General features: G+C 44.2%; 2 protein-coding genes across 10 annotated transcripts; one reads left to right on the forward strand and one right to left on the reverse strand.

The window, feature by feature from the left end:
• The first annotated feature begins 5,780 nt into the window (after positions 1 to 5,780).
• ZNF667 (zinc finger protein 667) lies at positions 5,781 to 37,592 on the forward strand. Of its 9 annotated transcripts, none has more exons than XM_080827756.1 (7): positions 10,446 to 10,663; positions 12,592 to 12,676; positions 14,745 to 14,850; positions 20,975 to 21,066; positions 22,580 to 22,706; positions 24,414 to 24,506; positions 34,726 to 37,592. In XM_080827756.1, exons 4-7 carry the CDS (start codon positions 21,034 to 21,036, stop codon positions 36,303 to 36,305), a joined length of 1,833 nt encoding a protein of 610 aa, XP_080683882.1. In that variant the 5' UTR covers positions 10,446 to 10,663; positions 12,592 to 12,676; positions 14,745 to 14,850; positions 20,975 to 21,033; the 3' UTR covers positions 36,306 to 37,592. The 9 variants fall into 9 exon arrangements, with proteins under 9 accessions (XP_080683887.1, XP_080683884.1, XP_080683881.1 ...); XM_080827754.1 differs by lacking the exon at positions 10,446 to 10,663 and adding an exon at positions 11,006 to 11,078; XM_080827755.1 differs by lacking the exon at positions 14,745 to 14,850 and having other exon boundaries at positions 10,205 to 10,479.
• An 11,694-nt stretch (positions 37,593 to 49,286) lies between these two features.
• On the reverse strand, positions 49,287 to 65,551 carry ZNF583 (zinc finger protein 583). Its single transcript, XM_080827762.1, has 5 exons — positions 65,374 to 65,551; positions 64,115 to 64,211; positions 57,651 to 57,777; positions 57,294 to 57,386; positions 49,287 to 51,919 (listed from the first exon to the last, which is right to left on the reverse strand). Exons 2-5 carry the CDS (start codon positions 64,121 to 64,123, stop codon positions 50,442 to 50,444), a joined length of 1,707 nt encoding a protein of 568 aa, XP_080683888.1. The 5' UTR covers positions 64,124 to 64,211; positions 65,374 to 65,551; the 3' UTR covers positions 49,287 to 50,441.
• Between the last annotated feature and the right edge of the window lie 5,664 nt (positions 65,552 to 71,215).

The raw sequence follows: 71,215 nt of genomic DNA on the forward strand, positions 1-71,215 counted from the left end.
AGATTTTATTTCTATGGATTATTCTTTTTAAATTTATAGTAAAATTGACATTTGTTTGCATCAAGAAAGTTGAAGGGTGGACGCTTGGCTGGCTCAGCCGGTTAACTGTTTGCCTTCGGCTCAGGTCTTGAACCTGGGGTCCTGGCATCCGGCCCCGCATCGGGATCCCTGCTCAGCAGGGAATCTCCTTGTCCCTCTCGCTCTGCTCCCCCCACTCCTGCTCGTGTGCTCTCTCTCTCCCTTTCTCAAATAAATAGAATCTCTAAAGAAAAAAAAAAAAAAAGGATGAAGGGTACGACGATCTGGGAGGGGTGAGAGAAAACACGGACACCAGGGAGCGCGCGGGATAAAACTTGCATGTCTGACGCCAACGTAACAGATCCCCAGGCTTCTCAACACTCTTTTCTCTTTTGTTGAAAGGGTGTCATTTGCAGGCATGGCGTGCTGGGTAAATATCTCATCTCTTAAGTTAAAATTCAAATCCCACTTCCCCTTTCGAGAAAGCTACTTTAATTGGAATGTATCTCAGTTTCTATGGCAACCGCCACACTGCACCCCTGTGCCTCTGTCCTGTCTTTCAGCATGCTGGACGTAACTCAGGATCACTCTCTCTCTCTCTGGCTGGCTGGGCCCATTTATCTGGCGCTGAACACAAGCTACATTAAATAGGAAGAGAGAACATCCTTCCATAGCATTTTTTGAAATATGTCACGTGACTAAGTCTTTCAGAGGGCCGGACAATTGTTTTTGGTGTTCATTTGTATATCTTTCTTTTTCTTTTCTTTTTTTTTTAAAGATTTTATTTATTTATTTCACAGAGAGAGATCACAAGTAGGCAGAGAGGCAGGCAGAGAGAGAGAGGAGGAAGCAGGCTTCTTGCTGAGCAGAGAGCCCGATGCGGGGCTCCATCCCAGGACCCTGAGATCATGACCTGAGCCGAAGGCAGAGGCTTTAACCCACTGAGCCACCCAGGCGCCCCTATATCTTTCTTTTTAAAAGCTGCGTTTGAGTCCGAGTCCGAAGCCTGGAAACACCGTGGGTGCAGAGCTCTCTCCGACAGCCAGGCAGGAACACATGAAGGAACGGAGAGTGAAATCGGGCTTTCTTTTGAGAACACTCCGTGCACCATTTCCCTTCTCCTCCCCTGGCCGGTACAGGGGTCGGGGCTCACGGCTTCTGAAATCCCCAGCCAGCAGTGAAGGCACCATTCCTCTCCCGCACATTCTCCAAGATGAGAATTTCTTAGAAGACTCCCAGGAACGTCCGCATGCTCCTTCCAGGGTTGCCACGATCATGACCGTTTTCGTAACGGTTGTGACGTGTAAATAGTATCTCTTGGGCAAGACACGACTGTCGCCCAGAATCTCAAAGGCTGGTAGCCCGATGGTCAGAGGGTGAGAGATCTTCGTATGATTTCGGATACTTCGGCGTGTGGTCCGCAGAACTGCCGGTGATAGCAGGAAGGTGGAGGAAGAGGCGGAGGGAAGACGAGGCGGAGGGAAGACTCAAGATGCCGCCGCTCTGGGACCTCGCCGTCCTCACCCCTCACCCTTCACGTCGCTCCTCCATCCTCCCGCGGCCTCCGGGAAGACTGTCGTTTTCCTCACTTTGTCGTGTGGGACCAGGAGGCTCAAAAGAATTGACTGGTTCCGTCAAAATAAGAAGCCGGGGCGCCTGGACGGCTCGGCCGGTTGGGCATTAGGCTCTCGGCTTCAGCTCGGGTCCTGAGCTCAGGGTCGTGGGGCCGAGCCCGGGGCGGCGGGGCGTCTGTCTGAGGACGCTCTCCGTCTCCCTCTGTTCCTCGCCCCGCTCGTGCGCACTCTCTCTCTCAAATAAATTTTTTGAAAGAAAAGAAAGCCAGTGATGCTTGTAATAGGGATGTAGTTAAGCATAATAATGGAGGTCACAGGGCTACTCACCAGGGGAATTTTGTAACGTCCCAGATATCTCGCCACTGGAATGGAAAGTGTCGCTCTGGTTGCTCCGGCCACCAGAGCCGGAGGGAGGCTGCCGTGACAGCTGTGGTTAGGAATGCGGCCCTTGTGACTGAGGCACATTCAGTGTCCTGAAGGGCCAGGGACACCGTGTCCCTAAAGTCCAGAATGGGGACACCCAGGGTGTCGTGAGTAAGACACAGCAGACTGGAAGTTGACAAGGAATGTGTGTCATGGGAAATGTCCCTGCGGGCATGGCTAGTCCCCCACAACCTCGTCCCCGTATCCCACGCCCCCCCTTCCCTGTTCACATGGCAGAGCTCTGCAAAGTGGTCTTGAGGTGAAGCGCACGAGGGAGTAACTTCTGATCAGAGTCAGGTCAAAGACGCCACCCATAAGCCCATCACCAGGCCTCTCAGAGGGAGGCCTGGGAGCCCCTCCCTCAGGTGGGCTGGAGGCCGGTGCGGAGGCCGGTGCAGAGCCCGCAGCAGAAGGCACCGCAGCAGAGCCCCACGGGCGTCTCAGCCCACGGAGCGGGCGAGGCATCCTTTTCCAGGGGGCCTGGTGCTCCCTTCAGCCTGGAGGAAGGATTTTTTTTTTTTTTTAAGATTTTATTTATTTGATAGAGAGAGAGCACAAGCAGGGGGAGCAGCAGGCAGAGAGAGAAGCAGGCTCCCCGCTGAGCAGGGAGCCTGACTCAGGACTCGATCCCAGGACCCCAGGATCATGACCTGAGCCGAAGGCAGACACTTCACCAACCAAGCCACCCAGGCGCCCCGGGTATGACAGTATATTGAAAGGAGAAACCGTATGACTGGTTGAGAGGATTGGCTAAATCAGAGAATCCTGCAAGACGCAGAACTATGAATCCGTTGAAAAGTCACGTGGAAGAAGTTTCTGTCCATATAAGGCAGGGCTGTGAGCCCCCTCACTGGCGAAATTCGGTCAGGGCAGCTCTTCAAGGAGAGCGGTCGTGTCCACTGTGAGACGTCTGGCAGTGCCCCTGGCCTCCGCCCGCCGGACGCTGTGAAACAGTACGACCCCTCCCCGAACTGTCAAGCCAAACTCTCTCTATAGGCCGCCTCGTGGCCCCCGAGGGTTAGAGCCACTGGCCGTGAGAAAGGCTGTGATCGGTCTCTCCGTTCCATCTGGCTGCTGAGTGCCACCTGCGCGCCGGGGTCCGTCTAGCTGCCAGGAACACGTTGCGCACGTGAAAATGACCAGGGTGAGTAAGAAATCAGTCACCAAGCTATGTGCAACGAGATCCAAAGTGCGTATGATTTTGCCACCAGGAAAAGCATCAGTGTTGGGGCCCCTGGGCGGCTTAGTCAGTGAGGCGTCTGCCTTCGGCTCAGGTCATGATCCCGGGGTCCTGCGATCAAGTCCCTCATCAAGCTGCCTGCTCAGCGGGAGGCCTGCTTCTCCCTCTCCCTCTGCCGCTCCCCCTGCTAGTGTTCTCTCTCCTTCTCTTTCTCTGTCTCAAATAAATAAAACCTTAAAAAAAAAAACCTCAGTACTGCAAATGCTGCCTGTGCTTGTTCATTCCGTCCAGAATCCTTTTCATCGCTCTGAATAGAAAGGGCGCTATTGTTGATCTCTCCTTTCGAGCACGAGGAAATGGGCCATTTCTCTCAAGTTCCAGAGAGAGGAACTCATGCTACCCGGATACCCAATTAATCTGCTCACATAGTCCAGGAACATTTGAGGATGGCACTGAGAGCTGGGTCTCCTGGGCTAGACGCACACCCTCTCCCCCTGCGCTGTGCCCCACGGACACTGCACAATTAGAATGAGGGGCATCACTCGGGTCCTGTCTCCTTTGCCATCCACCGACTTGCCCTGCTCAGAGCTGGGCAGTTTTAACCAGGACCTTCCAACAACTGTGGCTCCTTCTCTGGGGGAGACAGTGCTGCCGGGGTGGGAGCTGCTGGGAAGTCGCCCTGAGTGCTCCCGCGGGGCTCCCCTTGTGGGAGAAGCCCAGGTCTGTGCCTGGGGCATCGCTCTTTGATTTCCAGGGGACCAGCCAGAGGAACTGAACTGTCAGCGATTAGGGGATCCAAAGCTCTTCATTGGTTCCAACCACATCCCTTTCTGCTTAGTCATTATACTTAGAGGGAGAAATAGCTCAAAGATAATTTATTTATTATCAGATAGAATTGTGGTAAATGGATAAGTGTGACTTCCCATGATTTAGCCGTAATAATGTGGTCTGGCTTTACATTGGGAAGAGTGAGAACTTCTTATTTTAGAAAAAAAGAGGGCAGGGTAGTGTAAGCCATCAAGATGAATATTGAAAATAATTGGTGTCTACATAGATGGCCACTGTCAACAATTTGGTCTGTTTTTTCCCAGTTCTGTTTCTCTGAGCAAGTTTATAAGGAAGAGTGTTCAGGTAGCCACGGTTTCTCCTGATTCCCTCGGAGCCTAGCTAAGGACTAAAAGTCTACCCAGGGACACCTTTGGGGTAGCCTGTCTCTGCCTTCATTTCTCCAGAATTTTCCTACGCAGGGCCAGGAAGTAAGCAGACCACAGACAACAGAAAATAAACCTCTGGGGCGCCTGGGTGGCTCGGATGGTTGAGCTTCTGCCTTCGGCTCAGGTCATGATTCCAGGGTCCTGGGATCGAGCCTCATGTCAGGCTCCTGGCTCCTGGCACCTGGCTGGGTGGGGAATCTGCTTCTCCCTCTCCTCATGCCTCTTCCCCTGCTCGTGCGCTCGTTCTCTCTCTCTCTCATGGATGTATAAACCTTAAAGAAAAAAAAGAGAAAAAGAAAAGAAACCTCTTTTCAAACATACATAGAATCCTTTTCCTATGACCATATATTTGGTCAGGTTACAAAGAATGCATCCATCCCTCCAAAAATTGAAAGGACAAGTGGCATTTATGCTCACATGCAGGAAATGAAGAGATTTAAAGGAGAAAATGAAAACATAAATAAAAGATGTTTACAACAAGAAATTATAAAATATTTCCATTAAACAACTCTAGGATAAAAAGGAAAATATAAATGAAAATTGTGAAAATGGCACACCTTCAAAACAATTGAACATAAAAATTATGTATGAGCACATATATTTTATGTTTATAATTTCAAGTTTTTGTTTAGTTTTAGTTTTGTAGTTTTATGCTTTTCATAAAATATCTTATACATTCATACTTATAAATTTTATAAGTTGTATATAAGTTTTAGATATGAAACATTTTCTATAGACATGTATACATAGGTTTATAATTTTGTTTTTATGTTTACATATCTAGTTTGTTTTTAAATTATTTTTCCTTTTTCTTTTTTTTTAAAAGATTTTATTTATTCACTTGACAGACAGAGATCACAAGTAGGCAGAGAGGCAGGCAGAGAGAGAGAGAGGAGGAAGCAGGCTTCCCGCCGAGCAGAGAGCCCGATGCGGGGCTCAATCCCAGGACCCTGGGACCATGACCCGAGCCGAAGGCAGAGGCCTTAACCCACTGAGCCACCCAGGCGCCCCATCCTTTTTCTTTTTTTAATTTTGATTTTTTAAAAAGATTTTATTTATTTATTTGACAGACAGAGATCACAAGTAGGCAGAGAGGCAGGCAGGGAGAGGAGGAAGCAGGCTCCCCGCTGAGCAGAGAGTCCGATGTGGGGCTCGATCCCAGACCTTGGGATCACGACCCAAGCCAAAAGCAGAGGCTTTAACCCACTGAGCCACCCAGGCGCACCAAGGTAAAATTAATTTTTATGGGGGGATGTGGGAGGACGGAACGTGGAAACAAAAAGAGTGAATGCTATGGGACGCATTTGTGCAGTGGCCCAAAGGTATGCCCATGTGTTTGCTTAAGAACGTTTCGGGCGAGCAGTAATTTCTCCTGCTGATCTGCCCCGGACAGGTGTAAAGAAACCAAGTGTGTGACTGCAGATGTCGACGGCGACACGTGGTGGGACACCTGACTGATACTCTAAAACGAGTGAGTTTTGTTGTTGTTTTTTTTTTTTCGAAGATTTTATTTACTCATTTGACAGAGATCACAAGTAGGCAGAGAGGCAGGCAGAGAGAGGAGGAAGCAGGCTCCCTGTTGAGCAGAGAGCCCGATACCAGGACCCTGGGATCATGACCTGAGCCAAAGGCAGAGGCTTTACTGAGCCACCCAGGCGCCCCTAGTGAGTTTGTTTTTATCACACAACAAAACGTCTCAAAATAGGCAGCTGTTACCCTTGGCTGAAAGGCTCCGTGAGTCAGTGCCCGGGAAGAGCCGGCATGAGAGACTACACGGGCCTTCTCTTGGGCCGGAGGCAGCACGTCCTCTCAGACAAGCCGCAGATGCTACATGTGACTGGCATATCCCTATGTAGGACTTTCTTCTATCAGAGAAAGAGACATCCTTTCTTTCCTTTCCTGAATCCTCCAGAACGCTTTCTTCTATAGTTCTGATGTGAGAAACAAAGGCAGAAGAAAAATTACTGAATTTCCTTATTACCTACAGCCCCCTGACAAGTCTTTGAAAAAGGCGGAGTGCCATTCCTCTAGGAACTCAGCTGCCAGCATGTTGACACTTAGCTAAGCGGAAAAGGCAATCCTACTAGACTGACCCCCTCCCCCCCCCGCCCCCCATCCTGTAAGTCTCCTTTAACATACAAAAATTCCGTTGGGGGGCTGCCTGGGTGGCTCAGTCGTTCAGGGTCTGCCTTTGGTTCAGGTCGTGATCCTGGAATCCTGGGATTGAGCCCCTCATCGCATCGTGCTCCCTGCTCAGTGGGAAGCCTGCTTCTCCGACTCCCCACCTCCTCCCCACCTCCTCCCCACCTCCCCGTTTGTGTTCCAGCTCTCACGGTCTCTCTCTCTCTGTCAAATAAATAAAATCTTAAAAAAAAAATTCTTTTGGAAACTTCCTTTATCTCTACATAGACCCCCCCCCCAATACATGTTGGCATTCATCTCCCAAGCGTATGACCCACCAATATAGATCTGAAGGGTCTCATGACTCAGGTTTTATTAGACGGTAATAAATGGCCTTTTCTTAAGAATCGCTAGCCCTCTGAAAGTCCTGAAAATCTTGCTTCCAAAATTCTTTTTTTTTTTTTTTTTTTTTTTTTTAAGATTTTATTTATTTATTTGACAGACAGAGATCACAAGTAGGCAGAGAGGCAGGCAGAGAGAGAAGAGAAAGCAGGCTCTCCACGGAGCAGAGAGCCCGATGCGGGGATCGATCCCAGGACCCTGGGATCATGACCTGAGCCGAAGGCAGAGGCTTTAACCCACTGAGCCACCCAGGCGCCCCTCTTGCTTCCAAAATTCTGTAGAGACTTAGACTATCCCTATCTCCCTCCCAACTTGAAAGTATATAATGAGCCACTCCTCCTGACCCCAGGGCAGCTCTTTCCTTTTTTTTTTTTTTTTTTTAAGATTTTATTTATTTTTGAGAGAGAGAAGAGAGTGAGCATGATTTGGGGCAGGGGCAGAGGCAGAAGCAGGGAGCCCAGTGCAGGACCCAATCCCAGGACCCTGGGACCATGCCCCGAGCCAAAGGCAGATGTTTCACCCACTAAGCCAGCCAGGCGCCTCCCCACCCACCCCAGGGCAGCTCTTTCTGCCCACAGGTCCTGTGCCCATGCTGTAATAAAACCACCTTTTTGCACCAAAGACGTCTTAGGAATTCTTTCTTGGACATTGGCTTTGAGCCCTAACATCTTTCCTACATCAATCTCCACGACTGTGGAGACCACCTCTATTTAGTTATGATTCTACTATTTCATACCAGCTTGGCAAAATACTTGCCACATAATAGAAACTAAAGAATATATTGAATAAATAAAAGAATAAATGAAATACAAAAGTGGCTTAAGATCAAGCTCTAGAATATCCTTGTGACTTTGTGCCGGAAATTTCTGGCTTGAACCCAGGGCTCTCAAAATTTCATTTGTTAAGAAATTGCGCAGTCTCTGAAGCTCAGGTTTGTGCGCTTAAACCATCAGGATTTACTTATTCATGCCTTCATTCCCGAATTCACTTAGCAGCCTCAGGGCCTGTGGATGCCCCCCCCCCCTCGGTGAACTCCTGAGGGAAAGCACCTTCCCCAACAGCAGGTGTTAGCTTCAAGGTGTCAGCCGAATTCCAGAGGCCAGAGAGAAACCAACAGAACAAAAGACACAGAATGGATTGTGGGCCTGGCTCCGGTAGGAGCTTGTTGCCTTCCACACGATCACAGGATTCTTGGGGGACGGCTGCCTCATTCAGAGAAGCGGGCGGAACAGGGCCTTACCAGGATTTAGGACATCTCAGCCCTGGCCCTCTGGTTTCTCTATAGCCACGCAGTGTCCGGATTCATAAAGCTCTCCTCGGTGCACGGCTTCCCAAACTTTCCCACCAAAGTTTTCCTAAACCGCAGAAAGAATGATACTCACTCTTGGGAGGTGGTCTAAGGAAAATACAGAAGAACTGACAGATTGCAGGTTTTCTTGATTTTCTTGGCCATCCCCTTTGTTCCAGCACCAGCAGGTGTGCAGAAGAATCTTCCTGTTCAAGAAGCGGCTTCCTCCAAGAAAAAAACCCCTGAAGGGGTGAACAGGACAGGGGTTTTGGAGTCCCCAGGACCTGGATTCGGAAATCAGCTCTGACCTTTGCTAGCCCTGTGCCTTTGGGTGAGTACTTTCCTAACCTCCTTGTGCCTCCATTTATGCCCCTGGAAACCAGAGATTTCAGTAGAAACAACTCTGAGTCGGGTGAAAAGGATTAAATAAAACCTTAAGTGTGGGATTCCTGGGTGGCTCCGTCGGTTGAGGATCTGCCTTCAACTGAGGTTACCATCTTGGGGTCCTGGGATGGAGTCCCACACTGGGCTCCCTGCTAGGGGGGAGTCTGTTTCTCCCTCTCTCCGTCTCTCTCTCTCCCCCTTCCCTCCTCCACCTCCATTCATGAACTCTCTCTCTGATACATAAAATCTTAAAAACACAAAACAAAAACCTTAGGAGGAAATGACACTTTTGACCAGGGACTGTGACGTGCTAGGTGCTAGCAGCAGGGGTGGTAGTAAAAGTCCTAACAATAATCCCTGGTAACTGCTATTTTCATATCACCACTGCCTCGTCACACAATCGGGAATCCAAAAATTCGTCCCTCACACATCTCCTCTTAGTATCTAGCCCCGGGAACTCGTTCACTCCTCGGGTCAGGCCAGCGCAGCCCCAGACCCTGGGTTTGCCCCACACAGGCTGCAATATCGCGCTCCGCCATGAGAAGTAGGTCCTCGTCCTTTGCCCCTTCCTGGCGCTGAGCTCCCCAAACCCTTGGAATTCCTAAGGGAGGAGAGAGTGAAGGGTGTCGTTTGTCATGTTAAAGGCACCGCAGTGTGGGAGTGGGGGTGGGGGGAAGGGACAAGGGACGCCCAGGGTGGGGGCTGGTGGTCCGGGGAGCCAACCAAGGCCCTAGAGGGCTCGAGCTTTCACTCCCCCGCCCCACCTCTGTGGAAGGGAGACGGGCTGGGAGCTGAGTCCAGCCACCGACGGCCGTGCCTACGGAACGAAGCCTCCGTCCGGGCCCTCCAGGCCGGCGAACACGCGGAGGCCCCGCCACGGCCGAAGCCGGGAGCCCCGTCCCGCGTCCTCCGTCCGGCCGTTTTAGCACGGCTGGCGACCCAGTGAGTGGACGTTTGTCCGAGCCGCGTGCACCGCTCTTCGCGTGTTGGTCGAAGCCGGCGAGGCGGGTCACGGGAACCTCCGACGGGCGCCGGCGTCTGGTCGGGGGTGGGCGCGGGCCCGGGCACTGGGCTGCTGCCCGCGGCGTCGGAGTCGTCCCGGCCCCTGGGTCGGAATCCGGTTGAGCGGAGGAGCCCGCCGGGGTCCGAGGACCGTCTGAGGGTGGGGAGAAGAACGGAGCCTGCACACGCGGTCACCACGGAGGTTTCACGCGCGTCCTTACACGAGCGCGCGCCTGCACACACGCAGTCTCTGTGCACGCGCACCGCCCCACCGCCGCGAGGCCCGGGCCCCAGGCTCAGGTGGGGGCTCAGCTCCTGGGCCCCACGAATCCGTGTCACAGCCACTCTGCCGTCGTGCGAAAGCAGGCAGAGTCCGCACACCCGCGGGCCGCACGCACGCCCCGCGACACACACAACGACCCACCCCGGGCCTCGCGCTCGCAGACGCCCAGGCGGCGGGGTCGGGCCCGCAGCGCTCGCGCCCCGCCTCTCAGAACCCCTACCACGAAGGGGCGGGGCCTCGGGCGCCGCCGCCGCGCCCGGCCGTGACGTCATCGCGCGCCGCAGGCGCTCCCGGGAAACGTAGGCTGCGGGCCGGGGAGGCGCCACGCAAAGGACCCTGGGGTTCTTCGTTCTACGTAGGCGCCGGTGGGATTCCCTGCGGGCCTGGAGGAGCATCCCTCCTCCGTCCCTCCCGCGGGTCACTTCGACTGTGGCCCTGACAGATCGCTGCCAGCGCAAGCCCGGGTCCCTCAATCGCACGTTTTGGGCTTGGCCCTCCGGGGCCGCACCGCGCGGAGCCCCGAAGGCCCCGAGGACGTGCAGCCTGAGCTCGCAGTGCGCACGCGCGAGTGCGCGCGGCAGCACCCGCGGGTGAGCCCTGCAGTGCGGAGGGGAGGGCGCTGGGTCGAGAAGCCCCCGGACGGGCATGTGCGGGTGTGCACGCGATGAGGGTGGCCAGCTGCGGAGGCTGGGTTGGGTTCGGTGGATCACGGAAAGACCGCGCCTGAGGGCGTCCATGTGACTTAGCAGGAGGAGCGAGTCCGCCGACCGCACGGTAGGGTCGGTGCGTGCGGGCGGCCCTGTGTGCTGCGTGGGATGGTGCAGGGGCGGGGCCTGGCGCGGCGCGTGCGGCGGCGCCCCCAGGGCCGCTCTGATTGCACGACTGTGCTTACGTACGTGCCTTGCGTGGGCGGGCGGGGGGGTGGGGCTCAAGCCAAGCTTGTGGGAAGGTCCCGGGAGAGGTGAGTGAGCGCGTGCGCGCCGCGTGGCTTTGTTTAGGGGCGGGGCTGAGCGTTCTTGGGGACGCCCAGGGGGCGGGCCGGCGGCCGGTCTACGTGTTGCTCGTGTGAGGGGGCGGGGCCGGCGGGAGCGTCTGGGGTTACGGAGAAGAGTGCGCAGGCGCGGAGGGCGCGGGATGCTGCGCAGGTTTTGGAGCGGGCGCTACCCGGACGCGACCCCTGAGGCCTGAGGTGAGTGTGAATGCGCGTCTGTGAGGCGGTGAGGTTGTGCGGGTCGGGGGTGGCGCGGGCTCGTGAGGCGGTGCGGGGTCGTGAGGCGGCGCGGGGTGGTAGGTCGGGGGTGGTGCGGGGTCTTGGGCCCGGGACGGTGGGGGGCGTGACGCGGGGCTCGAGCTGCGCGCCCGGAGCTGCGTGCGCGGTGGAGGCCGGCACTGTTCGGGATGCGTGGTGGCGGCTGCGTGCGGGAGACGGACGGCAGGTGTGGGAACGGGCGCGTGTCCCGGGACCGTGGGGTTCCCTGTGCGGCGCGGGGCGTTTGGGAGCCGGGAGCGGACGCCGGCGGGCGCGGGCGGCGGGCGCGTGCAGGCGGCACGGAGGCTCCTGTTGGCGGAGCGCGTTCGTGCGGTGCCTCAGAGCCGGGGGCCGGTGCTCGCCGTGCGGGACGCCTGTGGGGTTGCGCTGGCGTCTCTGCCCCGGCGGGAGGGTTCTGCGCCCTGCGCGTGCTGCCCGCCGGGCTGGGGCGGGGGGAGGCCCGAGTGCCCCTCGGTGAGAGGCAGGGCGCGCGGAAGCGGGCGGCCCAGCGCGGGAGAAGCCAGCCAGTGACACAGGTGCGACCCCGACCTGTGGGTGCCGTGGGTCGTAGCGCCGGGTGTCGTGTGAGATTCGGGGGCGGAGGTAGGGTCGCGGTGCTGAATGCCGGGGCGGTTCGGTCTCAGAGCCTGAGAGGAAGGCCCCACGGTGGAGCGCGGTGCTCCCGGTAGCGCAGCTGCCTCCGTGTGGGCGGGAAGGGAGAGCAAGGCCCACGTGGCCTCGGGGACCTGTGGCTGCCGGGGCCGCTCCTCTCCTTTGTAACCGGGGACTCCGGGTTCCGTCACTCAGCACTCGTGCAGCTTCCCGAGAGGTTTCGGAAATCCGCTTCTCGTTTCTCTCCCCAGAGATGGTAGTAGTAGTGATCTTAGCCTTGTGGGCAGTGAGCAACACGTGAGTGAGTGCTTGGTTGTTAAACAATGACCCCAGGGAGCTCACCCCCACCTAGAGAGCAAGATCCCGGGAAGAAAAGCAGAAGTTGAGCCCAGAGCGAAGGTTTCAGGATCGTATAAAATAACCCTAAAGTCTAGGCTAGATAGGTCCAGAATTTTCTGGTCGGGTTCCTGGGAGGGCAGTAGTGGGGTGTGGGAGGGGAGACCAGGAGTCCGGGATCTTGCAGGATGGAGATGTCCCGGGGAGCCTGTGAGCTGAATATCCTGGGTTGGGAAGTAGCAGGGCCCAAGGAGGAGTATTTCCCAATAACACAGGAATCGGAGATGTTTCTGTGTCAGACCAGGGTTTCTCATTCTTTGCGTTGTGGATATTTTGGGCCAGGTAATTTTTTTGTTTAGGGGTGGGTATATGGTGGTGGGGGAGGGCCTGCCCTGCCTGTGGTAGGATGTTTAGCCTTATCCCTAGTCTCTACACACCAGATGGCAGCAGCACATCCCCCTTCTCCGCATGCTGTGAAAGCAAAAATGTTTCCACTCGTTGCCAGGTGTCCCCTGAAGGGCAGAGTCACCCCAGTTGAGAACCACTGGTGTATAGAGCCATGATGAGGGCACACCGTGGACTTTACTAAGGTGAGAGGATGGGGGGGGGGGGCTGGAGGAGAGAGGTGATAAAGGGATGATGATCTCTAGGTGAGAGAGTGTCTGTGGTCTGCAGTCTGCGTGGGCTCTGAGAGGCTTCACTTACTTACTCTGTGGTGTAGTGGCCTGCCATGGGTCAGGCACTGGGCTAGTTAACTGGCAAGACAGATTACTACTCATCTGGAGTTTGCATTTGATAAGAAGACAATTCAGTTTATGTTGAGCAGTCATAAGTGGTTTGAGAAGTACAGCAGGCTGAAGGGATTATGGCCTAAGCACAGGATCAACCCAGATTTCCCATCTCATTCAACCCCAAAGCTGGAAAGGGCCACCAGCAGTGACTTGGTGGTATCCTTTGATCAGGGAATCCAAGAGTTTGGCTTTGAGCTTATCACAGACTTTTCTCCATCAGCACTAAGGTCTGGGTTTGGGGGCGGGGGTGGATCTGATCTTTTGCCCTGGCCCCTGAGGCTCATAGAGACTGGCATAATGGTCCTAAACTATGGCTTCCTGGGGCTCCTGGGTTGCTCAGGTTAAACGTCTGCCTTCGGCTCAGGTTATGATCTGGAGATGCTGGGGTCGAGCCCCATGTGAGGCTCCCTGCTCGGCTGAGAGCCTGCTTTTCCCTCTCCTGCTCCTCTCTCTTGTGCTATGTCTCTCTCTCCCATGTAAATAAATAAAACCTTTAAAAAATAAAAAGAATTATGGCTTCTTATTAGCATCACCTTGGAAAGTTTTTACTTACTCATTTTTAAAAAATTTTTTTTTAAAGATTTTATTTATTTGACAGATAGAGATCACAAGTAGGCAGAGAAGCAGGCAGAGAGAGAGGGGGAAGCAGGCTCCCCGCTGAGCAGGGTACCTGATGCAGGACTCGATCCCAGGACCCCGAGATCATGACCTGAGCCGAAGGCAGAGGCTTAACCCACTGAGCCACCCAGGTCCCCCTTTACTTATTTTTTTAAAGATTTTATTTGGGGCGCCTGGGTGGCTCAGTGGGTTAAAGTGTCTGCCTTCGGCTCAGGTCATGATCCCGGGGTCCTGGGATTGAGCCCCGCGTTGGGCTCTCTTCTTCAGCGGGGAGCCTGCTTCCCCCTCTCTCTGTGTCTGCCTGCTTCTCTGCCTACTTGTGATCTCTGTCTGTCAAATAAATAAAAATAAAATCTTTAAAAAAAAAAAAAGATTTTATTTATTTGTGAGAGAGAGAGAGCACGTGCACCCAGCTTGCATGAGCCGGGGGAGGAAGTAGGTTAGGGCAGAAGGAGAGGGAGAAGCACTTAGCCATTTTTCTATTGATGGGTATTTTGGTTATTTCCAGTCTCTTGATAATTTGTATTTGGTAAGCACTGGCATTGCTCTGAGTGTGTTACGTGGTTTTATTCATTTAATCTTCCAAACAGCCCTTTGGAGTCATTGTTACTTGCCCCATTTGCCAATTGAGGAAGCAGAGGCCTAGAGAGGACATGAGAGTTCACCAGAGAAGGGTTGCAGAGTTAGAAGTTGAACCCAGACAGCCTCCAGGCTCATGCCCTTAACTGTAGAACCTTAACTGCCTATTCCTACAAGCCTTGCCACAATGAATACCTTTGTGTGTCATTTTATCCACATGCAAGGACTTCTAAACACAGTACCGGAAATGAGGTTTACTGTGTTAGGGGGATGTGTACCTTTAATTTTCAAAGATTTGCCAAATTACCCTCCACTGAGGTTGTACTAGTTTCTCTCCTGCCTGCACTGTATGAGAATTCTACCCACAGCCTTCTTGAGTGGGTTTCAGGCTTCCTTGGTCTTTTGGATGCTTGGTGTATATTGAGATAAAAGGGATAAGGAAGGTGAGAAATTACTGTGTGCCTCTTGCTGAGGATAGCTCCTGTAAAGGTAGCTCATGTAAACGTTTAACAGTTAAGGGTTTTTTTACCCCCATATTTGGCAGATGCAAATTTTGAATCCAGAATTATCTAATATCAAACTGCTGTTCCTTCCTCCCCAGCAGTGCTGAGTTTCTCAGAGAAAATTATTCTGTGGGCAGAATAATTGTGGTTTTCTAATTTGGGGTTAGTGCAAACAGCATTGAGAAACCACAAGATGGACACGATTCCACTTCCTGCAATTATCCGTTCTACCTGAGGAATTGGAAGGGAAAAGCCAAGGGATGTAATTGACTGGTGAGTAGTTTAAAGTATGATGTTTTTATCAATACAAGCTCAGATTTATTATAATGTAGGATGCCAGTCATGTGCATGTTTGAAAGTGAAGCAGAATCAACTAGCAGAAGTTTTCTATAATGATAAAGCTGCTTTGGGTTCTGTCCTGGACCACAGAACTGGGCATTACCGTTACAGTTTGGGGATGTTAGTCAAAAGTAGGAGAACTCCCAGACAAAGAATGCAGCTTTGTTCTAACAAACTTTGTGGTAGTGGAGTGCTGGGCCTGGTTCACACTAGATCACAAACCTTTCCCCAGTTCTGTGCTCAGTGACATGAGTTCGGTAGCTTACAGTGGGGCCCTCAGGGGAGTGTTTACACCATGGAAATTGGCAGGTGCTACAAATCACCCAGATAACCCTGCCCTGGAGTCTAATGCGGAGAGAATTCAGGCCTCTGAAGACTCTGGGTAGGCCCCTTTGTCCCTGCTTTCTGCATGAGGGTAGCCTTGCTCAGCACAGTCACAGAATGGAAGGCCAGACCACTTGGTTGGTTACTGAGTCACAACTCCTCAACCTTAACATGAATCTCCCCAAGTCCTGTGGCCACTCTGATATAACAAAGGTAAACATCTCGTAACTGTGGTGCCATATTGATGTCTCTTAAACCCCACCAGAGTGGACACGTATAGACTCCTGTATCACACCAAGAGGGCAGATTGTGCTGCATGTTGGTAGGGGCTGAAGCCTAGGTGCCATTACTTAAAGCTGTGTGGCAACAGGCAGGTCCATGTTGAGGTTCCTTTTTTCTCTAAAGATGGAAGAAGATCATGTGATTTGTTTAAAGTATCTAGTACAGGGGTGCCTGGGTGGCTGCCTCAGGTTATGATCTCAGGGTCCTGGGATTGAGCCCCGCATCAGGCGTCCTGCTCAGTAGAAGTCTGCTGCTCTCTCTGCCCCTCCCCCTGTTTATATTCTTTTTCTCTCAAATAAATAAAATATTTTTTTAAAAATTTTTAAATAAAATATCTCGGGGTACCTGGTGGTGCTCAGTTCAGCATCTGCCTTCAGCTCAGGTCATGATTTCAGGGTCCTGGGATTGAGCCCCACCTTGGGCTCCCTGCTCAGCAGAGAATCTGCTTCTCCCTCTCTCTCTGACTGTCCTCCCCTCTTGTGCGCTCTTTCTCTGTCTTAAATTTTAAAAAAATGAAAGAATTTTGTATAGCCCTCATTCTTGTACTTATTAGCTAAGGAGGTGATGCTGTCACCCAGGGATGAGCATATTCAACACACACACCTGAGCACTTTCCCAGAGCAAGGGGGCAGCACAGTGACTCAGCCTTTCCTAGACACAGCCCACAGCACTGGCCCCACCCCACCCTAACAATAACAATAATGATAAATTCGGCTTCCCTTAGCTGAGCACTGACCATGATACTAGGATCCCACCCAAAGAACTGCACTCAGGTTGAAGAGGCCTCTTCCCTACCTGAGGGGGCCTGGGACAGCTCTTTGAAGAAGTGAAGGCACCACACCATAGCACTTGGGGTGTGCACTTAAGTGGATGGAGACAGACTGTAGCGCCAGATGGACTAAACAAACAAGTTATGTAGTGTTTTGGGGAAGGACTTAGTCTTTCCCCATGTGTGTCCTTTACTCACACTATAGCACGGCCCTTCTGATACCAAATGTGTGGGGTTTTTCCCTCATGAGGCAATTTTGCAACACCAACTGGGCGTCCTACAATTTAACTTAGTTCTAACCACCCTGTCTCCCTGGAGATAGTGCATGATCCCATGGGTTTAGGACTCAATCCCATGAGACTGCCCCTCTGCTTCACAGACCAATCACAACAGTAGGTCCCAGGCTACCCACGAGTTCTGTGCAGCATGGCTACAAATCAGAAGTTCCCGTGACGGTCTCCTCCAGTTCAGCTGATTTGCTGGAGCAGCTCATAGAACAGAGTGAAAACATATTTGCCAGTTTATTAAAGGCTATGTAAAGGGTACAGATGAAGAGCTACGTAGGTGAGCTACATAGATGAGGTCTGGGCGGGTACCAAATGCGGGAGCTTCTGTCCCTGTGGATTTGGGGTGGGCTGCCCTTCCAGCATGGATGTGTTTACCAGTCTGAAAGCTCTCCAGACCCCATACTAGAGGGATTTTGTGGAGACTTCCTCTTGGAAGCATGATCATTAATTCCATTTGCAGCTTCTCTCCTGGAAGATGCAGGGGTGAGGTGGAAAATTTCAAGCTTCTACTCGTGGCTTGGTCTTTTCTGGTGACCAGACCCTGTCCAGGAGCGACCCAGAGTCACCTCATTAGAACAAGAGACGTTTCTAGTGTTCTTATCACTTATCAATTTACAAGCATTTTAGCAGTTCTGTGCTATCAAGGAAGGGGGCAGAGACCAATATACACCTTTTTTATTCTCTCAGTAATAGAGCATTAGTGATCAGAGTTATGGAGAAGAGAGAAGTCAAGGCTGGACAAGAGAGACTGAGAGTGATCGGTAGGAGGGTGGGAGGCAGGTTGCAGTGATATTAGAAGGGTCAGGGTGAGACTGGCAGAGAAGTACGATCGGAGCATAGAGCAAAATGAGTGAGGAACTGAGGCAGGGCTGTGGTAGCACGTTCCGGGACTGTCAAGGAGGGCTGCGTGAGGAAGGAGAGAGATGTAGGACCTTAATTCAACTTCTGTTAATCCTCATGACAATTCCAGGAGTTCTGTATTGTTCTCATTTAACAGGCGAGGAAAATGGTAGAGAGGTTAAGTAACATGCCCATGGTAGCACACCTAAATGAAAAGAGTTATCACACCCAGGTGGTCTGAGTCCAGCATAATGTGTTTACTTATTTTTTTAAAGATTTATTTTAGAGTGTGAGTGAGTGAGTATGAAAGAGTGTGGGGAAGGCAATGCTAGAGGGAGAGAATTTCAAGCAGACTCCCTGCTGAATGTGTAGCCTGACGTGGGGCTCGATCTCACAACCCAGAGATCATGACCTGAACCAAAATCAAGAGTCAGACGCTTAACGGACTGAGCCACCCAGGTGCCCTCAGAGTGATGTGTTTAATACAGCCCTTCCCTCTGACCCAGAGGGTTAGCAGGGTATCTGGGTTAACCTCAGCTTGAATCCTGGCTCTGCCACTTTCTACCCTATGACCTTGAGCAAGTGATCCCTGCTCTGTGCTTCATTTTCCTGGAAATGGTGTTAGTGGAGTGAGGATTAAATGATAATCTTAATAAAGTGATACCTCGCATGTTTAAGCACTCAGTATTCATTTTAGTATTAGTCTTAGTATTATTACTATTGCTTACTACTACTGCTTTTCTCTTTGTAAAGAGAGAAGCATGATAAACTAAATGTTCTTCTGACTGGGTTCCTTTAAGCAGTATAGGGTGATCTTAGGACTTGCATTTGAATTAAAACATACCCATTCTCAAATTCTAAACACAATTATGGTCTTGGTTTCATTTGGCCTCCCTAACTCCACCCTCAAGATAGAAAAAAAAATCTGTAGAGAGAAATATGCATATTTCCATATTCCAGACTGTATGCTACTGTACTTTTTTCATAGAAAAATCACCAAAAGCGCCTTGGTGGCTAAGTTGTTAAATGTCTGCCTTTGGCTCAGGTCATGATCCTGAAGTCCTGGGATTGAGTCCCTTATCAGGTTCCCTGCTCAACAAGGAGTCTGCTTCTCCCTCTGACCCTTACACCACTTGTGCTAGCTTGTGCTCTCTCTCAAATAAATAAATAAAAAATAGAAAAGAAAAATCAAAAGATTTTTATGACATATTCACTATTGCAATGTTGTTGGCACTGAAGTATGTTGATGGCATTCTTTAGAGGTATGTGCTGAACCATTTAGACATGAATTTTGATCGTGTTTATAACTTTGAAATGATTGCAGAAAAAAAGGAAAATGTTAACATTTGGTGGAAAAGGAATCAGGTGCTCATTATACTATTCTTTTCTCTAGATTTCAAATTTTTCAAAAAGGGGATATATAAAGTACACTCCATTTCTGCCTTCTGTAGACCCTGGCCTTCTCCAAAAGACAAATTTAGAGAGCTGAAATGACTGTTAGCAGAAATGTTTCTCTGTAAGATGATGTTGACATAAAATGTCAGCCCAGTTTCATCATGCCAGGAAGCATTCTGGACTGGTTATTGATTCAGTCAACAAGAATTTCTTGAGCACTCCACTGTGCAGGCACATTCTCAGCTCCCAGGAGAACAGTGAATAAAACAAAGTAGCTTGCTCTCAGGAAGCCCAAGTCAAGGTGGGGGAGATTGTCCCCACACAAACACAAACGTAAGGTGTTGTAGGGAGGCAGGTTGTGCTATGAAGAAAATGAGGCAATAGAATGGTATAGACTCCAGTATAGTGTTATCCTGTGGAAATGTAATGCAAGACATAAATTTTAAATTTTCTAGCAGCCACATTGAAAAAGGTGGAAAGAAACAGTTGTTACAGTTAATCTTAGCACATTTTATTTAACTTAATATATCCTAAACATCAATTTGTGATCTATATAAACAAAAATATGAAATATTTTACATTTTTATCATACTGAGTCTTTGAAATCTGTGTTTTACACATGCAGTACACCTCAACTCAGACACTTAATTTTTACTGTTTGATCTGTATTTTTTTATTTATTGAGAGAGAGTGCACAAGCAGGGGGAGAGAGAAAGGGAGAAGCAGACTCCCCACTGAGCAGAGAGCCCAATATGGGATTCATTCCCAGGACGGTGGGATCATGGCCTGAGCCGAAGGCAAACATTAACCAACTGAGCTATGTAAAGGGTACAGATGAAGAGCTACATAGGTGAGCTACATAGATGAGGTCTGGGCAGATACCAAGTGTGGGTGCTTCTTGATCTGTATTTAAATTTCATAAAACTTATCATTGGAAAAGTAGATTCACACACCCAGTTATTTCAAACATTCTTCAAAGTTCTACAGTAATTAAATCGAGGATCAGTTTTTAATTTTAGATTTAATTTTAATTCGTTGATTTTAATATTTATTATTTTACTAAGACTTGAGTAATAAATTAATTGAAACTAAATAACATTAAACACTCCGTTGCAGTAGCCTTATTTCCAGAATTCAGTTGTCACCAGTAGCTAATGCATGTAGAACAGCATAGGTGCAGAGTGACGCAGTGATAGAGGGGCCTGGTCCATGCCACCGAATTTCCCTGTCGGATTACACATACGTGCCTGATGAATTGCCTCTTCGGCTCTTGCATCCCCTCCACCTCTCACCAGCATCCGCAGTGTGTTCACCACATAGCCACTCACCAAATTTTGTTAAATGTTAAGTCACATACGCCACTCCTCAGACTCCTGCTCCCTCGGTGATGTCTTATCATGCTTAGGATCAGTTCCAGACCGCCCACAACCCCTTCGTGATGTGGCCCCTCCTGAACTCAGTCATCTCAAGAGTCCCCCATCTCAGAACTCTCCATCTCACGCATTCTGCTTAAGCACACCATTTACTTCCCTCCACACACCAACTACACACCTGCTGCAGGGCCTTTGCACCTGTTGTACCTCTACCCGGAAAGCTCTTTCCCAAGCATCCAAGTGCCTGACACTTGTACTACAGTCGCACCTCGACTCGGTATTGCATCCTTGGAGAAGCCTCCCTCAACCACCTCTCTACCCCCTGCGCTGTTTTGGGGGGGGTTTTGTTCTGTTTGTATAGCAGTGATCTCAGCTGACACTGTTCTGTATGAACTTGCCATCCCTGGTGGAGTGTGAGGTACAGGGAGCTGGTAATTCTGGTCAAACTCTGCTCTTTCCTCAGCACCTGGGACAATGCCTGGCACAAGGTAGACACTCAGCAAGTGTCAAACAGATGGAAAGCTGTCTTCGTGTTTCATTTGCCTCCTGATCTGGAGCCTTCTGTGAGCTTGGAAACAGATAGCATTGGCTCTGCCCCTTCCCTGACAAGGGTCGGGAATGCTGCAGAAGATATTCTGACCTCCTTTCATGTGTGTCTATGCACCTGTGTGTATGTGTGCTTGAGCATGCTTGTGTGACCAGAGTAACGGACCAGGGAGTTCCTATCCTAGAGACTCTGGAACTACCCAGAAGGCCCCGTTATCCTCATGATTTCTCTTCTCCCACAGCGCCACCTTCTCTGCACTCTGCCCTTCTCCCAGTGCGGACCCTCAAGGGGGAGGAAAGGATGCCTGCTGCGCGAGGGAAGTCCAGGTCCAAGGTAAATAGTCACTGTTCTGGCAGGAAGTTCCATCTTGTAAGACATGGGTCATTTGCTTTCCTTCCACGGAAGCTTCCTGCCTGACAGAATCCCATCCAAGTTCTGGTCTTTGTTTCCTCCCATCAACCGTGGATGGTAGGAGGATGAGAAGAGCTCCAGCAACCCATGTAACCCCTCAGCGCCCTCCTCTCCTTTTTCTCAGTGTGCATGTGGCTATTCGCCTATTTATTTAGCATCTCCAGGTTGTGTGCCTCGGCTGTTCCTAGATGGAAAAGGAGAGCCACCGTCATTTCTCAGGGTAGACAGGAGTGCCCAGGCAGCATCTGCTGAGGTAGAGGAGCATTCGAGGTTGTGCTCTAGAGTTAATCTGTTAATGTCTCTTTGTTTGTATCTGTAGAGCCCGTGCTTACAAGGAGGAGATCTCTCTGATTTCAGAGATTCCACATAACCTTTAATTCAGATTGGGCTCTTTGCAATCAGGCCAGTGAGTCAAGCTTCTGTTAAAAAACATGCTTCACCACTTTAGATGATGAAGTGATTTTCTAAAATAAGCATCGTGAATGCGAGTTCTCTAACAAACGCTTTTTCCACAAACTTGGCTGCTCAGAACATCACATATTTATGGCGCACGGTTTGTGGGTCAGAGATCAGGCATCGTGCGGCATGGCTGGGTCCTCTGCTTTTAGTCTCACAAGGCTGAAAAAAGGTGTTGGCTTACTGTGTGGTCAGACCTGAGGCTCGGGTCCCATCTGAGTCTCTTCAGAACTCACTGTTTATTAGCATAGTCAGTTTCTTCTGCTTTCTACATGCCCACTCCCCCCCCCCCCACAATCTTCAAGCCAGCAATAGCAGATCAAATCAGGCTTCAGATTTCTGACTCCTTTTCCACTCCCCTCTTCCAGCTGCAGAAAATTTCCCTACCGTTATGGGCTCCTGTGATTACATCATCGCCTAGATAATCCAGGATAATCTCCCTATTTAAGGTCAAGTGATCAGTAACCTTGGTTACATCTACAAAGAACCTTTGGCCCTTTGGCTCTTTAGAGAGTGTGTAATTAGGGGCATTAATCAGAAGCCAAATTGCCCAAATTGAACTCTGGGTCCTCCATTCACTAGTTGTGGACCTTCCTTCCATAAGTGACGCTCCCGTCTCTGGGTCTCCCACTTCCTGAACTGTAACATTGCTGTGATTCTCTCACCAGTGCTGTGGTCACTGGCTAACGTGAGTCAGTGCCTGCAGGGAGCTTAGAAAAATGCCTTTCCTTTGTCAGTGTCCAGTAAATCCAGGTTGGTACTGCTTTTTATGGGACATAGTTTTTAATAATAGCTACATTATATTGTATTGTGTTATGTTTTATTTAATGCACCTGCTGCTCTTGGCCTCAGAAGGTCAAATGTTTCCTGAAGATTCCTGGTACCATGTGTCTCCCATGTGTGGGACAAGTTCCTTGTTGTCTCCAGCCATTTGGAAGCATAAACCAGTGGTGAAACGACATGTGATTTTCTGTTTCAGGTGCCAGTGACATTTGGGGATTTGGCCATCTACTTCTCCCAGGAGGAGTGGGAATGGCTGAGCCCCATTCAAAAAGACCTGTATGAAGATGTCATGTTGGAGAACTACCAGAACCTGGTCTCTGTCGGTAAGACTCTCTCCACCCTGTAATCCACAACCAACCCATTGTGGGACATAAATTAGTCTAGTTAGGAAAACAGAAGCCACTGCAGTTTTGTTTTTTAACAGCTGTATTTGTGGGGCGCCTGGGTGGCTCAGTGGGTTAAAGCCTCTGCCTTTAGCTCAGGTCATGATCCCAGGGTCCTGGGATCAAGCCCCACATCAGGCTCTGTGCTCGGTGGGGAGCCTGCTTCTTCCTCTCTCTCTCTGCCTCTCTGCCTGCCTCTCTGCATGGTTGTGATCTCTGTCAAATAAAATCTTTTTTAAAAAGCTCTATTTGTGTATAATTCATATGTTATACATACAAAGTATATAATTCAGTGGTTTTTAACGTATACACAGAACTGTACATCCATCACCAGTCAGTTCTAGAACATTTTCATTATCCCAAAAGAAACCCCATATCCATTAACAATCAGTTTTCATTCCCCCTTGCCCACTAATTCCTCTAGATTAGGCAGATACTAATCTGGTTTCTGTCTATAAATTTTTCTATTCTTGGCCTTTCATAGAAATGGAATCAAAAGTATGTGATCCTGGGACGCCTGGGTGGCTCAGTTGTTAAGCAGCTGCCTTCGGCTCAGGTCATGATCCCAGAGTCCTGGGATCGAGTCCCACATGGGGCTACTTGCTCAGCAGGGAGCCTGCTTCTCCCTCTGCCTCTGCCTGCCTGCCTGTCTGCCTGTGCTCACTCTCTCTGACAAATAAATGAATAAAATCTTAAAAAAAAAAAGTATGTGATCCTTAGTGTCTGGCTTCCTTCACTTAACATTATAGTTTTGAGGTTCATCTGTGTTATAGCATATTATCTGTACCCCCTTCCTTTTCATGGCCAGTAGTATTCCACATTTTGTGTATCCATTCATCAGTTGATGGGCATTTGAGCGGTTTTTCACTCTGTGGCAATTATGAATGTGCTCCTGTGAATATTAACGTATGAGTTTCTGTGTGGTTGTGTATTTTCATTTCTTCTAGGTATATACATAGGAGTGGAATTGCTGTCATATAGTAATTATATATGTAATGTTTTGAGGACATCTGGTTGTTTTAAGAGAATTTAATAGGAAGAATCTACTTAACAGCCATGATTAAAAGGAAAATAGTAGACAGAGGTAATGCAGAGATGGTAACCGCGGGATGCAGCCACCATCCTTGGGCTAGGGATACAAGGGGAGATTTGGGGTGGGGTGGTTTAGGACTTAGAGGAAGGGATTCAGACTCCTGAAGGGAGAGGTGTGTTGACTAGTCTGTTTACACTCCTGAAGGGTCAGGATGAGTGTGGGGAAAAAAGAAGCAGAATTAAAACCAGCAGAGCCCCTGTTGATGGATGCTGACAGGGAGCTTCTGGTGAAGAAGCGTAGTTTGCAGAGCCCCAACCCCTGCACACAAAACAGATCAGAGAAGGGTGGGATTGGGAGCTGAAGGGCAGGCGGCAGCTTAATAGCCAGCCTCCGGAGTTTCTGGTCTGATTTTTCAAGAGCATAATTGGCTTTGTAGACTTGGAAATGAGCGGTTCTGCTTGCTGTGACTGAACTTTCCTCTTCCTCTGCCTGCCCTTCACGTCCTCTGTGCTCCTTTCGTGCTCCTCAGTCCTCATTCCTGTTGACACGGGGCTTGGCTCTGACGTCTGTGCATCCATGTCATGCTCAGTTCTGATGTTTTTTCTTGAATGTAGGACTTTCCTTTCGGAGGCCAAATGTGATCACCTTGCTGGAGAAAGGGAGAGCGCCTTGGATGGTGGAGCCAGTGAGGAAGCGCCGGGGCGTGGGTGAGTGACTGAGAATCGAGAATCAAGGCTTACGTGTCACCGTCGTAAGTGTACCCTCCCATCCTGAGAGGGTGGCCTCTTGGAGGTGTTTGCAAACTGCCAGTTTCCATACCTTAAAGGCCCCAGGCTGGTAAAGAATAAATTCTAGTCTCTTTAGTGTGAGCCCCCAGAAGGAGAATAACCAACATTTAATAAACCCTTCCTGTGTACCAGACGTGCTTCTGAGTATAGGTTCTTCCCGGTCCTGTACGGTAAGTACTATTACTGTTCCTGTCTTATATATGAGGAAACCAAGTATCAGAGATGTTCAGTGACTTGCCTAAGGTAGCCCAGCTAGGAAGTGACAGCAGAGCCGGGTTTGAACCCCACAGTCTGGTGTCAGAAGCTCAGCTCTTAATGCCTCATCCCCACCTATCACATTCCCTGCCTCGGCATGTTCCGCCTTCTCTCATGACAGCATTGCTCATGGTAATTTCAAACTTGCATCATTTTCTTCATTCTTAAAAAAAAAGAAAAACATTTTCCACAACTGTTCATTTTGATTACTTTCTAAGAACTCATTCCCTTTTCTGATAGATTTCTCTTTGGTTAGGTTACTTTTACTTACTTATTTTAACAGTTTTATGACTTTTTTTGTTGTTGTTTTGTTTAAGCAGGGTCCACACCTAGCATGGAACCCAACATGGGGCTTGAACTTATGGCCCTGAGACAGAGTCAGACTCTTAACTGACAGGCAGCCCTGAGTTTTTTTTAATTGTAAAAAAATACATGACATTGAATTTATCATCTTAACCATTTAAAAATATATAGTTGGGGTGTCTGGGTGGTTCAGTGGGTTGGGCCTCTGCCTTCGGCGCGGGTCATGGTCCCAAGGTCCAGGGATCAAGCCCCGCATCGGTCTCTCCGCTTACTGTGGAGCCTGCTTCCACCTCTCTCTCTCTCTGCCTGCAGCTTTGCCTACTTGTGATCTCTCTCTCTGTCAAATAAAAAAAAAATAAAATCTTTAAAAAATATATATATATGTATGTATATAGTTACGTATATTCACATTGTTGTGCAACAGATATCCAGAACTTTTCCATCTTGTTAGAACTTCAGAAACTATATTCACAAAACACTGATTCTTTCTCCATCCTTCCACCTAGCCCTTGGTAGCCACCTTTCTTTGTATTTCTCTGATTTTGATTACCTTGGATCCTTTGTATAAATGGAGTCATACGGTATTTGTCTTTTTGTAAGTGACTTTGTTTGCTGAGCATAATGCCCTTGAGGTTCATCCATGTTGTAGCATGTGACAGGATTTTCTTTCTTTTTTTTTTAAGGCTGCATATTTCACTATATATATCATACTTTTTTTAATCCTTTTATCAATGGCTATTTGGGTTGTTCTGCTTCTTGGCTACTGTGAATAATGCTCCAGTGAACACGGGAGTACAGATAGGTATTTAAGATCCTGATTTCAATTTTTTTTGGATATGTACCCAGAGGTGGGGATTGGTGGATCATATCATGGTTCTGTTTATCATTATTATTATTATTATTGTTATTACTTTAATTAGTTCTATTTATTATTATCTGGGGATCCTCCATACTGTTTTCCATAGTGGCTGCACCATCTGTCATTTCCACCAACAGTATGCAGGTGTTTCAACTTCTTGTCAACACTTGTGATTTTTTGGGTTTTTTTGGTAGTGGCATGAGGTGATGTTGTAGGTTTGATTTGCATTTCCCTAGTGATTAGTGAGGTTGAGCATCTTTTCATGTGTTTATTGGCCATGTGTTTATCTTCCTGGGAGAAGTGTCTATTCAAGTCCTTTGCCCATTTTTAAAAATAGGGTTATTTGTTGATGAGTTATAGTTTTTCATATATTCTGTATATTTGTCCCTTACCTGGTGATTTGCAATTATTTTTTCTTATTCCAATGGTTGCCTTTGCACACTGTGATTGTTTCTTTTGACATGCTAATGTAGTCCCATTTGTCTGGGTTTTTTTGTTTGTTTTTGTTTTTATTTGCCTGTGCTTTTTGGTATCATATCTGAGAAAGCAGTGCCAAATCTAATATCCTAAACCTTTTCTTCTAAGAGTTCAATAATTTTAGGTCTTACATTTAGGTCTTTAATCTTTTTTGAGTTAATTTTTGTATAAGGTGTAAGGTAACGGTCCAATCCAAGGTCATTCTTTTGCATATAAATAATCCAGTTTTCTCAACACTGTTTGTGGAAGAGACTGCCCTTTCCTCATTGAGTAATCTTGGCTCCCTTGTTGAAAATCATTTGTCTAGATATGCAAGAGTATATTTCGTGGCTTTCTATTCTGTTCTCTTGGTATCTTTTTTCCACTACCCCACTGTCTTAATTACTGTTGCTTTGTAGCAACATCTGTGTGTCAAAAGAAACAATCAGTAGTGTCCAACTGACTGAGCCACCCAGGAGCCCCAGAGTTCTCTTTTATTTTCATTTAGTTCAAAATATTTAAAAATTTCTTTTGTGATTTCATGTGTTGTTTTGAAACGCATTATTTAATCTTGATGTAGTTAGGGATTTTCCAGTGATCTTTCTGTTACTGATTTCTAGTTTTAATTTTCCTGTGGTCTGAGAGCATTATGTCATTTCTGTTATTAAGATATGTTTTAAGGCTCAGAGTGTGATCATCTTGGTGAATGTTCTCTGTGAGCTTGAGAATAATGTGACTTCTCCTATTGTTGAATGAAGTGGTCTATGGATGCCAGTTATATCCAGTTGAATGAAGGTATGGTTGAGTTCCCTAATTGATTTTCTGCTTACTCGGTCTGTTCATTTATGAGAGAGGAGTGTTGAAGTCTCTTAACTATGATAGAGTAATTTGATGCTTTGTTGTTTGGCATATACCCATTAAGAATTGTTATGTCTTCTGAAGAATTGATTCCTTTGTCATTATATAATGCCCCCTCTTTTTCCATGATACCTTTCAGTGATTTTAAGTCTGGTCTGTCCAAAATTAATATAACTACTCCGCTTTCTTTTGATTTGTGTTAGCATGGTATATTTTTCTCCATTCATTTACTTTAATTATGTGTCTTCATATCTAAAGTGAGTTTTTTTTTAAGTTTTTTATTTTTTTATTAACATATAATGTATTATTAGCCCCAGGGATACAGGTCTGTGAATTGCCAGGTTTACACACTTGACAGCACTCACCATAGCACATACCTTCCCTAGTGTCCATTAACCCAACCACCCTCTCTGTACCCTCTTTCTCCGGCAACCCTCAGTTTGTTTTCTGAGATTAAGAGTCTCTTATGGTTTGTCTCCCTCCTGATCCCATCTTATTTCATTTATTCCTCTCCTGCCCCCTAAACCCCCCACATTGCCTCTCAACTTCCCCATATCAGGGAGATCATATGATAATTATCTTTCTCTGATTGACTTAGTTCCCTAAGCATAATACCTTCTAGTTCCATCCACATTGTCACAAATGGCAAGGTTTCATTTCTTTTGATGGCTGCATAGTATTCCATTATAGAGATACACACACACACACACACACACACACACACACTACATCTTCTTTATCCATTCATCTGTTGATGGACATCTAGGTTCTTTCCATAGTTTGGCTATTGTGGACATTGCTGCTGTGAACGTTCGGGTGCACGTGCCCCTTCGGATAATTACATTTGTATCTTTAGGGTAAATACCTAGTAGTGCGATTGCTGGGTCATAGGGTAGCTCTATTTTCAGCTTTTTGAGGAACCTCCATGCTGTTTTCCAGAGTGGCTGCACCAGCTTGCATTCCCACCAACAGTGTAGGAGCGTTCCCCTTTCTCCGGATCCTCGCCAGCATCTGTCATTTCCTGACTTGTTAATTTTAGCCATTCTGACTGGTGTGAGGTGGTATCTCATTGTGGTTTTGATTTATATTTCCCTGATGCTGAGTAATGTGGAGCACTTTTTCATGTGTCTGTGCCATCTGGATGTCTTCTTTGCAGAAATGTCTGTTCATGTTCTCTGCCCATTTCTTGATTGGATTATTTGTTCTTTGGGTGTTGAGTTTGATGAGTTCCTTATAGATTTTGGACACTAGCCCTTTATCTGATATGTCGTTTGTAATTATCTTCTCCCATTCTGTCAGTTGTCTTTTGGTTTTGTTAACTGTTTCCTTTGCTGTGCAAAAGCTTTTGATCTTGAAGAAATCCCAATAGTCCATTTTTGCCCTTGCTTCCCTTGCCTTTGGTGATGTTCCTAGGAAGAAGTTGCTGAGCTGAGGTCGAAGAGGTTGCTGCCTGCGTTCTCCTCAAGGATTTTGATGGATTCCTTTCTCACATTGAGGTCCTTCATCCATTTTGAGTCTATTTTTGTGTGTGGTGTAAGGAAATGGTCCAGTTTCATTTTTCTGCATGTGGCCGTCCAATTTTCCCAACACCATTTGTTGAAGAGACTGTCTTTTTTCCATTGGACATTCTTTCCTGCTTTGTCAAAGATTAGTTGACCATAGAGTTGAGGGTCTGTTTCTGGGCTTTCTTTTTTGTTCCATTGATCCATGTGTCTGTTTTTGTGCCAGTACCATACTGTCTTGATGACAGCTTTGTAATAGAGCTTGAAGTCTGGAATTGTGATGCCACCAACTTTGGCTTTCTTTTTCAACATTCCTCTGGCTATTCAAGGTCTTCTTTGGTTCCATACAAATTTTAGGATTATTTGTCCATTTCTTTGAAAAAAAAAATGGGTGGGATTTTGATAGGGATTGCATTAACATGTAGATTGCTTTAGGTTGCATAGACATTTTCACAATATTTGTTTTTCCAGTCCATGAGCATAGAACATTTTTCCATTTCTTTGTGTCTTCCTCAATTTCTTTCACGAATACTTCATAGTTTTCTGAGTATAGGTTCTTTGCCTCTTTGGGTTTTGTTTGTTTGTTTGTTTTGTTTTTTGTTTTAAGATTTTATTTATTTATTTGACAGAGATCACAAGTAGGCAGAGAGGCAGGCAGATAAAGAGGGGGATGCAGGCTCCCTGCTGAGCAGAGAGCCTGATGTGGGGCTCGATCCCAGGACCCTGGGACCATGACCTGAGCCGAAGGCAGAGGCTTTAACCCACTGAGCCACCCAGGTGCTCCTAGTTCTTTGCCTCTTTGGTTAGGTTTATTCCGAGGTATCTTATGGTTTTGAGTGCAATTGTAAATGGGATGGACTCCTTAATTTCTCTTTCTTCTGTCTTGCTGTTGGTGTATAGAAATGCAGCTGATTTCTGTGCATTGATATTATATCCTGACACTTTACTGAATTCCTGTACAAGTTCTAGCAGATTTGGAGTGGAGTCTTTTGGGTTTTCCACATGAAGTATCATATCATTTGCAAAGAGTGAGAGTTTGACTTATTCTTTGCTGATTTGGATGCCTTTAATTTCTTTTTGTTGTCTGATTGCTGAGGCTAGGACTTCTATTACTATGTTGAATAGCAGTGGTGATAACGGACATCCCTGCCGTGTTCCTGACCTTAGCGGAAAAGCTCTCAGTTTTTCTCCATTGAGAATGATTTTCGCTGTGGGTTTTTCATAGATGGCTTTGATGATATTGAGGTATGTACCCTCTATCCCTACACTTTGAATAGTTTTGATCAAGAAAGGATGCTGTACTTTGTCAAAAGCTTTTTCAGCATCTATTGAGAGTATCATATGGTTCTTGTTCTTTCTTTTATTAATGTATTGTATCACATTGATTGAGTTGTGGATGTTGAACCAACTTGCAGCCCTGGAATAAATCCCACTTGGTCGTGGTGAATAATCCTTTTTATGTACTGTTGGATTCTATTGGCTAGTACTTTGGTGAAAATTTTCGCATCTGTGTTCATCAAGGATATTGGTCTGTAATTCTCTTTTTTGAGAGAATTACTACTTTGTCTGGTTTTGGGATCAAGGTCATGCTGGCCTCATAAAATGAGTTTGGAAGTTTTCCTTCCATTTCTATCTTTTGGAATAGTTTCAGGAGAATAGGAATTAATTCTTCTTTATTTTATTTTATTTTATTAAAGATTTTATTTATTTATTTATTTATTTGACAGAGATCACAAGTAGGCAGAGAGGCAGACAGAGAGAGAGAGGAAGGGAAGCAGGCTTCCTGCTGAGCAGAGAGCCTGATGCGGGGCTTGATCCCAGGACCCTGGGATCATGACCTGAGCCCAAGGCAGAGGCTTTAACCCACTGAGCCACCCAGGTGCTCCAGGAATTAATTCTTCTTTAAATGTTTGGTAGAATTCCCCTGGGAAGCCGTCTGGCCCTGGTCTCTCATTTGTTGGGAGATTTTTGATGACTGCTTCAATCTTCTTACTGGGTATGGGGCTGTTCAGGTTTTCCATTTCTTCCTGGTTCTGTTTTGGCAGTTTATATGTCTCTAGGAATGCATCCATTTCTTCCAGATTGTCAAATTTGCTGGCGTATAGTTGCTCATAATATGTTCTTCTTTTTTTTTTTTAATTAATTAATTAATTTATTTATTTATTTTAAAGATTTTATTTATTTATTTGACAGACAGAGATCACAAGTAAGCAGAGAGGCAGACAGAGAGAGAGTAGGAAGCAGGCTCCCTGCTGAGCAGAGAGCCCGATGCGGGGCTTGATCCCAGGACCCTGAGATCATGACCTGAGCCGAAGGCAGAGGCTTTAACCCACTGAGCCACCCAGGCGCCCCGCTCATAATATGTTCTTATAATTGTTTGTATTTCTTTGGTGTTGGTTGTGATCGCTCCTCTTTCATTCATGATTTTATTTATTTGGGTCTTTCTCTTTTCTTCTTGATAAGTCTGGCCAGGGGTTTATCAATCTTATTAATTCTTTCAAAGAACCAGCTCCTAGTTTCGTTGATTTGTTCTGTTGGGTTTTTTTTGGTTTCTATTTCATTGATTTCTGCTCTGATCTTTATTATTTCTCTTCTCCTGCTGGGTTTAGACTTTCTTTGTTGCTCTTTCTCCAGCTCCTTTAGGTGTAGGGTTAGGTTGTATATTTGAGACGTTTCTTGTTTCTTGAGAAAGGCTTGTATCACTATATATTTTCCTCTCAGGACTGCCTTTGCTGTGTCCCTCAGATTTTGAACCATTGTGTTTTCATTATCATTTGTTTCCATGAATTTTTTCAATTCTTCTTTAATTTCCTGGTTGACTCATTCATTCTTTAGAAGGATGCTCTTTAGTCTCCATGTATTTGGGTTCTTTACAAATTTCCTCTTGTGATTGAGTTCTAGCTTCAGAGCATTGTGGTCTGAAAATATGCAGGGAATGATGCCAATCTTTTGGTACCAGTTAAGACCTGATTTGTGACCCAGGATGTGATCTGTTCTGGAGAATGTTGTATGTAGTAGTGAGGAATGTGTATTCTGTTGCTTTGGGATGGAATGTTCTGAGTATATCTATAAAGTCCATCTGGTCCAGTGCATCATTCAAAGCCCTTGTTTCCTTGTTGATCTTCTGCTTGGATGATCTGTCCATTTCAGCGAGGGGATTATTAAAGTCCCCTACTATTATTGTATTATTGTTGATGTGTTTCTTTGATTTTGTTATTAATTGGTTTATATAGTTGTCTGCTCCCATGTTAGGAGTATAGATATTTAAAATTGTTAGATCTTCTTGTTGGACAGACCCTTTGAGTATGATACAGTGTCCTTCCTCATCTCTCATTATAGTCATTGGCTTAAAATCTAAGTTACCTGAAATAAGGATTGCCACCCCAGCTTTCTTTGATGTCCATTTGCATGGTAAATTGTTTTCCACCCCCTCATAAAGTTGAGTTTCTTAATAGCACACAGTTGGGCCATGTTTTTTAATTCACTCTGAATTAAATCAAATTAAATTCAGTCTCTTTTAGTTGGTTTAAACTGTTGACAAACAGAGTGATTATTGATACAGTTGGATTGCTATCTACTATATATATAATAAATACATGTATAAATATACTTCTTTATTAACATAATGTATTACTTGCCCCAGCGGTACAGGTGTGTGAATCATCAGGCTTACACATTTCACAGCACTCACCATAGCACATACCCTCCCCAATGTCCATAACCCAGCCACTTACAATAAATATTTTTATTTGTTGTCTTTATTCTTTGCTCCTGTTTTTGTCTTCCACGCTTTTTCTGCCTATAGTGGTTTTAATTTTTAATTTAATTTTTTAAAAAATTGTATTGATTTGAGAGAGAGAGAACACAGTGGGGGGAAAGGGATAAGCAGACTTCCTGCTGAGCAGGGAGCCCAATGAGGGGCTTGATCACAGGACCCTGGGATCATGACTTAAGGCAAAGACAGATGCTTAACTGACTGAGCCGCACAGGCACCCCTGCCTATTGTGGTTTTAAATGAACATTTTTATGATTCCATAATCTGTCCTTCCTTAGTATGTATGTGTGTGTGTCTGTGTGTGTAAATTTATTTTTTTAGCATTTTTTCTGGTTGGTGTTCTCTGAGTGCGTTGAATTATGATTTAGTGTCTGACATTAATTTGGGGAAATTCTCATTCATTATTCCTTCAAATGTTTCTTCTGTTCTTTTCTCTTTTTTTTATCCTGGCATTCTCATAACCCATTTGTTACTTTTTTTGTAGTTGTCCCAAAGTCTTTAGATAGTCTGGGTTTTTGGGGTGTTTTGTTTTTGTTTTTTCCAGTCTTTACTTACTTTGCTATCTGGTTTTTAAGGATTCTGTTGATAAGTTAGCTCACAGAATCTTTCTTTAGGTATGTTGGATCTATTAATAAGCCCATCCAAGGCATTCTTTATTTCTGTTGTAGCGTTTTTGATCGGTAGTATTTTGCTTTGATACTTAGCATTTCCATCTCTTTGCCTGCGTTGCCCATCTGTTCTAATATGCTGTATAGTTTACCTATTAGAGTCCTTAACATATTAATCATTTTTAAATTTCTGGTCTGATATTTCAGCATCCCTGCCATATCTGAGTCTGGTTTTGATGCTTGCTCTGTCTTTTCAAATGGTGTGTTTTGCCTTTTGGTACGCCTTGTAATTTTTTTCTTAATGGCCAGAGGTGATGTACCAGGTAGAAAGAACTGATGTAAACAGCCCTTTCGTGACGTGGTGGGTCAGGTGTGTTGGGATGGGAAGCATTCTGTTGTCCTAGAATTAGGGCTCAGTCTTTTAGGTGCCTTTGCCTCTGGAGTATGAGTATCACAAGTCTCTCAGCCTATACCTATCCCTCCTACCTCCTAGGAGGGACAGGATGGCTAGAAGCAACTGGAGTTGGAGGCAGTAGTTTGTACTTTTTCCTCTCTTACGGGTCCAGGAAGAAATGGTTTTACAACCTGTTTAGCTTTCTACTTGTTAGTTCGAAGTTGTGCTTTGCAAGCCTCTTAAATGAGGAGTTGAAAATCAGAAGTCTGATTGTTTTTTGTTTTCTTTGTCTTTTTTTTAATATTTGATTTTAAGAATAGATTTTAAAAATTTACAACTTCACAAAAAATTTTACTTTATTGAGACATAATTTACATATTGTAAAATTCACCCATTTTAAGTGTATAATTCAGTGGCAAATTTTGATAAATTTAACAAGTTGTATAGCCATCACCAAAATCTAGTTTTAGAATATTTTTGTCAACCTAATAAAACTTTTCATGTCCATTTACAGTTAATCCCTATTCTCGCCTCCACCCCCAGGCAACTACTAGCTTACCTTCCATCTGTAGTTTATCTTCTGTCATTTTAGACATTGCAAATAATAAAAGTACATTCACCAATGAATAACTGTGGAGTTTAATGTGGTATATGGTATGAATTTATCCTACAACTAAACCTTTGATTTTATTAATTTTAAGTTGTCAGATTTCCCGAATTCTAATTATTAAATATTTCTATAAAGCCCTTACGATGCCTGGGTGGCTCAGTTGGTTATGCGTCTGCTTTCGGCTCTGGTCATGATCCCAGAGTCCTAGGATTGAGCCCCACATCATGCTCCTTGCTCAGCCAGGGAGCCGGCTTCTCCCTCTCCCTCTCCCTGCTACTCTGTTTGCTTGTGAGCTCTCTCTCTCTGTCAAATAAATAAATAAAATTTATTTTTTTTAAAAAAGCCCTTACTATGTTAAAATTACAATAAGACACTAAAAAGTTATTGTCTTAGCCATCAGCATTGGTGTTACGTGTTTGAGAAGTGTTGGTGGTATTATCATCATTGATAGTGACTGCACAGAAGCCTCATTTTTGCAGCATAGGAAAACAAATACTGAATTTCTTGATGTCTTTCAGACTCAGGGTCTAAATGTGAGACCAAGAAGTTACATCCAAATCTGTGCAACAAATCTGGGCAAAGCATCTATCAGAAACCAGTTTCTGCTTCACAGAAGGTTCCCACAGGAAAGAGGAGCTGCAGGAAGAGTTCAGTTCTAATAAAACCCAGGAAGGTGCATTCAGGGAAGAAATCTTTAAAATGTAATGACTGTGGGAAAACCTTTGGTCAAAGCTTATCTCTTAAACTTCATCAGAAATCTCATACTGGAGAGAAGCCTTATGAATGTAGTAAGTGTAGAAAAGCTCTCAGACAGATTTCATCCCTCATTCTTCATCAGAAAATTCACAATGGAAGGAAAAGCTATGAATGTGGTAAATGTGGAGAAAGCTTCATTCAGAGAACATCTCTTATTCTCCATGGGAAAGTTCATAATGGGAAGGAAACCGCTGACTGTGAGAAGGCCTTGAGTCAGTGCCCACCTCTCAGTGTGGGCCAGAAAATTGATTTTGTTGAGAACATCCACCAGTGTGGAAAGTGTGGAAAAGACTTCATTCGAATGTCATCCCTGTTACTTCATAAGAAAATTCACAGTGGAAAGAAAAGATACAAATGCAACAAATGTGGGAGAGGCTTCAATAAGAAATCAGCCCTTGTTAGACATAAAAGAAATCATACTGGAGAGAAGACCCATGAAAGTGAGAAGGCCTTAAGTCAGAGACCACAGCCGAAAAGTCACCATTTAGAGAATCCTTATAAATGCAGAGCATGTGGAAAATCCTTTAATAGGATTTCATCCATTATGCTTCACCAGAGAATTCATATGTCAAAGAAAACCTACAAATGTGATAAATGCGAGAAGGTCTTCAGGCGGTTTTCAACCCTTATTCTACATCAAAGAATTCATAATGGAGAGAAATTGTACAGATGCAGTAAATGTGAAAAGGTCTGTAATCGGCATTCATCCCTTATTCAACATCAGAAAGTTCATACAAGGAAAAAGAAACTGTTTGAATGTAAGGAATGTGGGAAGATGTTTTCTGGAACTGCCAACCTTAAAATACATCAGAACATTCATTCTGAAGAGAAACCTTTCAAATGCAATAAATGTAGTAAAGTTTTTGGCCGACAGTCTTTTCTTATTGAACATCAGAGAATTCATACTGGAGAAAAACCCTATCAGTGTGAGGAATGTGGAAAAGCCTTCAGTCACCGAATATCTCTTACTCGACATAAGAGAATTCATACTGAAGACAGACCGTATGAATGTGATCAGTGTGGGAAGGCCTTCAGTCAGAGTGCACACCTTGCCCAACATGAAAGAATTCACACTGGAGAAAAACCATATACATGCAAAACATGTGGGAAGGCCTTTAGTCAACGGACATCCCTTATTCTGCATGAAAGAAGTCATACTGGAGAGAAACCGTACGAATGTAATGAATGTGGGAAGGCCTTTAGCAGTGGTTCGGATCTTATTCGGCATCAGAGAAGTCATTCTTCAGAGAAACCATATGAATGCAGTAAATGTGGGAAGGCATATAGTCGGAGTTCATCCCTGATTCGACATCAGAATACACATTCTGAAGAAAAAGCCTGAGTCTGTTTTAACTATGTGAAAGCATAGAGTGAGGCTATCAAGGTAGCAGAGACCAAGGCATTGGATAATGCACTTGTCTATAAGATAAGTTTTGTAAAAATGGGACCGTTTGATGATGTATCCCACTTTGAAAGCCAAAGAGCAGAAGTCATTGGTGACTTTGACCAGATGATTTGTGATCAGCTGAGTCAGTGACCTTATCATGGGTCCTAATTTCAAAGTAGCAAACTCATATGATTTGATCAGTCATTTTTAGTGAATACCACTCTTCATGTGATAAGAATTACTGATATTTTATTTCCAGAGTTAATTTAAAGCTGTTTCATTAGTCACACACAACAAAGTAGAACTACAGAGTCCATATTTGTGGATGGGGCTCTGAGCCTGATTTAAGGTCACATGAAGAATGAGTTGAAGTTTGTCTCTTAGGACTGGAACTATCACATGTAAGAGATTTCCTGGGCAAACCAGGGTGCTGCTTGCAGTTGGCAGATATGGGTGAGAGAAGAGTGAGTCTTCAGGTGGTTAAAGATAGTCCTCATAATTGTGTGAATCAGTTGAGTCACTGCCATATTGTCTCTGAATGAAGATACTGATATTCGTTGTGTGAAAAATCTGACAAGCCTGAGACAAACTGATGGGAAAAAAAGAAAGCAGAGAAATGAGAAGTTAAAAGCAGGGAGAAATTATTTGTTACTGTTTTACTAAAAATAAATTTGTCTATATTTATATAAATAAACATTGGTATTTTCCTGTAAGAGCCCTGGTGTGTAATAAGTGATTGGTGGAAAACGAGATGCCATTCCTTGAATATGTCCTCTCAAAATGCATATGTCGAACCCCTAACCTCTAATGTGATGGTATTTTGAAATGGGACCTTTGGGAGATATTTAGGGAATAGATGAGGTTATGCGGGTGCATCATGATAGGATTAGTGTCTTTAAAAAAAAAGGATGCCAGAGATCTTGCTCTCTCTAGTTTATGAAGATACTGCAGGAAGATGGCTGTATATAAGCCAGGAAGGTAGTCCGCACTACATCCAACCATGTGACACCCTGACCTCGGACTTTCAGCCTCCAAAACTAGAAAATAAGTTTCTTTTGTTTAAGTCACGTCGTCTGTGGTATTTTGTTATGGCATCTGGAATGGCTAATACATGGAGGGGGGGAACTCTGGATTTATGTACCAGGCTCTTTTCCTGTCTGCTAATCACCATATATAATAGCTTTCAGTCTCTGTTTCCAGCTTGTGCAAAGTATGTGAGAAATAAAATCAGTTTTTTTGTTACTGGGCTGTATATACTTGCACTCTTCTGCAAAAGCCATTTTTAAAACCACCCATACCCTGTTAAGGTAACTGTGAAATGCATGACCACATGGCTTTAGGTCACCCTGATTTTGACCACAACTGAGAAAATAACATCCAGATTTGCAGAGGGTAAGCATGCATACAGGGTAACAGTTAATTTTCATTTACACTTGTCATAGTAGTTCTGTAAAATCAGCATAAAAAATGTCTGACATTTGGAGCAAATAGGTGAGCAGATAATATAGAAAAGGCTCATGGAGAGGCATGTCTGTTCTCCCTCCCCTTCCATGCACTTCCCTTTGTTTAATTCTTCTGTCGGTCTGCCATAGAGATGGATTCCAAATCATTGGTCCCAAACCTGATAAACTGGTAAGACAGTGTTCTTGCTTACAGACACTTAGAATTCACAAGGGAATACAGCATATTAGAATGTGGAAACATACCTGGTACACAGGTAATACAGAGAAGAAGATGGTGAACTCCAAGGTGAATAGAGGACAGGGGGACATGGTCACTTGGAGATAGTGACCATATCAAAGGAAGAATAGGACATTAAAGTTGGCAAGGTACACAAAGGTTGGAAGGCTGCTGAGGGCAAAGAGAAAGTACAGATGCACAAAATAGTCACAGAAGGTTGTAGAGTATTAAAGGAATTACAAATTTCGGTGTTTAGTACAGTGACTGGCACATAGGAAGTGGTTAGCACTTATTAAATATTGAGTTAATAAATGGATTAATAAAAATACTCTAGTATATCCTGATTTCCTCTGAGATGTAATTGACAGGGAACACTTAAACATGGAGGTGACCCGGGTTTATTGAGATACACCGTTGAGAAAACAGGCTCCCATTTTAAGGAATTACTAGTAATGTTTGAAGACTGCTAAACTCTGGGTAACCATAGCAACAGCCAAACGTAAACCTAGTCCAGTTCCTGTCTATATTAATGACACCCCCCGCCACACACACAAGAAGCTTAACAGAAGGAATGACACAACCATTTCTAGGAAGTCTGTCTACCTCTTCTGCTGTCCTGTACAAGATTCCTAGCTTGGGGCCTGGGGCAGGAGGGGAGCAAAATTAAGACATGCAAAAAAGCAAGAAGAATCTACACTCCCCACCCCCACCAAGTGAAAGTACAACCCAGAACTACTGAGAAGTACATAGGTGTTGGACTGACAGAATTTTTAGTATGTTAAAGGTTCTAATAAAGTTGCACAACAGCAAATAACATGGGTCCTTTGAGCAGAGAGGGATGAATGATGGAGATTCTAAAAATGACCACAAACTGTGCCTTCAGCAGGCTTATCAATATACTTGACACAGCCAAGGAAAGAATACGTGAACTTGAAAATCCCCCAAGCCAGAACAACTTGGGGCGGGGGGCAAGGGGTGCAGGGAGATGACAGCATCCAAGGGCTGTGGGGGAAGGATCTACTGTTCCAGCACATGCATAACTGGAATCCCAGAAGGACCAGAGAAGATGGGGAAGAAATGTTTGAAGATATAATAACTGATGGCACCAGAACATAGATATATATAGCTCAGAGAATACCAAGAAAGGTTTTTTAATTACAGAGGAACAATGGTAAGAATTACAGCAGACTTAGGGGGGAAAAAAGAATTACAGTAGGGCCACCTGGGTGGCTCAGTTGGTTAAGCAGCTGCCTTCGGCTCAGGTCATGATCCTGGAGTCCTAGGATCGAGTCCCACATGGGGCTCCCCGCTCAGCAGGGAGTCAGCTGCTCTCTCTGACCTCTCCCCTCTCATTTTCTCTCTCTCTCTCAAATAAATAAAATCTTGGGGCGCCTGGGTGGCTCAGTGGGTTAGGGCCTCTGCCTTCGGCTCAGGTCATGATCCCAGGGTCCTGGGATCGAGCCCCGCATCGGGCTCTCTGCTCAGCAGGGAGCCTGCTTCCTCCCCTCTCTCTCTCTGCCTGCCTCTCTGCCTACTTGTGATCTATGTCTGTCAAATAAAGAAATAAAATCTTTAAAAATAAATAAATAAATAAAATCTTTAGAAAAATAGAATTACAGTAGACTTAGAAGTAATGCAAACTAGAGGACAATAATGACGTTTGTAAAGTGCTGGAAGGAAAAAGCTGTCTTTATTGAAACTTCCTGGAAAATGTCTTTCAAAATTGGTAGAGGAATGAAGACCTCAAAATAAAAACAATACATTGTCAGAAGACCTATCTGAAATAAATGAAGTTCTTGAAGCGGAAGGAATGTGAAACCACAACAGATTCCTGGGTATACACAAAGGAAAGAAGAGAAATGGAATAAATGAAGGTAAAATTATTTTTCTTTGCTTATGTAAATGTCCAAAAGATAACTTTAAAACTGTAACATGCTTTGGGTGTTTATTGCATGTAAAAGTAAAATTCATGACAAGTGCAAAGGCTGGGAGGGAGAAACTGGGAATATGTTATGCAGGATCTTGTTAAGTGGCACATTACTTGATAATACATTCTGGTTAATTAAAAATACATGTTAACCCTAGTGTAACCACTAAAATTTTTTAAAAAGGTAAATTTGTTAATAGAATAAGATGGCATTATGTAAAAATATTCAGTTAACCCAGTAGAAGGGAAAAAAAGAACAAAAGCCAAAGAATGGACAGAACAGTTAGAAAATGGTTAAGAGGATGGATTGATTTTAATCCAAATATATCAGTGTGTGTGTGTGTGTGTGTGTATATATATATATATATATATATTTTTTTTTTTTTTTTTTACATCAAATGCAGATGGTTTAGGGGCACCTGGGTGGCTTAGTTAATCATCTGACTTTGGCTCAGGTCATGTTCATGGGATTGAGTCATGGGATTGAGCCCTGTATTGGGTTCCCTGCTCAGTGTGGAGTGTGCTTCTCCCTCTGCCCCTTCCTCTGCTTCTGATCGCTCGCTCTCTCTTTCTCTGAAATAAATAAATAAGTAAAATCTTTAAAGAGAAATACAGATAGTCTAAGCATACCAGTTAAGACAAGAGATTGTAAGACTGAATGGAAAAGCAGGACCCAAGTGTATGCTAGCAGAAACACACTTTATACAGGCATAAATCATTAAAAGTTAACTAGTGGGGAAAAGACAGATCATGAAAACACTAACAAAAAAAGTTGTAATCACTATATTAGTATCAGATGAAGCTGACTTTAGAACAACAAATGTAATGAGGGATAAAGAGAAACATTATATAACGAATCAATTTTCAGGTAAACAACAATCCTAAATGTCTATGTATCAAGTTACAGAAGTACAAGTTACACAAGTGAGAAAAGAACAGAAAGGGCAAACAGGCCAGGTCACTGTTACTGGGGATGTCACCATTGTCTTCAGCTATTAATAGAACAAGTAGACACAAAATCAGAATATAGAAGACCTGAACAACACAATTGACCAAGTTACCTAGTTGACATTTATAAAACACAAGAGCAGAATACATTGCTTTCAAGTACACGTGAAGTACACAAGACCACAAAACAAATTTTAAGTTTAAGAGTTACATAAAGTATATTCCCTGTCTGTCGCAGAACTGATCTAACAACAGTAAGGTATCTGAAAATATTGGGGAGACTTACATTACAAATTACAGAGACGCCTGGGTGGCTCAGTCAGTTAAGCGTCTGCCTTTGGCTGAGGTGGTGATCTCACAGTCCTGGAATCGAGTCCCGCATCGGGCTCCCTGCTCAGTGGGGATTCTGCTTCTCCCTCTCTGCCTGCCAGTTCCCCTGCTTGTACTCTCTCTCTCTCAAATAACATATTTTTTTTAAATTACAAATTACATTTTAAAAATAACTTCAGGTTATCTGTTTCTTCTTGAGAAAGCTTGGTAGTTTCAAGAAATTTTCCCCATTCCCCATTTTCCCTTCACCTAAGTTGTCAAATTATTTCCATAAAGTTCGCAACATTCTTTTAACCATTTCATGACTAGAATTTGTGGTGATGTCACCTTTGCCATGCCAGATAGTAATAACTTGGGCATTTTTACTTATTTTTAACTTGTGTATTTTTTTCAGCAGTTGGAATGAAGATACATTGGTTTTATGGACCTTTTTATTTTTCTGTTTCCAATCTCATTTATTTCTGTTAGTAATGATTTCCATTTTTATGCTAACTTTGTGTTTCATTGCTCTTCATTTTCTAATTAAGGTCGCTTGGAGCTTTCAAAATTTTATAACTTTAGTACTATTATATTTCCTTCTAAGAACTCTTAGTTGCATCCCACACGTTTTGACATGCTGTGTTCTAAGTTTTATTCAATTTAAAATACCTCCTATTTTCCCCTTGATTTCTGTCTTAACCCATGGGTTACCATTTAGGTCCAGACGTTTGGAGATTCTCGAAGTATGTTTCGTTTACTGATGTCTAATCCCTTCTGGTCAGGAAACATATTGTGTATGACCTGAATCCTTTCAAGTTTATTGAGATACACCTTAAAGCCTGGAATGTGGTCTGTTTCAGTAACTATTCTGGGTGCATATGAAAATGATTTGTATTCTATTCCAGCAGGAGGGTTTTTAAAATGACAATTATGTCGAGTTGGCCGATAGTGCATTCAAGTCTTCAATATCCTTTATGATTTTCTGTCTACTTGTTCTTATAACAGATGTGTGTCAGAATCTCTTAATATAATTTTGGATTTGTCCATTTCTCCTTGTAATTCTGTCCATTCTTTCCCCAGGCAATTCAGGTGATTTCCTCACACGCATGCACCAATCAGTGGTTAGGTAAAAACTAGTTTTTAAACAGACTAAAAATTCTGATGTCTAAGGGTTTTTTTTTTTTCTCTCTCTAAAAGCTCTCAGGCACTTCATTCTAGGATCTCCAGCCACTTCAGTCTCCCTGACTCCCAGATCCATCTCCTCAACTCGGACCGTAGCTGGCCACCCTGCAACTGTAAATAATTCAGGCAGGCTTCCAAAGTCAGACTTCTCGAAGTCACACTGTGGTTCTAATAGAAGTGATTGGATCTTAAATATAAGATTTTAGGGGCGCCTGGGTGGCTCAGTGGGTTAGGCCTCTGCCTTCGTCTCGGGTCATGATCCCAGGGTCCTGGGATCGAGCCCCACATCGGGCTCTCTGCTTGGCGGGGAGCCTGCTTCCCCCCCTCTCTCTCTGCCTGCTTCTCTGCCTACTTGTGATCTCTGTCTGTCAAATAAATAAATAAAATCTTTAAAAGTATATATATATATATAAGATTTTATTTATTTGAGAGAGCAGGGGGGCGCGGGGTGGCAGGGAGGAGCAGAGGGAGAGGGAGAAAGAATCGCAAACCGACTTTGGGTTGAGTGCAGAGCCAGACACCCAGCTGACTGAGCCACCCAGGCACCCCGCAGAGCGCCTTTTCTTTTGCCTTTCCAGATGCAACACTGCTTTAGTGGAACTTTATACTCTTCAATACAGTATCCGTTTCCTCTCAGGATTCTTTCAGGATTTTTTTTTTTAAGATTTTATTTATTTATTTGAGAGACAGTGAGAGAGAGAGCATGAGAAGGGAGAGGGTCAGAGGGAGAAGCAGACTCCCCGGGGGAGCTGAGGGCCCAACGCGGGACTCGATCCCAGAAGTCCGGGATCATGACCTGAGCCGAAGGCAGTTGCCCAACTAACTGAGCCACCCAGGCACCCTCCTCTCAGGATTCTTACCACATTGCGCAGCATTTCCTTATGGATTTTGAGGTTCCGAATTGTAGATATTTCTTCACTTCATTGAAGATGGTATTCCTGTATTTTTCTTACTCTTGTTGATTTGGTGTGAGAAAGGAGAAATGAATAGATACATCTTGGTTGCACCACCTCCTTTTATTTTTAACTTGTTAGGGGGAGGGGCAGAGGGAGAGAGAATCCCAAGCAGGCTCCGCGCCCAGCATGGAACTCAATCCCCCAACCCTGAGATCATGATCTGAGCTGAAATCAAGAGTTGGACACTTAACCGACTGAGCAGCCCAGGCACCCCTCCACTTTAAATTCCGAAATTGGTAAATACATTTAGAGGGGCCTCATAAATACGTTTGAATTTGCCTCCTTATGGGTATGTAGCACGTACCGTGGAAGGGTGGGGTGAAAATGAAGTTTCTTCACTTAAAGGCAGTCCTCTGTGGATCAGGTCTTCTGTCCATTATGGAAACAGCTTCACTCTCTGTTGGTTGTCTCTGACACCTTCTGTGAAGGAAGCCGCCTTTGGAGGGTTTGAAAAGGGGCTCCCCTGAAGTCTTCCGGCAGGAATCGTCCAGGCGATGAGGCTCAACCACTGGTCACCCAAGCCCTCGTCTCCTGCTGTTGAGGTGGCCGTGTCTAGCGTGCAGCCATGTTAGGGTTACTGGCAAGATAGCCGCATGATAGGTCACAGTGCACTGAGGCCACTTGGCCCTCGGTGATTTAACTTATCCTTGCTGCAGGGTCTGAGGCAGCACCACCTAATCAAACACGCTCTTTCTGCAGCAAAACATGAAAATAGTCACACATTTAGGTAATCGATAAATGCCCTCATGTCAGTTCAGGTCAAGTTTTTTCTTTATGGGAACTGAATGTCAACCTCCCTCCACCCTGCCCCCCCTTCCACGGGAATTTTGTGAACTGTTCGATCCAGTGGCCTAACCCCGCTGCTGGAGGCATGTGCACCGAACGCAGACTGGCCAGAGTGTCCCATGCCATGGACCCGGTGGTTGGTCCAGAGTGGGCGCATAGCCTAAACTGAACAAATCCTCATTTTCCTCTCTGACATGGAGGCTAAGAGAAAGAAGATCACCTTCCTTTCAAGATTAAAAGCTCTAAGGAGGGGCATCTGAGTGGCTCCGTCAGCTAAGGGTCTGCCTTCGGCTCAGGTCATGATCCCAGGGTCCTGGGATCGAGCCCCATGTTGGGCTCCCTGCTAGCTGAGAGCCTGCTTCTCCCTCTCCGTCAGGCCCTCCCCCTGCTTGTGTGCTCTCTCTGTCAGATAAATAAAATCTAAAAACAACAACAACTAAAAGCTCCAAGGACCTTTTAAGTCTAATATCAGATGCCATCTGCCCCCCCCCCCCCACCCAAGAAAGAGCCTGACAGAGAACGAAACGGCTGAAAGCAGAGCGGCTAATCTCTGAGGGGTCAGAGCACTTGCCTGAAGCCGTAGCATGTCCACATCTCACCCTTCTGTTACAGGGACCAGCAGACACCTCTTCCTGAGCTAATTGGAATTAGGTTTCTATCAGAATCTGTGTGTGTGTGTGTGTGAGAGAGAGAGAGAGGGAGAGAGAGCAAGAGCTGAGCGGGGGTCGGGCAGAGCAGGCAGACTCCCCGCTAAGTGGGGAGCCAGATCCAGAGCTTGGTCTCAGGACCCAGAGATCATGACCTGAGTCGAAGGCGGACACTTCACTGCCTGGGCCACGCGGGCGCCCCTCTGTCGGAATCTTTATGGCAGTTGCTGTTTCTCCAGTTATCAACTTTATAGACTTTTTAGTAATCTTTCTTAGGAACGGTAAGAATTTAACTCATCCCACCAAGTGAATTATATATTCACTCTTCTGTTGTATTTTACTTTGAAATATAGCTAACCTTTATTTCTTATTCTATCAACTTCATACAGATCTCTTGAATCCCCTCTATCAGAATATTGCCCCTGATCCTCGACTCATTCAGTCTCATTATTGCTATCAACCGCCCACCACCCAATCTATCAGCTACATTTTGCCTCTTACATTATTAAAAAGACAATAAATAGGTCTGTATATATACAGAGACAGACTTACGTGACTTAGCTATATATTATAAACTTAGAAATAAAATAGCACTTGGTCATTATGAGGTAAATATTCTCTGAACAGTTGGAGCCAAGTAATATGTGGTTACACTTCTCTGTAGGTCCGGTGTTATGATCCCAGTCTGCGCTTAAAGGACTCTTCCTAATATCAGTCAAATGGAGTTAAGTTTTTTATATTCTATTTTCCAGAATCACACCACATTTCATGTGGGCTTGTTTTGTATACGGACCTGATAACGGGTATAGTTCCCCCTTTGTTTTTCCCAGAACCAATAATTCCCTTTCTTTCCTTTTTCCTAAGGAAAGCTTGTCTTCAGCATAGTGCTAAAATCCTCCAACGTCATACGTAACGTAACCTGTTCCAGTCTTCCTGAAGATTCACGGAGTCCCTGAGTTCCTAGCCTTCCGGTAATTTGGTCTGTTGTAGAGCGATCAGCCTAGTCATCCTCAATGCCGCTTTCCCAGGTTAGCTCTGGTGTTGATCGAAGCCTTTCCTGTTGCCTCCTTCCTGCTCCATCTAAATTTTACTAGAGCTGAACCTTTATACCCTAATAAAGGGTAAAGGAGAGTAAACCGAAGAAAACTACATACACAGAATATCAGTGTTTGGCCTCGTGCTTTATCGTTGCTTGGGTGTAGACTTTGAGAGTCAAAGTAATTTTACCTCAGAGCTTGGAAGGTGCTGTCCCATGTTCTGTTAGCTAATACTGCTAACCGGAGGGAAGGCTAACACGATTTTGAATGTTCTTTTTAGGAGACATTCACATTTTTTTTTAAAGCTTCTTAGGATGCTTTCATCTTCAGTATTCTGAAATTTCACAAGCATACTTCTCAATGTCTTTTTTTCTGTTGTAATTGTGGTTTTTGCCAGTTCAGCCTGCCCAACACTCAGTGAGCTATTCCAAGCTGAACATTCATAACTTTCTTCAGTTTAGAAAGATTCCCAATCATTTATTTGGCATATCCCTTGTATTTTCTCTGTAAACTTTTCTGAAACTCCTATTAAACTTCGATGTCCTTTTGTTTCTTATTTTCTTTTTATGAATTTGGCAAGTTTTCTTAATTTTCTTTAAAACTTCTATTAAGTTTATTACAGCAATAACATCTTTTCATTCTTAGGAGTTCTGACTTAATCTTTTCTTCCTAGAAAACGGGTGATTATTTTCTGTACATATTCTTCTTTAAAAAAGTGATTTTTAAACATTTTAATTCCAGTATTTAGTTAACATTGTTTAAATATTAGTTTCAGGTGTACAATACTATTTAATTCTTTTTTTAAAATTATGTATTTGAGAGAGCACAAGCCTGGGGAGGGGCAGAGAGAGAAACAGAGTCTCTGCTCACCAGGGAGCCTGACATGGGGCTTGATCCCAAGAAGATCATGACCTGAGCCGATGGCAGACTTTTAATCAACTGAACCACCCAGGTGCCCCTCTTAATTCTTTTTTTTTTTTTTTATAGCTTTCCATATTTACCTGTTCACATCTGACATAAATTTTTAGTTTTCTTCTGTCATTACATAACTTTCTACACTGTAGGTTTAGTTCTGTCTTTTGGTCCTTATTATCCTGATAGTTTTCTTCATATGTTATGATCCTTAACTGTTCCAATATTTAAGAGTGATATGGCTTGTGGCATCTGGCTGGCTCAGTCAATAGAGTATGTGACTCTTGTCCTGGTGTTGTTTGAGCCCCACATTGGGTGTAGAAATTACTTAAAAAAAAAAATGATACAGCTCGTTTACCTTAGGTACATATGGATCAGTTTCCCTGAATAGGAAAGGTCCTCTTAACCAGAATATCCAATCCCAGTCTCCTCCTTAGAAGGAACACTCGTCATTTCGATGTGTCTCTCCAGAACCTTTTTGAAACATTTGCATACTTATTTAAATGCATTAGAAAAGTTTTAAAAACATTTAATACTACGCAAGTCTACAAAATTTGCTGTTTCAATGTCCTTTAGTCAAATCCATCCAAGTCAGTATCCTTGGTGCATACTTTCAAACTGCTGCTAATATTTCTGGTCAAGCCCCATGGAAATTTAGATTGTTTCCAGTGTTTCACGTACTAACCATACTACCCTCCAAAGGGACTGGACTGTGGTGAACATCTTAAAAACTTGACTGTCTCCAAAGCGGCAGTGAGGAGTTCTTCCTGCTCCGCGCAGCCGCCACTATTTCAGAGTATGCGATTTAAATTGGCATCTCAATACGAGTGAGGTAGGCAGACTCATCAGCCACCTGTTTCTTCTAGGATTTGCCTATTCTCATATTTTGTCCATTTTTATACTTGCTTAGTTGGCCTTTGCTTATTTATAGGTGTTCTTACATCTTTCCCTTTGTTGTATTCTATTACAAAGAATTTCCTCCTTTTTGTTGTTTTATATTTTAAGAGCATTTTCTTTTTTACAAACCTATGTCCGACAGCAATTAATACATCCTACTATATTTTCTTATAATGCTTTCACTTGTTAGTTTTACATTTAAGATTTTAATCAGTTGGAACTCCCTTTTTGTGGATGGTGTGGAGTAAGGATCCTATTCAATGTGTAGAAGAGAGGTTGGAGTGAGGAAACTGTTGGCTTCCACACAGAAAAGCCTTTCACAGTCTTGTCATTATTTCTCCTCATTACCAACCTCCCCCACAACCCCCAGCCTCTCTATACAAACCAGCTTGAAGTTCAGAGTCCTCTAGGGATGTACACAGCATTTGGGCAGAGTAGCTCCGGTTACTGAAATCCCTATCGTTCCAACATTTCAGGTCGCAGCAGCCTCTGCTACATTTCATGAAGGAACACTTTCCTCCATTTTGTCTTTTATTTGTTCCTCTTTTCATCCACTGATGACCCTGTTTTCTGAACTTTGTTTGGTATCTTTTACATTATATTATCCATTTAATGGGATATGGAAGGAAGGTAAATTTATATACTGTTTGTTAACTACAAAAGAAAATCTTGATTTTTCTAATGAAAATTCTGATATTGACAAGTTGCCTTTCCAAAAATGTGTACAAATTCATACTCCCACACGTACTCCTTTCCTGTTTTTGCAATATGTATTTTTTATCAATCTGATATTGACAGATGGATAGTTCATTGGTTTAACTTGTATTTCTTCTGATTCTAGTGACGTTCAGTATTTATCTTACATTCATTCCCTGTTTCTTCTTTATATCCTTTGCCATGGGAATAGTAGTGTCATTTTCTAAGTGATTTGTAGGAGCACTTTTATGTTAAGGATATGGATTTCATGTATGTTGTAATAATTACTTCTAATACTGATATTTAAAAACTCTGTGTTTATACCCTTGACTGTATAAAAGCCTAATAAAGTTCTTACATAGTCAAACCTAGAATCTTATGTGTGTTGCTTCTGGATCTCATGTCTTGTTTAGGAAGATTTGTTTTCACTCTTTGATTATGAATTTTGTTACTGTGTCCTCTAATAACTCATACACATTTGGATAAAAGATTGAAGAAACTGGTTTTGTACAGAGCAGAATCAATTTTACCGATACTGTTAAGCCACTGACAAATTACCTTTATTTATACATGTGTTTGTATGAATGTATAGGTGTGTATGTTCACATGCACACAATGTTTCAAACCTTAAAAAATTCTTCTTAGGATTTTGATAGGTACAAAGAATCTGTAGATTAATTTTGGGCCTCCTGACATCTTGAGAATAGTCTTCCCCTGCAGGATAAAGTGTCTATTCAAGTCTTCCTTTTCACCCTCCATTTCATCATTTTCTTTGTACCTATATTCATATGTGAATTAGTTACTAAGGTGATTGCATATTCAAAGCCTCCAGGAGTCCGGAAGTAATACAAAATGTAAAATAAGTCCGATGTACAGGAAGGAGGAATGGTTTGAACTGTGGAGAACTGGAAATCATGTGCCCAAATAAAGGTATTTGTATCCTTTTTTTTTTTAATTCATCTTAAGCTTGATGAGTACCAAGTCAAACATGTTTGTGGGCCACCAGTTTATGAGTATTGGTCTATAATTTTCTTCTCCTCTAGTTTTAGGAATTATAGTTCAAAACTACCTTAACAATATTTTCAGTTTTAAACAACATGGATTTAATATAGTTCAACCACCTGGAATTAGGAGAGGGCATCAAATTTATATTTTACTTTCTATTCTTTGGTTATTGATTTTTTTTGTCTTTTTAAAAATATCTATTTTGCCTTTGTCTTACTGCAAGTGATGAATATATCTCAGTAAATCCTACTTATCACTTCTGATCTTTAAAATCTGGCTTCTTAGAACTGTTGAGTATCTAATGAAGTTAGTTCTTCTTACCAACAAAGTCATACCTTACTCTATACCATTATGGACTTTAACATCAGTGCTACTGTGTTACATACCCTCATCACCCACCTTCAGAACTGTCCCTAATCCCAGTTCTTTATAATCTCTTCAGTCTTGAACTGCCGCTGCTTTTGTTATTTCTCAGATGAACCTTGCTGAGATGATCAGGTCCTCTTTGTATACCACAGCATCTTTTTATTTTATGGTAACATTTATTAAATGATTATGCTAGGCACTCTGAGCAATTTACATGCATTCTCTCATTTAATCCTCCCATCAACTTTTGAGGTAGTACTATTATTATTTCCATAATATAAATAAGAAGACTGAACCTTACAAAGAACAAAATGTTTCTCTGAAACATTTAGAAAATGGATGAGCAGGGATCAGAACCCAGATTGGTTTGATGCTGGAATATGAGTTCTTAATTCTGGATAAATAGCCAAAGAATGAGATGGATTTTGACATGAAATAGGTTCTTTGGAAGGTATACCAGGACAAGGTATTTGGGGCAGGAGGGTCTTTTAGGCTGTTTTGAGGAATGTGTGCTTTAACCTAAGTACTATGGGGTACCAGTCAAGGGTATCGATGAGGAAGTGATATGAACAAACTTTTAAAATACAAGTTTGACTGCAGTGGAGGCAACTGACAAAGGAAATGGTAAATACAGGGAGACCAATCAGAAGCTATTTCCATAGTGCATATGAAGTAGATTACTGTGTGTTGGACAAAGATGATGGAATGGAAATGGATTAAAGGGAGTCAGACGCAAGGCATATTTAGGAGATAAAACCAACAGGTCTTGGCAACTGACTGGACATGGAGGGTGAGGGGGCGGGAGGAGTCAAGAATGACTCCATAGTATGAATTCTCTCATGTTGGGCAAGATGGGCGCGCTGCCTGAAAGACTTCCTGCAATCCTTACATTCATAGGGTCTCTCTCCTGTATGAATTCTTTGATGTAGAGTAAGAGATCCACTATAGCTAAAGGCCTTCCCACAAATGTTACATTCATAAGGTTTCTCTCCAGTATGAATTCGCTTATGTTGAGCAAGGCCTGCATTCTGGCTAAATGTTTTCCTACATTCCTTGCACATATAAGGTTTTTCTCCAGTATGACTTCTCTGATGTTGTGCAAGTGACGAGCTATTGCTAAAGGCCTTCCCACATTCAACACACTCATAGGGTTTCTCTCCAGTGTGAACCCTCTGATGTTGATCGAGGTATGCAATCTGGCTGAAGGCTTTCCTGCAGACTTTACATTCATAAGGTTTTTCTCCAGTATGAACTCTCTGATGTTGAGCAAGGTGTGCATATTGGCTGAAAGCTTTCCTACATTCCTTACATTCATACGGTCTCTCTCCAGTATGAATTCTCTGATGTACAATTAGGTATCCACGATGGCTAAAGGCTTTCCCACACACATTACATATATAGGGTTTCTCTCCTGTATGAATTCTCTGATGCTGAGCAAGAAATGAACCGTTACTGAAGGCTTTTCCACATTCAATACATTCAAAAGGTCTCTCTCCAGTATGAACTCTCTGATGTTGAGCCAGGTGTGCAATTTGGCTGAAGGCTTTTTTACATTCTTTACACTGATAAGGTCTCTCTCCAGTATGAACTCTCTGATGTTGAGCAAGGTGTGCGTTCTGGCTGAAGGCTTTCCTACATTCTTTACATTCATAGGGTTTCTCACCAGTATGTATTCTCTTATGTTGAGCGAGGTTTGCACTCTGGCTGAAGGTTTTCCCACATTCAACACATGCATAGGGTTTCTCTCCGGTATGAATTCTCTGATGAAGAGTAAGGGATGAGCTCTGATTGAAAACTTTCTCACATTCATTACATTTCAAAAGTTTCTTCTGTATATAGACTTTCTTATGTTTCATTTCAACAGATTTTTTTCGGTAACTTCTCTTTTGTGGTTCATGCTTATGTACTCTTTCTTTGGTGGGAAAAGCCTTTTTTATGTCAAATATTGCATCCTGATGGAAAGTTTGCCAAGATTTAGTATATTCATTACTTGGATCTTCAGTAAGGATTCCTTTATGAGTGATGATCAGTTGTCTGGAATGTACTTCCTGACTTCCTGACTGGTTCTTAAGCCAGTCCTCACTTTTACAGTCTTCTCTCAAACTGGGGCAGTCAAGGCTGTAACTAAGATGGCTTCTTCCCATTTTCACTAGTTTGGACGTTTCTTCATAAATAACTTGCCTTGATGAAAACTCATTGTTTTCAAATGTATACTCCCAATCTAAAAGATATCAAGAAAACAAACGTCTTTTGTATTTGTTCATCAGAAGAGAAGAACTTCTAAAAGAAAAATTGGTGAATAAAATACATAAGAAGTTTGGGGATTTAACAGCTGTTAAGATGCAGTCTAAAAAGTATGAGATTAGGGCACCTGGGTGGCTCAGTTGTTGAGTGTCTGCCTTTGGCTCAGGTCCTGATCCCAGGGTCCTGGGTTTGAGCCCCGCATCAGGCTCCCTGCTCAGAGGGGAGTCTGCTTCTCCCTCTCCCACTCCCCCTGCTTGTGTTTCCTCTCTCACTGTGTCTCTCTCTGTCAAATAAATAATAAAAATCCTTAAAATAAAATAAAGTGTATGAGATTATAAAGAATGAAAAACTAAGAATTAGGATATAAATTAGAAACTGAAGAAGCTATTTAAAATCCCAACAATTTTTTATCTAATTTAATATTACAGTCTCCAAATACCCTTCCTTCCTTGCCTCAGGTTATACTTCATCCAAGCTAAGTTCATTATCTTTAAAAAGTCAATTTCATAAGGTCAGTGTGGCTGAAAAAAAAATTTCCATAAGATCCCCAAACGCAGAGATACACTAGGTACTATTATTTGCTTTAGGTTGTACATGCCAACTATGGCTAAACTTTTGTAGCTTAGAAAATGTCTTTTTGGGGCATATGGCTGGCTCAGTCAGTGGAGCATGTGACTCTTTCTCTTGGGGTCATTAGTTCAAGCCCCAAATTGGGTGTGCAGCCTACTTTTTTTAAAAAAAAAAAGTCTTCTTGGGTGCCTGGGTGGCTCAGTGGATTAAGCCTCTGCCTTCGGCTCAGGTCGTGATCCCAGGGTCCTGGCATGGAGTCCCGCATCGGGCTCTCTGCTCAGCGGGGAGCCTGTTTCCTCCTCTCTCTCTCTGCCTGCCTCTCTGCCTACTTGTAATCTCTGTCTGTCAAATAAATAAATAAAATCTTTAAAAAAAAAAAAGTCCTCTTGTCAGGCATTTTCTATGTGATATATTTCAACAGAATGTAAATTTTTAAAAAATATTTTATTTATTTGAGAGAGCTAGTGAGCACAAGTTGGGGGAAGGGCAAAGGGAGAGGAAGAAGCAGACCCCACTGAGCAGGGACCTCAATGCAGGATTCCATCCCAGGACTCCAGGATCAGGACCTGAGCCAAAGGCAGATGTGTAACCAAATGAGCCACCCAAGTGCCCATGAAATGTAAATTTTCAGTTTCAACCCCAAGCTAAAATGACTTCACATAAAAGTAATTTTATATAGGGTACCTGGGTGGCTTAGTCAGTTAATTGTCCAACTCTTGATCTCAGCTCAGGTCTTGATCTCAGGGCTGTGAGTTCAAGCCCCACATTGGGCTCCAGAGTGTGGAGCCTACTTACACAAAGTAGTTTTGTATCAAACTGCTTGATTTTATGAACCTGCCATGGGGCTTAACTTGCCACCTTCTTTCCATTCCCCAATCAAATCATCTGTTCTGCTCAAGACTTTCCAGTGGTTTCTCACATGTATAATAAAACCAAAGTTCCTATTAATGGTTTACAAAACAATGTAATACATGAACATAAATGTAAAACCTTTAGTAAAATTACTGCAAATCAAATCCAGGAAAATATGAAAGTATAATTACCAAGAAGAGCTTATCCCAGGAATGCAAGATTGGTTTAATATGTGAAAGCCAGTGTAATTCACCACATTAACAGATTAAAGGTGGAAAATCATATGATTATTTCAATAGATGTAGAAAGAGTATTTGGCTAAATTCAACATCTGTTTATTATAAAACTTCTTGGCAAAACCAGGAGTAGAAAACTTTGTCAAACTGATAAAGGGCAAAAGCAAAACAAAACAAAAAAAACTGATAAAGGGCATCTATGAAACATCAACTTAATGGTGAAAGACTGAATGCATTTTTCCCTTAAGACTGAGAATAATCCAAGTATATCTACTCCTAATAATTCTTTTCAACATTGTAGAAGATGTCCTTGCTACTGCAATAAGTCAAGAAAAAAAAACCCTGTAAGATTAGAAAGGAAGAAATAAACTGTAGACATAAATCTATCAAGATCATAAGATATAAAGTTAATATAAAAATCAATTTACAGGGGCGCCTGGGTGGCTCAGTGGGTTAAAGCCTCTGCTTTCGGCTCAGGTCATGATCCCAGGGTCCTGGGATCGAGCCCCGCATCGGGCTCTCTGCTCGGCAGGGAGCCTGCTTTCCCCCCTCTCTCTCTGCCTGCCTCTCTGCCTACTTGTGATCTCTGTCTGTCAAATAAATAAATAAAATCTAAAAAAAAAAATCAATTTACATTTTTGCATACTAGCAACAAGCAAGTGAAAAATGGAATTCTTAGGAATTCTATGTATAGGTCACCTGGGTGGCTCAGTAGGTTAAGCCTCTGCCTTCGGCTCAGGTCATGATCCCAGGGTGCTAGGATCAAGCCCCACATCAGGCTCTCTGCTCAGTGGGGAGCCTGCTTCCCCCCTGCTCTCTGCCCTCTCTGTCTTGTGATCTCTGTCTACTTGTGATCTCTGTCAAATAAATAAATAAAATCTTTTTAAAAAATTACATAAAGAACTCTTAACAATTTGGTCATGAGAAAAACAAAATAAAACATGGGCAAGGGCACCTGGGTGGCTCAGTGGGTTAAGCCTCTGACTTCGGCTCTGGTCATGATCTCAGGGTCCTGGGATCAAGCCCCACATCGGGCTCTCTGCTCGGCAGGGAGCCTGCTTCCTCCCCCCCCCCTCTTTCTCTGCCTGCCTCTCTGCCTACTTGTGATCTCTGTCAAATAAATAAATAAAATCTTTTTAAAAAATGGGCAAAAGATTTGAACACTTAACAAAAGATATGAATGGCCAATAAGAACATGAAAAGACATCCAACATTATGTCATCAGAGAATTGCATATTAAAACCACAATGAGATACCACAACACACATTAGAATGAGTAAAAGTAAAAACTGAAAATACAAAGGTGTGAAGATACAGAGGAAATGGAAGTCTCATACATTGCTGTTGGGGATGAAAATGGTACACTTTGGAAAACTGGCAGCTTCTTAGAAAGTTAAACCTATTCCTTTTGTATGACTCTTTGCACGTTCAGATATTTACCCAAGAGAAATGACAACATACATGCACACAAAGTCCTGTAAATGACAGCTTCACAGCAGCTTTATTTATAATAGCCAAATCCTGGAAACAACCCAAATGCCCATGAACAGATGAAAGGAAACACAAAACGTGGGATATCTACACAGTAGACTACTACTCAGCAATAAAATGCATAAAGTAGTCATACATGCAAAAATATGGGTGATTTTCAAAATTATGAGTAAAATAAGCCAGACACAACAATATATACTATATGAATCCATTTAGTTCAGATGGAAACTAGTCTAAAATGACAAAGATCAGATTAGCGTTTGAAGCCAGGAGGACAAAAATGGACTGGAAGGTGGCACAGGCGGTCTTTTGGGGTGATGGTAATACTGTATTTCTTGACTGTGGTGATGGTTTCATGGGTGTATACAACAGTCAGAATTGGTCACATTGTAGGAGTATATGGATGCAATTTACTACATGTAATAATTCCTTAATAAAGTTATTAAGAAAAAAATAGATGGAAACAAGAAAGGTAAGTAAAGATAGACTTCAATAACATAGAAATAGTAAAACTCATGTCATAAGCTCTTAACACTGAAAATAGAACTTAACCTTGGAACCTATGGAACATTTTACAGACACCAACTATATATTATGCCATACAAAATCCTTAAGTGTCCAAGAATTAATACTAGTCCTATTTGATCAAAATACATTAAAGCCAGAAAATTTTCTTTTTTTTTTTTTTTAAGATTTATTTATTCATTCCACAGAAGGAGAGAGAGAGCATGTGAATATGAGGGGGGAAGGGGAGAGGGAGAGAGAGACACTCAGACTCCCATTCAGCGGAGAGCCCCACCCAGGGCTCAGTCCCATGACTCTGAGATCATGACCTGACCCCAAATCAAGAGATGGGTGCTTAACTGACTGAGCCATCCAGGTGCCCCCAGGAAACTTACTTTTAAACAACTCTCGTGTAAGAGAATTTTTTTAAGAAGTAGGTTATCTAGGAAACAGCAATAACAAAAATAGTGAGTATTAGAATATCTGGAGGACAGCTGAAGCTGTATTTCAGAGGAAAATTCATAGCCCCTAATCAGTGAATAAGACAAGTAAACAAATGGATTAAGCCTTTGTTTCAGCAAAATGGAGAAAAAAATAAACCTAAGAAAATGAGAATAATTGCATTAGGGAAAGCAGAAAATAAAGAATTGGAAAAGTGAATAATGGTAACACTAATAAATCCATAAACTGGATTTTAAAAATAAAATTAATGTCTAGCTTACCTAATAATTTTTTTTAAAAGAATAGCTATACAAAATAAAGTTGAAAACTATAGCTATAAAAAAAGAATTATAAGATTATATTCTTCAGATTCATGGAAATACATTTGATAACATAAATTAAGAGATAGTTATTTGGAAAAGTAAAAATTTGTAAAATTTCACCCAACACAGAAACTGTAAAGAGACTACCACAGAGAACATTCAGAAAGTTGTCAAAGTTCCATTTTCCCAAAAAGGCCCCAATGCCAGGGTTTATCTCAAACTGTAAAACTAACTGATCTCATCCATTCATACTAGCATCTCTAAATCACTTTTTTCTGAGCCTGTCCCCATCTAGTGACATGCTGTGTTTCTTCACTCAGAAGTTTCTCCATCTTGTAAAAATAAGTCTCATGTCCTAAGTCAAATTATCATCTTTTCCCCCTACCAGTATATTCTTTTTTCTATTAAACTGTCTCACTTTCCAGTTACCCAGACTTGAAAATATAACTGGAAATTCTTTCTGTGATGGTTAATAAGCCTCTGAATAATCTTGAGAATTTAGCAGAATAATTCTTTCAAAGTAAACGCTCAATGAATCTTGATAAAAGAATAAGTGAATGAATAAATGAATCAAACCTTCATTCTAAAAGGGATGAGTGACTGAAAAAGAAAAAAATAGACATTGCTGTGTCTAGATTTTTTAAAGTATGATGGAGCAACTTATGCAAAACTAAAAAGCAAAAACAAGCAGACACTGACATTTTGGACCCAGAGAATAGGAAAAGGTTATCGGAGAAGACCAAAGTTTGTGAGAGAATATATACGAGAGTAAGTTAGGGAGATCATGCCAATGGCACCTCAGTTCTTCCTCCCAGGCCTTACGCCTTTAAGAAAAATTACCCAGGAAACATCAATGATAAGCTGGAACCTCTCAGAACAGCTGAGCTTTTCCTCGCAATGGCCTCTTCTACCTTTCTAGTTCCTTCTCACTCACCAGGGCACGCGCCTCTTGTCCCCTCCTTCACCATCCAGGGTTCTTTGCCTTGTTCCAATAATGAGATCACATCTGGCTTAGAAACTGAAACTCCTGCTTACAAGAAATAAAGGGGGAATTAGCTGGGCCCATAAATCAGATCAAGGTGTTTGGTCATCAGGAAGTCAAGGGCATTATAGAAGGAAGCAGAGGGCGAGGTGATGTTGTAGCAACAGTCCACTGAAGCTGCCAGTTCTACAAACTCAGCCTATTTGGGGAAGCACAAGAAAGGGAAACTTAGTGAAGTAAATCGGAGGCTTCCCACCCATCGGAAAGCAGCCCTATGTGCGGATTCTGAATTCTGGGGAAGCGCCTTACCCAGGGATACCAGGCTCCTGTAGTTCTCCAACATCACCTTTCTGTACAAATTCCTCTGAGCAGGGTTCAGCCATTTCCACTCCTCTTGAGAGAAATCTACAGCCACATCCCCAAATGTCACCAAATCCTGAAATGACATGAATATGTTCTTTTATGCTCAACTGGCCTTTTCACCTCAGATTGGCATAGTTTGAAGAGTTAATTTGTACTTTTGGAGAGAAGTATTGCATATAGCAGAACTTCCTGGCAATATTTTAGGTTCTCTACAACACACGTCAGGCAATTTCTAAAATTATTTCTCTGTGCTTGGTTTTAATATTTTCTCATGGAAAGTATACTATTTCTAACATAGTCTCTATTGATGTGGAAAAGAGCAAACGAGCAAAATAATTGTTATTCATACTAAATGCTAATGCATTTTTCAATATGGAAAATCAGGGTAGACTAGAGCAGTGAAGAAAGGCTTTAAGGAGGAGGCGGGAACATGAGTTTGGCCCTGGAAGTTGTACGTGGTCTAAGCCTACATTTCCCGAGCTCTTCAGTGGAGCGGCTAATGTTCCAGCTGGATCAGTAGGGTACATACGTAAATATATTTGAGGCTTATAATACTGATTTCCTAAAACTAAACATACAGGTAATAAAAATATTAAACAAGTTCTATGTGATTTTGCAAAAATATAACTTAAATGAATGTATGCCGTAAGAGAACGACGGGGGCAGTAAGATTACCCAGCAGCCCTTGAGAACCCCACTGAGTTTCAAAGACAGTTGGTAGTTGTAACAAAGACAAAATATAGTAATTTTAAGCACTATTAGATAGTGAACATTTCAGATGTGATCATGAAGTACAACAAAAAATCCTTACAGCTCTCACTAGAGGAACATACCCAGTTGTGCAGGCCTCATGTGTGAGAGTTTTTAAAATGTTGAAGTACAGTTCTCAAGTAGTACTCCGTTGAATAAAGGATCTTTATAACCTGGAATAAGACCTCGTCTTCTTCCTAAAAATTCAAAACCGGTGTTCTTCCTCATGAGGTACATCTTCTGCAGACTTACTAGGGCTTTCATACGGTTTGCTTGACGCCGCTGTGGTGTGGCGTGTCACAGAGCACAGTGTGCTCCTTATCTGGGCTGATACCCAGACGCAATTAACGGTACACATCCGAAGAGCTGAACTGACTCGTTAAATCCTGAAACAGTGCCACTGGTTGGTAAACAGCTACTGCACTGAGCCCTGCTGGTGACCGTCACAGATCTCCCCACAACCCAGCAACTTAAGGGGGAACGCCCAGCACAGCAGCAGCCTCCAGTATCCCAGCCGGGGTAAGTTCTGGGGTGTGCCCTTGCCTCAGTGGTTATCAAATACGAACATCACTCCTATTAAGTGTGACTCTGCAGAGAAATGGTCCAATTGAAGATGCATTTAATGGACATTGGGGAGGGTATGGGCTATGATGAGTGCTGTGAAATGTGTAAACCTGACGATTCACAGACCTGTACCCCTGGGGATAAAAATACATTATATGTTTATTAAAATAAAAAAAATTAAAAAAAAAAGAAGATGCATTTAAGCACATCAGTGATTCTATGCAGAAACATTTTTAATGGAGAAAATGAGTTCATATGTGAATTGCTAGTGCCCGAGTAATGGACAAAAATGTTTAAGGAGACTATAAGGGAAGCAGAAGTATGCCTGCAGGAAACATCAGTTACTTGCATCGGCTTGATCTTACATGCCTCCGTCTCTAAAACACTTCTTAACACCGGGAAATACGGGAAGTGAGTGAAAGCTTCGAGGAAGGAAGGGAACATGAACTGAGTCTTCAAAGATGAAACTTGTCCTAGACAAGGCTGGCTCCTGTCAGTCATCAATTCCATTAAAACTCAAACACTTCGATGTAAACTAATATTTTGTGCAAACAAAAATGTTCTACACGCGTTTCCTCAGTGAGCAGAGACGAGGCAGCTTTTGCTTAGCTCAAGTTCTTAAAAAACCATGTTTGGCTTCACACACAAACTAATGGATTCCAGGTTTCAACTGTCTGATTGACCTTTTCCTCTTAGCCATTCAGTGGGACTTGAATATCTTTAAAATGTTTTAGTATTTATTTTTATTTGATAAAACAGGAATTTCGTACAATTTATAATCATTAAGGAAACTTAACAAATAAAGTCCAGTATTTCTACCCTCAGTGACTTTTTTCTTTTTATAAATTGCAAGTCCTCCATCCCCACATCTACCCACCATATCACCCTACTTCCTAGAAACAATAAAAATTTACAGCTAGTGTATATTTGTTCAAATATTTCCTTATACGGACATGTCGATGATTATCTATCCGTGTTCATTATAACATCACTTTTCTTAAATGGATAACATTACGTGGTATAAATATGCCGTATCTTTACTAACTCCCTGTTTATTTTCATTTACCTGAATCTGAATTTTTCACTATGATGTGAGAACAGTGATGCACACTATTTTTAAATGTTACAGTACAGTTCTCATGTAATACTACTGTATGAACTAAAGAATTCCACAGAGGTCTCTGTTTCCTTAAAATAAGTCCAAGGAGCTCTTCTCTCCACTGAGGCTAGGATTTCCCAAACTTACTTGACCTCAGAAAAAATTTTAAATTACACTTTTTGATTTAGCAAGACTAGGAGCTAATGAAAAGATAATTCAGTCTGGGACTAAACTGTTGACCTGCACTCAAAGAAATACTAATTGTTCTTCAAGTAGAAGGAAATGGAAATGAAAATCAAGAAAAAATCAAGAGCCTCAAAGGAATAACTATAGATATAATATCTACTACTACTACTAAGTTGGAGTTAAACCACTATCGAGGTCTTTTTTTGTTCAGGAAAGTAGTAAGAATACTAATTATAGAAGGAAGATTACAGAAGGAAGAAAGAAAGAAAGAAGATAATTACATAATTAGAAATGGGTTAATATCCTATAGTGGCCACTTAAAGAATAATAACGTGTAATTAATAAGATAATAAGGAAAAAGTATTTGATTTATCCAAAAGAAGGCAAACAAGGAGAAAAAAAGGAACAAAGGAGAGATGGTTGAAGTAGGAAACCAACGGCAAAATGACGGGCTTCAATATGTCAGTAATGACATTAAGTGAAAATGTACTAAACACTAATTAAAAGACAAAGATTCTCAGACTGGATTTCTTTATAAATCAATGTTTTGATGGAGACGTGGGTTTTGGGGAGGCACACGGGATCATGGAAGGCACACGGCCCCTCAAGTGCCTTCCTGGGAGTACAGAGAATCGTGGCGGGCACAGAGCTGAGAGGCACACAGCTGACAACCAAGAAAGTGGTGTTTATAGAGGTACCCTTTAAATATAATCTTTAGAAACGAGAGGCTTTCAAAAACTGTGTGTTGCAAGGATCCTTGGACTTAATAAAAATGCAGTTTCCTGGGCCTCACCATCAGAGCCTGACTCATAAGGTCTGGGGCGGGGTCCCAGAAACAGCATTTGGGCTGATGGGCTCTAGTCTGTTCTACAGGTCATACCCTCTGCTTCCTGCTTTTTCCGTTACCAATTTCGCAGCAGGAGAAAAGAGGTAGCTGGCACTTACCTCTCTGATCTTACTCACAGATGAGGAACTCACAGTCTTGGTCATTTATATATTAGTTTGACGAATATTTCCTGAATACCTACTACCTACAGTGCTCCAAGCACTGGGAATACAAAGATAAACAAAATGCAGTTCCTCTGCGTTTGGAGTTAAGATTCTAACAGAGGAGAAAGACATTAAACATCAGGTCGTACAATGTCAGGTAGTGTTAAACGCTATGACAAAAAACCAGGGTGACTGAGAGTGAAGCGTGTTTGTTTTCGATGAGATGGTCAAGGTAAACCTCAGTGAAGCGGTAATGTTTAAACAACCATCTAAAGGTGAGAATAAACCATGCCCGGATGTAAGGGAAGAGAATTACAAAAGAGGGAGGAGCAAATGCAAAGGTCCGGAGACAGGCAAGAGCTTGTACGTGTGCGTGTGCGGAACAGCAAGCTGACCGGTGTGACGGGAGCACAGGAAGGTAAAGACCTGGAGAGAATGAGGTCCGGGGTAGCCAAGAGGGGGATCATGCAGGGCCTTGTAGACTGTGGAGAGGACACTGGGAACCCAGTGAGGGTTCCAGGCAAAGGGAAATGATATACTCCATCACTGTTCCCCGGTCCTCCGTTATTTTCTACGCGCTCTTCAAATCATCACTCACCAGCCTCTACCTATGCTGACCCTCAACATATGTTACAACTTCCTACATCTGATGCAATCACTAGCGACGTAGGTATGTCATTTTCCTTCCTTGGCCTGTTTTTCCTCATCTGTAAAATGAATGCCTTGGACAAGATCACCCAAAAGTTGGCATATATTATTTTTTTTTAAAGATTTTATTTATTTATTTGATAGAGACACAGTGAGACAGGGAACACAAGCAGGGGGAGAGGGAGAAGCAGGGAGCCTGATGCAGGCCTCGATTCTAGGACCCTGGGATCATGACCTGAGCCGAAGGCAGACGCTTAACGACTGAGGCACCCAGGCGCCCCTGGCATATATTATTTTATATTCACCTGGCTCTATTATTTTATTAGCCTAGATCTATGCTGCCCAATACACAGCTACTAGTCACATGTGGCTATTTAAATTTAAATCAATTAACGTTAAAGAAATAAGGGGAATTGAGTGTGGTATATATTCTCTACTATTCACTATTTTTCTGGAATTTAAAAGTATTCTAAAATAAAAATTCATTGAAAAAAAATTAACGTTAAAGATTGAGTTCCTCAGTCACACTAGTATATCGAAGTGTTCCATAGCCACAGGTAGCTAGTGGCTACTGTATGGGACAGTGCAGATATAGAACATTTCTGTCATCAATCATCACAGAAGTTCTTTTTTTTTTCCTTTTTTAAAGATTTTATTTATTTATTAGAGAGACAGCACTGAGCTGGGAGGAGAGGGAGAAGCAGGTTCCCCTCAAGCAAGGAGCCCAAGGCGGGCGGGGCTCGATCCCAGGACCCTGGAGTCATGACCTGAGCTGAAGGGGGACACTTAACCGACTGAGCCGCCCACACATCCCTTACCATAGGAAGTGCTGCTGGACAGTGTCGCTCTAGTTGATTGCTGCTTCTGGTTCATCTTCCTCTTTACAGCCATTCTCTATATTTTCATCTAGCAGTTCATATGGTTTTATTTTTTACATTTAACCTCTAGAATGTATTTAACCTCAAAGTGTGAGGAAGAAATCTTTTTTCTAAATGAATAATCCATTCTGTCTCCACTGATTAAAAATAACATCACAGGGACACTTGGGTGGCTCAGTCAGTTAGGCGTCTGTCTTCGGCTTGGGTCATGATCCCAGGGTCCCGGCATGAGTCCCACATCAGGCTCCTTGCTTGGTGGGGAGCCTGCTTCTCCCTCTGCCTGCTGCTCCCCTTGCTTGTGCTCTCTCTCTCTGGCAAATAAAAATCTTAAGAAAAAAGAGAATAAAATAACATCACTTTTATCATATGATAAACAAACTAGTAGACATTAAACTCCATGAAAACAAAGACAGTGTTTATTTCCAGCGTGTAGTATATAGCAGTAAGTCTTTAATAACTCTGTATTCAGTGAAGGAATAAATATTTTCCATTCTTATTTATACTTGTATTTGTTTCTGGTCATTATATATTGATCTTCTCATTTATTTCTTCTGGCGCCCATTCCATACTATTTATTGTTTCATTATAGATGTATGCAGCCATTTTAAAATGTAGATTCAAATACTCTTTCCTACTCTCATTTTTTCAAAAGAAAGTCCGATTTTTCCATAAATAATTCCACTAATCTGAACTGGATGACCTAGAATATCCTAGCTGTAGTCCACTAATAACTCAAAATGTCCCTGCCACAGGACCTTACTGCCCCCATGGAGCCCTACTCTTCAGAGCTGATGGAGTGCCCCACGTGACCCACACTTTAATACTCAAAACCGAACACATACTACTCTTCAAAATCACCTTGAGCAGGAGATCTTGTCATGCACCATGACTAAGATAGCCCAAGAGCCCTTGTCTTGTCTTGCCTTCCTCTCAAACCTAGGTCTGTGAAAAAGCTCTAAGCTAATGGCCATGTCAAAATGTACCCTGACCTCCATGAGTCAAACTCCGAGCCTAGAAGGCTCTCCTATGCCCCCAAGGAGTGCGCTTTTGCTTCGGAGAGCTCCTAACAGAACACCCAACCTGCAGGAGTGCTCCACTGTTTCTTGAATGAAGATGAAAACGCTGAGAAAAAAAGGACCTCCTCAGTGGGGACCACATTTTACTGGACTGGGAGAAAATGAGGACAAGGTCACTGAATGAATGCAGCTTTGTCATCTGTGAAATTTCAGAAGAAAAGCACGTTTCTATGAAACCTGAAAAACGAAGCACCTCAGGGAGAAGAAATCCTCCCTTACCTTGGACATGGCTTTAAGAATTTAGGAATTTATGACAGCTCCTCTGTCCTCCTACTTCACGCTCCTCACTGGAAGGGCAGTGCCTGGAAAAATAAGGCTGGAGAGGCAGAAAGAAACCATAAATGGCACTGTCAAGCCAGTATTATTTCCCCCATTCACACAGGAAAGGTGTCGTCAGCGAAATTACTGAAAATCCCCCAGGCTTCCTGGTCGTGAGCGAGCCCGGCTGGAGTCCAGGTCTGACTTTTTGGTCTTCCCACCAGATAATGGTCGTAAAAGAGAATATGTTACCACCCTTATTTCAAAATAAGATAAAGCTACAAACAATGCCCCAGAGAAAGCATCTTTACACAGAGTAGGCCTCAGAGGGGTCCTGTGGTCCGGAGGACAGTGGGCCAAAGAGCCCGAACACTCTGCGTGCAGTCCTGATTTATGACGTGCGGCACCTGGAAACCGATCTCTTAACTTTTCTGAGCGGTTTCCTCAAGAAGACATGAGGGAGGGGACTATGCATTAATAGTCACCGAAACTCCTCCTCGGCTGTTTTCCACGAAACCTCGCTACCCTGGAGAGGGAAGCAGTTATCTCAAAAGCCGCGGAATGCTAAGAACCGCCAGGTCTGGGGATCAGAACACCTGCCCTCGGCTCCGTCTACCGCGCACCTGCTCTGCAACCTGCAAGACCGCAGTAACCGCTCCAAACCTCAGTGTCCTCCTCGGGGAGATGGTACCTGCCTCCCATCCGTTCCTCGGTGAAATGGTACCTGCCTCCCATCCGTTGCTGGGAGGACCCGAGGCGGTGCACAGGAGGCACCGAGCACGGTGGTGGGCACAGCTTCGCGCTCAGTACCGGGAGTCATGCGTGTTCGCGGACAGCGCACAGTGCGTGGGCCGCCCGTGAACACATGAGGACTCTAGGGGAGGAAAGGAAAGATCGTCCTCCCGTGCCGCAGGAGGCTGGAGCCCGCTCGCCGGCCTCCGGACCCGGAGCGGGGGCTCCCCTCTCCTTCCCTACCCGAGCGGTCCCGTCGGCTCAGTCCCTCTCAGACTCTCCTGCCCCGCACAGTCTCCCCGCCTGGAGCACCCTGGCCTGCCCGGCACCCGCCCCGCCCCCCGACCCCGCCGGAGCCACACAGTCGTCGGGCGGGCAGCCCTCCCGGCAGCCCGGCTGCCCGCCCAGTTTGTCGCACTGTCACAGCAACATAAGGTCCCACAGCCTCACGCCGTCTCACATGGCCGGCCACACAGCCGCACACTCACCGTCACTGTCATGGTCACAGACGTTCGCACAGTCACACACGGGCACGCACACGGTGACAAGGTGGCACACCCGGCGACACGGTCTCCCACGGTCCCAGGCCCCCTCGCACGCCCGCTCCAGCCCCGCAGGCCTGCCGGGGCGCGCGCCCGCCCCCGGCGTCCTCACCGCCTCCTCCCCGCGGGTCGGCACCTCCCTCCGCGCCGGCGGCCGCCGGGAGCCCAGCGCCCCGCGGGCCGGGGCGGGGCCTCGCTCTCGGCCGGACCGGCGGGCTCACAAAGGGGCCGCGGCGCTCGGGCGGGCAGCGGAGCCGGCCGCAGGGGCCGCTGGGAAGTGGAGTCCGGGCCGGGCGCGGCGCAGGGCATCCTGGGACTGCCCTCCGTGGGGCCCGGCCGGCGGTCCTGCTCCTGCCCGCGAGCCGTGCGGCGCGCTCTCCAAGCCCCGGGCCGCCCAACCCAGACACAGGCCCGGCTCAGCCCCGCCAGAACCACCAGGTCCCGCCCAGGCCCGGACCGGCCGGTTCGGAGTGCGCAGGCGCAGCGAGCCCGGTTCCCGGAGGCACCCAAGCCGGGGTACGCGCCGCTGGGGCGGGGCGCGAGGTGCGCATGCGCGGTGGGCGGGGCCGCTGTCGGGCCGCGGGCAGGGAGCTGGCCGCGCTGGGTGGTGCGGCGGGGCGCGCGGCAGGGGGCTCCCCAGGGGGCGTGTGCGGGTGGGCGGGAGCGCGGCCGCCGGGGTCTCGCGCCCTTCGTTCCTTTTCTGGCTTTCTTGTCTCATCAGCCACTTACAACCACGATGGGAATTAGCGTTCAACACATGAATTTTAAGGGGCATAAACATTCAGTCTATAGCACTGACCAAAAGCGTTCTGTTCACCAGGAAAGAAAAACTCTATATGGAAAGTAAACTCAGAGGGTTTGGTGTATGAGGCAGGGCGGAGTTCAGGATGCCACTCACGTTTCTAGTGTGAATAGGCAGTGATGGCAGGGGCTTTAGGTGCACAACTCTGTAAGTCTGGTTAAAACACGCACAGTTCGGGGCGCCTGGTGCCTCAGTTGAGCGCGTTGGACTCTTGATTTCGGCTCAGGTTGTGATCTCAGGGTCATGAGATTGAATCTTCCATCAGGCTCTACGTTCAGCAGGGAGTCTGCATGAGATCCTTTCCCTCTGCCCCGTCTCCTGCTCCTCTCTCTCTAATAAATGAATACATCTTGAAAAAGACACAACATACACACGGCTCTCTGAAATAAGGTCACGAAATCATAGAGTGGATAGGGGGAGAGGGAGAGAGAGAATTTTAAGCAGGCTCCATGCCCAGCTCAACCAACTGAGCCACGCGTGTGCCCCTACTCATTCTTTTAAAAGAGCCATGTAGTGTGTACAATTATTTATAGACTGTGAGGAAAACTTTAATAAATCTTCAAAGTACAAATATTACAGATAACATGGATTCATCACACTTTACAGCATAACAAATGGCAAACAGATCAAAGTACATGCACTGCTTTAAATGCATCAAACATACTTTGTTAAGTTATTGTAAAGACAACCTACACTCTTCCTCTTGTGTTTCCCCTTTACTACTCATCTCAGTATCCTGACACCAGGAATGTGAGGGCTTTTCTCCCCCCAACATCAAGCAATTCCACAACACCAGCTGAATGCCCTAAAATGTAGCTCAGTTCTGACCCAATGTGCCTGAGTTTAGCATCACATCGCACAGATTAAGGGCTCAAGTCCCAGTTATAACCAATGCTTCTGACCAATCAGCTATAAGTTGGAGGTTCTCATGACCCCCTTCTCGAGTTTGATTAATCTGTTAGAATGGCTTACAGAGTCAGAAGTTTACTTACTATTTATCCGTTTATTATAAAAAGATACGGTAAAGGATACAGATACTTCCAGATGAAGGGATGCATAGGGTATCAGAAAAGGCCCTTTACCTGGTACGCGGACAGCCGGCTTCTCCCTGTGCCCTCACATGGTAGAAAGGACAAGGGAGATTTCCAGGGCCTCTGTTCTAAGGGCACTAATCCCATTCATGAGGGCTCCGCCTAGTGACTTCACCTATAATTTACAGTAGGAAAACAACTTCTGAGCAAAATAAAAGGTAGAATAAATGAAAAACATTGGTTGGCCTCAGTACATAATAGAAACTAGGTACATGATAAGAGTATTTTCTAACTTAAGATTCTAGCCCAGACACTGCCCCTAAAATGATACTCAATAGGGACGCCTGGGTGGCTCAGTGGTTAAAGCCTCTGCCTTCGGCTCAGGTCATGATCCCAGGGTCCTGGGATCGAGCCCCGAATCAGGCTCTCTGCTCAGCGGGGAGCCTGCTTCCTCCTCTCTCTGCCTGCCTCTCTGCCTACTTGTAATCTCTGTCAAATAAATAAAATCTTTTAAAAAAATGATACGCAATATTTCCACTTGCGTGTCTCACAGACATTTCAATCTGTCACATTCCTAACCACCCGTTCTTACCTCCGAAGACGCACCCCTCTCGGGTGTTCTAGCTCAGTTAAGGACATTCGTTCTTCCCGTTACTCAGCTCGGAGTTTCCTCACGTTACCTTTCACTTCTCCTCTTTCTCCTGCTATTTCACCCAATAAACCAGCCAATCCTGTCCCTCCACCATTAAAATATATACAGAATCCAGGGGCGTCTGGGTGGCTCAGTCGTTAAGCATCTGCCTTTGGTTCAGGTCATGATCTCAGGGTCCGGGGATGGAGCCTGCTTCTCCCTCCCCCTCCTCCCCTGCTCTCTCTCTCTCTCACACAGATGAATAAAATCTTTAAAAACATATATATATATACAAAATACAACCCCTTTCTCCTTCTCCTCTGGCGCCATTCTGTTCCCCGACTAGGCCCGCGGTGGACATTCAGCAGAAGAGGGAGATGGTGGGCCTGGAGCCACAGTCACTCAGGGGAAATGTAGTCCTTACCCCACGAGTCGGGACAAGCCGAGAGGGCAGCTCAGTTTACCTGCCTGCGGTCTGAGTCCAGTCTGGCCACGCCGGCCGGCCACTGACCCCACCCGTGCTCGGGGACCTGGGCCTCCCTGCCCGCAGCATGTCAAGGCTTTGCGGCCCAGCTTGTACTTGTTCCCGGTGAGGTCGTCCCTCTGCCTGATGCTCAGAGCCTCGGAGGCGCAGCCAACCCACCCACCCTACAAGTCTGACCAGGGGCCCCGATGTTAATTCTATGCCCTGTGGTCATTTCTTGGAAATGTCTGGCCCGGCGCAAGCCTGACATGGCCCCGTGACCTTCTCCTCCGGGAACCGTCCCGCCCTCTCCTGCAGGCGCCGGCTCGGACTCTGTCCGGTTCTGGTTCCACGAGGGCTCGTGGCCTCGTGATGTCATGAAGCAGATGTCCGTCTGTCGTGAAGCAGACGTCCGTCTCCGAAGCTTTCTCTCAGGTTCCACCACGTTGGCTCCTCCACGACTCAGAGGGCACAGGGAGCCTTTCCCCCGCCCTCAGACACCGAGGTCTTGTTTCGTGGAAATACCAACTCTTCTTCCACACTCTGCCCCACAAATTCCAGTCACTCCGGCTTCCCAAACTGTTGGTTTGTGTCAGCTTGGCAAATCGGTGCTCTGCCTTGGTTCCTCCTCTTTACTCTGTGGAATGTGATAGGTCTTCGGAGAGAAAGCCATTGCCGTGATAGGATCTCATTTACTTCCGTTCTCTCGGGGATCAGGGATATTGACTCTACTTGTCAATATCTGAAAAGACTTGTTTCCTACACGTTATCTAGTTTTTTGTTTAGAGCGTGATGGCAGGTTTAGTGCAATTACACGATCATTGTTCAAGGCAGGGAATCCTCCCAGTGTTTGGAGCATTGCCCTAGTTTTTTGGCACAGGAAAACATCCCACACTCATCACGGACTTTCCCTGTTCCAGTCCTAGAGTCAGACACTTCTCCAAGAAGCTTTGGTTTCTTTTACTGGAGAATGGTATTTAGAAACCAAGGTCTGGGCACTAGGTTTTTATCTTCATAACTCTGGGGCATCACTGGTTCCAGGCCCATTCACCAAATAGAAACAGAAAATATAAAAACACATTTTTAAAAAGACTTTATTTATTTATTTGACAAACAGAGATCACAAGTAGGCAGAGAGGCAGGCAGAGAGAGAGGAGGAAGCAGGCTCCCCGCTGAGCAGAGAACCCAATGTGGGGCTCAATCCTAGGACCCTGGGATCATGACCTGAGCTGAAGGCAGAGGCTTTAACCCACTGAGCCACCCAGGTGCCCCAAAACACATTTTTGAAAAGAAATGATAAGAGTTTAATGAGGAAGTTCAAGCTTTTTCTTTTTTTAGAAGTTTTTGATTTATAGAAAAACTGCAAAGATAGTACAGAATTCCCAAACACCCTATACCTCTGTCCCCTACTATTAACATCTGATGGTAGTATGGTGTTTTTGTTATAATTAATGAGCCAAAACTGATACATTACTAACTAATGTCCACACTTTATTCCTATGTAATTTTCATGGTTTTTATCTACTGTCCTTTTTCTGTTCCAGGATCTAATTCAGGACACATTGTTTGTAGCAGTCATGTCCCCTTAGGCTACTCTTGGTTGTAGGGTTTCTCAGACTTTCCTTGTTTTTACTGAACTTTACAGTTTTGAGGAGTTCTGGTCACATATTATGTAGAATGTTCCTGAACTGGCATTTGTCGGATGTTTTCTAATTCTACTATGGTTATATGTTTTGGAGAGCAAGACCACAGAGGTTAAATGCAATTTTCATCACATCTCATCAAAAGTATGCACTATCAAAATGATATCACTAGTGATGTTAACCTTGATCACCTGGGTGAGATAGACATCCACATTTTAAAAAAGATTTTATTTATTTATTTGACAGACAGAGATCACAAGCAGGCAGAGAGAGAGAGGGAGAAGTAGGCTCCCTGCTGAGCAGAGAGCCCGATGTGGGGCTCGATCCCAGGACCCTGAGACCATGACCTGAGCCGAAGGCAGAGGCTTAACCCACTGAGCCACCCAAATGCCCCAACACCCACATTTTTAATCACGAGTTTATATCAATCCAACATCAGAGCTTCTTCTTTACCTTCCATCACCCCTTATTTATCTCTCTTGTGCCACAGTAAAACACCAGCTCCCACCAATACATTTATCAAATGCTACAATGCATACAGAATTGCTTCCAAATCATGACACCTATGTTATTATGAGAACAATTTCTAAATTAGTTCAGAAGTTGCTTGAAGTTTTTTGTCTTTTGTCTTTTGTATATTATCTGATATATACAAGGTTGTAAATATTCTCCTGTCATTTGTCTGTTGCCTTGGCTTATGGTGAACTTTGCCATACAGAAGTGTTTTAGTTTTACATTCTCAGTGGTAGCAGTCTTTTCTTTCAAGTCTGGATTTTTCATCATCACTAGAAAGTCTTTTTCACACATCCAGGCTACAAATGAAGGCAACTCTGTACGTTTCTGGTACTTGTACGAATTTAAACCTCTGATCGATTTGGAGTTTATTCTTTTGCATGATGTGAAGTATGAATCCAACTTTACTTTTTTCCCTAAATGACGATCTAGTTATTTAGTTATTCCCCAAGGTTATTCATTAAAAAGTCCATTTTTACCCCAGTGATTTGCCAACTATTATACACTAAATTTCCCTGTGTATTTGGTAGTATTTCTGATTTTCTATTTTCTTCTGCTGTCTGGCAATTCAAGAGCCAATACCAGAATGTTATAATCATTTAAAAAATTTTTTTCTAGGGGTGCCTGGGTGGCTCAGTCGTTAAGCATCTGCCTTTGGCTCGGGTCATGATCCCAGGGTCCTGGGATGGAGCCCTGCATATCGGG

This window comes from Martes martes (genome assembly GCF_963455335.1).
Source record: "Martes martes genome assembly, chromosome: 17".
In the NCBI taxonomy this organism is placed as follows: domain Eukaryota; kingdom Metazoa; phylum Chordata; class Mammalia; order Carnivora; family Mustelidae; genus Martes; species Martes martes.

Bases quoted from the DNA above. Each gene is read 5' to 3' on its own strand.
- ZNF667 (XM_080827758.1), top strand. From the start codon at position 21,034: ATGCCTGCTGCGCGAGGGAAGTCCAGGTCCAAG. The intron at 21,067-22,579 runs GTAAATAGTCAC...TTTCTGTTTCAG, and splicing joins GAGGGAAGTCCAGGTCCAAG to GTGCCAGTGACATTTGGGGA. The intron at 24,507-34,725 runs GTGAGTGACTGA...GATGTCTTTCAG, and splicing joins GAGGAAGCGCCGGGGCGTGG to ACTCAGGGTCTAAATGTGAG.
- ZNF583 (XM_080827762.1), bottom strand. The intron at 57,387-57,650 runs GTAAGGCGCTTC...TCTTGTAAGCAG, and splicing joins CAGGAGCCTGGTATCCCTGG to GAGTTTCAGTTTCTAAGCCA. The intron at 51,920-57,293 runs GTGAGTGAGAAG...GATATCTTTTAG, and splicing joins GACAAGAGGCGCGTGCCCTG to ATTGGGAGTATACATTTGAA.